Source organism: Notamacropus eugenii, chromosome 4, assembly GCF_028372415.1.
Source record: "Notamacropus eugenii isolate mMacEug1 chromosome 4, mMacEug1.pri_v2, whole genome shotgun sequence".
In the NCBI taxonomy this organism is placed as follows: Eukaryota; Metazoa; Chordata; class Mammalia; order Diprotodontia; family Macropodidae; genus Notamacropus; species Notamacropus eugenii.
The window spans coordinates 197,571,229-197,643,317 of record NC_092875.1 but is presented as its reverse complement, the minus strand read 5'-3'; the positions used below and the strand labels follow the sequence as shown (position 1 = coordinate 197,643,317).

At 36.6% G+C, this 72,089-nt stretch overlaps 1 long non-coding RNA gene across 3 annotated transcripts; it reads right to left on the bottom strand.

Moving 5' to 3' along the window:
- Positions 1-12,485: 12,485 nt before the first annotated feature.
- Positions 12,486-31,855, bottom strand: LOC140498313 (uncharacterized). 3 transcript variants are annotated; one of them, XR_011965066.1, is made up of 3 exons: positions 31,717-31,855; positions 30,778-30,889; positions 12,486-12,582 (listed from the first exon to the last, which is right to left on the bottom strand). It is a non-coding gene; the product is annotated as an uncharacterized lncRNA (long non-coding RNA). The 3 variants fall into 3 exon arrangements; XR_011965068.1 differs by lacking the exon at positions 12,486-12,582 and adding an exon at positions 14,961-15,649; XR_011965067.1 differs by lacking the exon at positions 12,486-12,582 and adding an exon at positions 19,857-20,626.
- Between the last annotated feature and the right edge of the window lie 40,234 nt (positions 31,856-72,089).

Genomic DNA, 72,089 nt, shown 5'->3' with positions numbered 1-72,089 from the left:
GGCAGAGAATGTGCCTAAAATAGTAAGGGAGAATTGATTTTCTTTGGCAAAATTAAATTAATTCTTTTCAACCAATAAACATCCATTTTCTATCCCTCCTCTCTCTATCATTGATATAGAAAAAGCATAAATTTTATAATAAATAAAGCATAATCATTCAAAACAAATTATTTCATTGTTCCTATCCAATGAATTTATATCTCAGTCAATACTCTGATCCCATTACCTCTCTGCCAGGAAGTGAGCATGATAGCATGTTTCATTATAACTCCTTTGGAATCACAGTTGTTCATTGAACTGATTAGTTTTTTAAGTCTTTGAAAGCTGTTTTTCTTTACAGTCTTATTGTTGTATAAATTGTTTCCCTGGTTCTATTCACTTGTTTCTGCATCAGTCAATACAAGTCTTCACAGTTTTCTCTGAAACTGTTCCCATACATGATTTCTTGAAACATCATAGTATCCTAAATATATTCATATGACTTAATTTGTTTAGCCCTTCCCCAAATGATGGATGTCACCTTAGTTTCCAGTTCTTTGCCACAACAAAAAGAACTACTATAAATATTTTTGTACACATGGGTTTTTTCCCCTGTTTTTTTTTTTTTGAGGTATAGATCTCATAGTTGTATTGCTGGGTCAAAGGACATACATATTTTAACTTTTGGAACATAGTTCTCATAGTTGATAGCTCTTCCACCAGTACATTAATGTACTTTATTCTGATGGCCTCTCCAACATCTGTTATTTTCCTTTTGCATCACCTTTGCTACTCTTATGGGTATGATGTTCAGAATTGTTTTAATTTGTATTCATCTAACTATTGATTTGGACCATTTTTAATGATTATTGGCAACTTTGGCAACTGAAAAATTTCATGTTCATATCCTTTGACAATTTATTAGTGGGAAGTAAGGTTGAGAAATTCCTGTGGAAATGAGTCATTAGTACAGTTTGGAGAAGGATGAAGATATCTTTGACCTGGGCTTCCTCTTTAAATTAGAGATAATGGGAGGAACCAACTAATCAGAAGGTGAGGCATCATGGGTAGAGAGCACTTCTGATTTGAGAAGCTGTGTAGGGGTGCAATGAGTTTTCAGAGTGAAGTGGTTTCTGTAACATGGTCAAGAATGTCCCCTGGGGAAGCATCAGCAGTGCAGCCTGAAGAATGAAATCCCATGTTCCATCAGATGAATTTCATTATTATTTTTTCTAGCTCTATAAAGTAATCTTTTGATTGGTATGACACCAAATACCTAAATTAATTTAGGTAATATTGTCATATTTATTTTATTAACTTGACCTACCTGTGATCACTTAATATTTTTCCAGTTATTTCAATATGTCTTTATTTGTATAAAGGAAAGTTTTATAGTTGTAATCATTTAATTTCTGTATGTGTCTTGAAAATAAATATAGAATGAAAGACTTAGAAGAGAAATGATAGTATGGTAAAAGATGCTGTCTTGAAAATCACTAATAAAAGTGTTATATTTGATATATATAGAGAAATGACACACATATGTAACACTGAGACCATTTCCCCAAAATCCAGGGTCAAAGGATAAGGAAGTTTAATTCTATAGTTATTTTAAACTGAATTTCTGTTTCTGTCTCTTCCTTCTGGCTGTTGTTGGTAATGTAAAGAAATGTTGCTAATTTCATGTCCTGTCTTAGATTGGCTCCTCTTTGCACACTCTATGACCTAACTACACAGACACACTTACTGTTACCCCATTTCCATACTACTTGACTTTGTAGTGACCATCTCCCCAGGCCTAGAATGTTCTGTTCTGTTCACCTCTGCTTCTTAGTTTATCTGGTTTCCTTTAAAACTCAGCTTAAAACCTACTTCAGGCAGGAGAACTTTTCCCAGTTCCCTTGTTGCTAATGTGTCTCAGAAATTTATTTCTTTTGCTCTGTAAATATATCATATGTACCTAGTTCACATGCTGTCTACTAGATTAGAATGTATTCTTCTTGAGGACAGGAACCGTTCTTTGTATTCTCAGTACTTAGAACATTGCTTTGTGCACAGTAAAGGTTTAATAAATGCTTGTTAGCTCACTAACTTACTAACTGACCTACAAATCTCAAGTTTCTCCAAATTCCTCGTTTTTCCTTTCTTACTGCACAACAATATTTCATTACATTATCATACTACGTTATTTTGTTTTTTAAACGATTTCCCAATCAATAGACATTCACTTTTCCCACCGTGATTTGCTGCTAACAAGAATGGTGCTATGAATATTTCATTAGGTATTTTATCTTTGTTTCTGTCTTTGATTTCCTTGGGATATATACTCCAAAGTAGAATTTCTGGGATGCTAGAATATGAAAAATTATTTGTTTTTTTGAATAATTCCAGAGAGAAATCCAAAACAATTGGATCACTTCATAGCTTTGCCAACATTATATCAGTGTGCCTATGTTATCCCAGTCCTTGAAGTATTACAATTTGTATATAATGAGATCAAACATCAAAGTTTAAAAAATATAGGAAATATTTTTACACAGTTGTTTTAATTTTCGTTATTCTTATTATTAGAAACCTAGAGCACATATTCATGTGTTTAGTAAAAGTTTACAAGTTTTAATTTGTTAACTTCTTATCTTTTGATCTTGATCTACTGGGAAATGGTCTTGGTATTATATATTTTTGTGATTTACCTGTATTTTTCAAATATCCTGCTTTTATCAGTGATTTTCAAGGCAATGTGTTTTCTCATTCTGCCATTTCTTTTCTAATTCTTTCATATATTTTATTCATATAGTTAAAAAAATTAAGTAAAAGAGTCTATTTTATCTTTTGTAATCTCTTCCCTATCCCTTATTTGGTTAAGAATTTTCCTGCAACCATAGTTTTGAAAATTTGATACTTGATCTCATTTTCTTCCATTAAAAAATCATGGAATAATATTTTATATTTATTTTATGTAAACATTTTGAAGTTAATGTGGAAAATAGATGGAGCATGACATACTGAAAAGAATGTAGGACTTGACAAATTTCAATTCCATTGTTAACTAGTTGAAATTTAAGCAAATCTGTTTATTTCTCTGAGGCTCAGTTTTCTGGTCTATAAAATGAGGAGAATAATACTTTTAATACAATAAAATGCAATATTTCACAATGTAATATGTCAGATAAAATGAGATGAAATATTTTAAAAAGACTAATAAGCATATAACAGTATAAAAGTAAATATGTAAAATATGACACATAAAAGCAAAAATATGATTATAAGTTGTCATTGTTATAACTTCGTCTATAGAGATCCACCTTCCCCACAAACCTACTTGAATATCAAAGTAGCTGTATTAATGTTACTCAAAGTTTTCTTTGTTGTGAAAGTATTACTAAAACATGCCGTAAATAGAAAGGAATAAATGATAGGGCAAGATCTCTCAGTGAATATCAAATGAAATTGGTCTCACTTCCCTCATCTGCTAAATGAAAGGACAGGACTGGGTTTTTAAAAATGAAGTTTCACTTCCCTTCATAGTTCCTGCTACACTTTTCACATTATTTAGAGAAAGTATCTCAAAGTTCTAAGATGAATGGCCTGCAACTCTGAACTTTCTCAGTACATAAGAATATGGGTTCTTCACATTTTTTGGTGTCATGAATTCTTGGGAAGTCTGGTGAAGCCTGCAGACCTCTTCTTAGAAAAAGATATTTAAATATATGAAATAAAATACATAGGACTAAAAAGGAATGGGGCAGTTAGGCATCACAGTAGTTAGAATGCTGAGCCTAGACTAAGAGAGACTCGTCTTCCTAATATCAAATCTGGTTTTAGACATTTACTAGCTGTGTGACCCTTGACAGGTTACGTAATCCTTTTTGCCTCAGTTTCCTCATCTGTAAAATGAGCTGGAGAAGGAAATGGCAAACCACTCCAGTATCTTTGCCAAGAAAACCCCAATTGGGTTCATAAAGCATCAGATACAATTGAAACTACTCTAGTATCTCTCTGCTTAAGAAAATGCCAAATGGGGTCATGAAGAGTTGCATGACTGAAATGAATAAACAACAGGAAACTAATTAAATTGAAATATGTTTATCAGAATACTTAAAAAGCTCATGGACCTCAAATTAAAAGAAAAGAATTATGTCTTATATGAGGAGGTGATGGAATAATACTAATAACCAAATTTTATCTGAAGATATGAATGAGCCTTCTAATACTTTGGAGTTTCCAACAACAGAATAAGCTTCTTTTGAAATAGTGGATTCTACACCAGTCTAGTTGTTGAAAAGATGTTAGAAGGCCCTTTGTTGGAGATGCTCAGACAAGGTAGACTATAAGTCCTTTTAAGGACAAGATTGTTTTTCATTTGCCTTTATGTTCCCACCACCTCATGCATGGTAAGAAGTCCATAAATGCTTGTCAGTTTAGATTGGTCTAGTCAAGCATCAGACATGGTGCTGGCCTTGATGACCTATAAAGCCCTTTCAGGTCTCAGAGTCTAAGTTATTATCTAGCCCAGTGCCTATGGAATTAGATGCTCAGTAACAATGTAGGTGCTCAGAGCATACCAAGTTCTTTGACTGGGGGACATTATTTTCTTTGCCTTGTAAAATCATCTATTTTCTCTTCTACCATCCTCCACTCACACCTTTGCTTCCTGGAATGGCTTTTTCTTCCTTTCAGTTAGGGATGAAATCCAGTGTCAGTGACAGATCAAGTGAAAGGCAACATTTTCTGACACATGCTGCCAGGAACACCAGACAAGGGTAGGCCTAACTGTGTTTATTCCCTGTGCTATAAGGGAGCTGATTGACAGCCCCCTGTCCTGCTTCCTGCTTCTGCCCAGTTAATAAATGACATGTACAGTCTTTGACATACATCTTCCACCCCCAAGAGGCAGTGATGCCTGGAGTCCACACCCTCTCTACCTCTGAAGAGTTTGCTTTCAAGTGATCTAATAGTTTACTCTTAAAAGCATTTCTTCCTGCTCTCATTCTCTTCCAGTCTCTCCTGGGTCTGCTCCCCTATTAACTATAATTAAATAAAATCAAGTAATTTCAGTCTGATAAACACAGAAGGAAGTTTTAAATTCCTAAAGAATAATAATTGATACTTTCTAGTGGAAGGAAACTAGAAAACAGGAATCTTACTTTCAATATCCTTCTAGAATTGTAAACAATTTCCTTTTTCTGGGATAAGCATTAAATGGAACATGTGACAATGCCTCAGAGGATTGTAATAAGCTAATTGAGTTATATGTCTTGCACCAGTAACACTTGGTCTCAATATAGTGAGACAGAGTGAAAATTCTGAAATCTCTGACCTTAGGCTTTTGGGTAGACATTAAAGCCCCAAGGCTCTGCCTACTCTTGCTCTTAATTAGTTTAGTCTCATGTCTTCTGACAATGTGCCCTCTACCTTAAGGGATAGAAGTAGTTTTTCTTAAAGGCACATCACAGACATCTCAGCCAACACACAGGCTAAGAAAGATGAAGGCAGCAGATGGAAAGTGAACATCATCCTGTGGACTGATAATAGATATGTTTTCTCTAATGCAATGTCAAGCTATAGAAAACAGTCTGGCCCTGTGGAAAGGGTGCTGAACTTGGTTTCATAGGGTCTGAACTCAAATCCTTATAGAAATCTTATGCAACTTAATCATAATGCACTGGCAAGGGTACTAGATTAAAATAATTTAGGTTTGTCTGTCAGTACATCTGTATTCAAATTCTGGCTGTGTCCTTACAATCTGTGAGACCTTGGGCAAATTTCTTGACCTCTCTGAGTCTCAATTTTCACATCTCTGAAATAAGGGGTTTGTACTAGAATAACCCTTTAGACCTTTTCAAATTCCAGATATATGATACCATGAGCTCATTTTAGAGGGATGGATCCCTCAGGATGATTGCCATCAGAGACCTTGACAGAGAAATAACCAATTATCCAGGGAATCTAATCAACCTAGATGGCCAGTTGGCTTAATTCAGACCCTCAGTCTCTCTCTCTTTTTTTGGTAATAGCATTAGTTCCCTGCCTCTTCATTAATATCATAAGGAAGAATTTAGCCTGAATTATCTAGATAAGTATTTCCATTACCACTTGCTTTTCCTGGGTGAACAAATAATAATTTCCATTTATGTCTCTGAAAATAATAGCTATTGTTTGTATAATGCCTACTACGTGTCAGGTACTGTCCTAAGTGTTTACAAATATTATCTCATTTTATCCTTGCAACAAACCTGGGAGGTAGGTGCCTTTTTATCTTCATTTTACAGTTGAGGAAACAGAGGCAAACAGAAGGTAAATGACTTGCCCATGGTCTCCTAGTTGGCAAGTGTCTGAGGTTGGATTTGAATTCCCGTCTTTCTGACTTCAGGTCTGATATTATATCTACTCTGTCACTTGTATGTGTACACTTGTGTTAGCAAAGGAAATTGGGTAATAAAATTTGGAAAATACATTCCAAAGCACAGCTCCCTGTATATAAGTACTTAATGCACATTTGTTGATTTAGATTCTAAATGTTAGTAATACTAAACTTTGTACTCAATTTAGGGTCATAATTAATTTTTTTAAAAAAAATGTGGATTGTCAAAGACTGTGCTGTGTGAGAATTTTGATTCATAGAGAATTCATTCTCTATTCATAGAGAAGGTTATCTCTAAAAAGTATGCTATATATTGTTTATTCTAGAGAATCCTATTTCATATTTACATTAAGGCTCTGAAGAGACAGTATGGTATACAGGTAGAGAACTGGTCATGGAGTCAGGATGACCAACGTTCAAGTTCTGTGTCTGAGGCAACCCAATATAGGGGAAAGAGCCATGTCTCTGAAGTAAGAGGACCTGAGTTCAAAATTTGTCTTTGTGACTTAGTATCTGTTTGTGGGAAAGTCACTTAGTCTCCTGGGGACTCAGCTTCCTCAATTTTAAAAGAAAGGTATTTGACTAGCTGCCCCTCTCTGTCCTTCTAACTCTATGTCCATGATCCTGTAATCCTATATCCCATAGTGTCTCTGTGACCTTCAACAGATCACTTAAACTTTCAGGACCCCAGGGATCTCTCTAATGCTGTAATATGCAAAGCAGCTGCAGATTTACATGGTAGAGGGAGTTTCCTTATCTGTACCCAAGATATCACAGGTGCAACTCCCCAAAATTCATAAATAAGGTTCTAAACTCTTACACCTTCATAGAAATTATCACAGAGAATCCTAGAATTTCATCATTGGCAGGGTCCTCAGAGGCCATCTAGTTCAACCTGTCCCTCTACAATCATCCCCTCTGAAGTATGTCTGATAAATAGTCCTTGCAGCATGTGCTTGATGACCTGTAGGGAAAGAAGAACCTACTTCTCCTCACAGTCAGTCAGCTCCACTGTTATATAGGAGCTACCTGGGCAGCTAGGTGAAGGCCTGGAGTCAGGAAGACATGAGTTCAAATTTGACCTCAGACACTAGCTGTGTGACCCTGAACAAGTTATTTAACCCTGTTTGCCTCAGTTTCATCACCTGTAAAATGGAGAAGAAAATGGTAGGTCACTCTAGTATCTCTGCCAAGAAAACCCCAAACAGGGTCACAGAAAGTTGGATATGACCAAAAAAAAGAGATTGAATAACAACTGCAACAAATTGGTAGGAAGTTTTCCTTATGTGAAGGAAAAATCTGCCTTTCAGCAATTTCCACTCACTGCTCCTAGCCTTAATTCATCTTCTACATAACAGCTGCTTAATAAATTTATGACTAACTGACTCATGCCCTTCCTAAAATGTAGTGTCCAGTACTGAACATAATATTTTAGGTTTTTTCTGACCATGGCAGAAGACCCTTGCCTCTTTCACTTTATTCATTTAATTCTTTTTAACAAAGTCAGTACACTCCAAAAGCAACAAGTCTTCCAAGGACAACAAACATTTCTTAAACGCTTGCTATATTCCAGAGTCTTGGTTAAGTACAGAGGATACTGGCTAAGTGCTGAGGATAGGAAAAGAAACAGGAAGAAAGAGAGTCCCTGCACTCAAGGAATTTAGATTCTCACAATGGCAGATGACCCATGAAAGAGAAGTGAAAAAATGGAATATGTTATGGATGTCCAGGTAGAAGCATAGTCAAGAGGGGAACGAAGGTTGGCTGGTCTTAGCCCCTTTACAAAATGAAAGCCACTGAAAGATGGGGCTCAGCAGGAAGAGAGTTGTTTCAGGATGAGAACAAGTTGTAGAGATCAAAGGAATTTCCTGGGTAAAGAGGCTGTAGGTATTGAAGGAATTTCGAGGAAAGATGGAAGCTAAGGCTTGGTGGAAAAGTCTGGAAGCACAACTGAGACTGTTGTTTAGTCAAGTTTCCTGATGTTCTGTTCTTATATAGCTGGTTTTTTATAACTCAGGTGTTGGAATATACATTTATTTGATCCTATCATGATTTTCTTAGATTCTGATTTTTGTCATTGAACATTTTAGCTATCCTTCAAGACTTCATGTCATTTTAAAAATTGATAATTGGGCCATCAATGCCCTTTTATCATGGATAAAAAATATTGAATAGGATAGGACTCAAGAGAGCCTAGTGGCCTTTCGTAACAGTTAATACTTTTTTTTTTATCATGTTAAGAACTGCAAAGCCCTTTACATATATTATCACACTTGATATAACAGTCCTGGGAGTTAAGTGCTATTATTGCCATTTTACAGATATGGAAACCGAAGGAAAGAAAGGTTAAACACTTTGCACAGTGTCACATAGCTCTTAAATGTCAGGATTTGAACTCAGATTTTCCTGACTTTAGGTCTACCATCCTACCATACTGTACCACCTAGTCATCCTAAAAAATAGCTCACCACACACTTTCTTCCAGCTTGACACTGATTCTTTTAACACCCTTTTTTGGTTCCATGTAGATTTTCTTTTGTTTGTCAAAACAAATTAAACTTGATTTAGTTAAATCTAAGCTTCAGTGAAAACCAAATCCTTATTTGATTTGAGGAATTAGAAAGCAGAGTTGTTTTTTTAAATCTGGGTAAACTTTTCTTCATTTTAAGAACTGATATTATTGTTTAATTTGAGGAACAGCTCTTATTGATTTTTAAAATTAGTAATGATAATTGCTAATATTTAAAGCACTATGTGATAGGTAGTGTCCTAAGCACTTTACAATTATTATCTCTTTTGGTCACTCTCATTCTTTCAGGTTCTGATTGTAACTGGAATCAGAAAGATGATAGGATTTTTCAGGAAAGAGACTGCTCTCATGAAGTTTCAAATGTTTTCTGATTACCTTGAAAGTACAGGTGAAGTCAAACAAGTTTCTCAACTTTGGAGAGCTTATCTCATTGCCCCAGACACTGGCATTATTTGAAGTCCACCTGTGTGAGGCTTCTGAAAGCCTCTTTTTCCAAGAAAGAAAAAAAGAGAGAAAAAGGAGAGAACAAAATAATGATTTGGTGATAGAAACATATTTTTTTTGTCTTCTGTTAGACTTTCTTCTCCAAACCTTCTCTGACATTCACATCCCACCTTGAGACAGCTACCAACATATACTGCCTCCGATAGAGTGTTAAACTCATGCTGACCATGGAAATCTGGAAGTGCTGACTGCATCACCTATTTTCCCCTTTCGTGAAATGATTTTAGCATATTCCAGAATGCAGTTCAAAGCTCACAGATGATAAATCACCAGATTCAAAGCTCTGATGGTTTATTGAGAGTTAAAGAAATCAATTTCTCTCTACTGGCACTTAATTCTTTATAGTGTGCTTTCCTGGGTGCTGGTGACATGAACATCAGCTGGGTGAAACTGTGAGATGAGAGGGAAAAAAAACAACTCTTCAATCATGATTGCATGGTGTGGATTCCAAATTAGAGATGCAGAGGGGCAGCTCTACTAAAGTGAACAAATGAATGCTGAAAAGCATTTATTATTATGTGCATAACACTGTGTTAAATGTTGGAAATACAAAAAGAAAATAAAGACATTCCTGCTCTCAAGTAGCATACATTCTCATAGGGGCAGACAATACGTTCCAGGGTTTCAGCTCAAAAAAGGCCCTATGATCCTTGGTATGTAGTGGCAAAACATCTTCTCAATTAACTCGTTTTGGAATGAAATAACATATTCTAAATATAGAAGCAGATGATCTCAGAAAGTATTGTTATTGTTGAGTCATTGAGCTGTGTCTGACTCTTTGTGACTCCCTGGACTGAGCATTCCAGGCTCTTTTATCCTCTGCTATCTCTCAAAGACTCTCCAAGGTGATGTTTGTTGTTTCCATGATACCATCTATCCATCTCATCCTCTTCTGTCCCCCTCTGTTTTTGCCTTCAATCTTTCCTAACATCAGAGTCTTTTCCAATGAGTCCTGTCTTCTCATTATGTATTATGTATATTCATTTCAAGACCTAATATTATTGCTTAATTTGGGGAAGAGTTCTTCTCAATTTTTAAAATTAATAATAATTGCTAACATTTATAAAGTAATTAAGCTTCAGCTTCAGTATTTGACCTTCCAGTGAATAGCCTGAATTAATTTAAATATTGACTTGTTTGCTCTCTCTGCTGTCCAAGGGACTCTCCAAAGTCTGCTCCAGCACCATAGTTCAAAAATGTCAATTCTGTGGTGCTTCTTATATCCTAAATGAATAGACACATTAAACCTGTTTATTAATTATATTAGCATTGGTGGAGTATTTAATAGGACAATATACACACTGTACAAGGCCTCCTGTATCCACATGTAATTCATGAATAGCTTTAGAAGAGGTCATGGAATCTAACAAAGCTAAATTCTATTGCTTCGTATAGAATCAAATTGACTGATTTAAAAGCTTCCAGGAAATGAAAATGGAGTCCTTGTTACTCAGAGGTCTTTGTATGGAATACCCTACACAGGCTCTCTATAGTTAATAGGGACTTATTTTCCTATGTACTTCTTTTCTCCCCTTAGCCCTACTCACAAAATAAAACATGGATAAAACAAATGAATTAGTGCTATTATCTTTTTTAACTTAAAAATTGATATTTGCATTTCTAGGCTGAGATTTAAAATGGTAGAAATACTAAGCTTAATGAATAATATTTTTTGATATTAATACTAAGAAATTTCAACTATGCTTGTTCTTGAACCAGATTTGAGGGAAAAAAGAAACAGAACTGTCTCATCTGCTGATTATATACAAGAGTCCTTGATGTTGGTCGTTATGAAATGCAGTCTTTGCTCATTGTCTTCCTGGCTAATCTCTCCCCTCCAACCCCAACCCCAACCCCAACCCCAACCCCAACTGATATAATTGGAATCTTGTATTCAGAAAGAATGTTGATTGAAGGTTTGATTTTTGTGGGTGTTTTCTTTTGTTATGCATTGGTAACCTTTGCGAGAATATTCTCTTGCCAGCAACAACATTAAATCTCTAGCTGTGTGCGAAGCAATTTATGTCAACAGCCTCACTCTAGACGCTTGGCTAAGACAACAGTGCCCTAAGTGCTTTGAGCAATCATCCTTAACTTGAAAGGCTATGTTAACCACACTGTGAAATGAGTTGGTTCAAAATGAGCAGTGTGGAATACAAGATGATTTAGTTGCATGATCCAACCTGAGTCCGAGAGGCTAGCAGAATGTTCCAGAATGCTAAGTATTATTGGAAGCATTTTGTCCCCACTTGGTTAAATTCTCAGTCACTTTCTTAACAAATAATCCTGTTAGGAATAGGTAGCCACTGGTAGCCTAGGTTTGTCACAAAATGGTTTCTCAGTATTAAGTCCCTTCCCATGCTGTTTTCTCAGACACAGTTAAAAGGTAAAAATAGGAGAGAGAGAGAGAGAGAGAGAGAGAGAGAGAGAGAGAGAGAGAGAGAGAGAGAGAGAGAGAGAGAGAGAGAGAACTTTTATCCTCCTTTAAAAATGTTATTACCTTGTAAAATGGAGTTATTGGATTTTGCTTTTAAGAACCTCCTAGGGAACAAGTTCCTTTTTTTGCTCATCATAGCTGCAAACAGGGCCTTCCTTAGTGATTCTCTGCATGAAACTCTCCTGTGATAGAAATGACCCTCAGTTCTTACATTTTTGCTACCCTTTGAACTGCTACTTTGTCAGGTAACATTTATTCAGTGCCTCCTGTGGGTCAGGTGTTCATAGGTACATATACCAGATGTGCCCTGGCATACACTATATCTTAAAAAAAAAAACCCAAATTTTACATTTCATTTAAAATTTTCATTTCAAAGGTAAAATTTTCTCTTTAATTAAAACAAGTTTAACTACCTTTTATATTCTTTAGCTTGATAATCAAAAAAATGTTCTTTCAAGTTGAATTTTCAGTATATGTTTATCTTAAAAAATTCCTTGGATATATACTCTAATGACATGCTGACCCTATACTTATAGTGTTATCAAATTCCAATAGAAATCGAGGCCACTAATCTCCACATAAAGATCCCTGTGCTGCATATTTAATTAAAAAATAACAAATGTATAGATTTCTTTTTAAATTAATACATCAACATATTAACATTAGATTGGAATTACATGTTGATCCGGTTTGGGCTGGGATTTGGGAGTTTTGTGGGTTGCATGGGACCAATGCGCCACACATTTAACTCCTCTGCTGAACTGGATGCTGCAAAGCAATACACAGAAAAGAAAAGATGTGATTGCTTCCCAGTATACGTTTACACTCTCATTTTCCTAGTCAAGTGATATTGAGACAATTCTACACAAGGCCAGTGTTGCCAAACTGGGAAGTATTGTGTGTCAAACCACCCTCTGTATTGTCTACCCAGAGCTAGGGACACTAGTGAGATTAGCAGAGTCAAGAGGGCAAAGAACCTATATTTTATCTAAATTTTTGTATCTTTTATGTTTTTGTTTTATCTAAATTTTTGTATCTCCCAAACAGTGACCACAGTAAGTGGTCAATACTTACCAAAGGATCATAGGAGCTGGAAGGGACTTTGGAGGTCACTGAATCAATCTCCCACATTTTACAAATGAGGAAACTGAGGCTTATCGAGATTAAGCAACTTGTCTAAGGTTATGCATATAATACATATCTGTGGCAGGGTTTGAACCCAGTTTGATCTGTCTCTAAGTCCAGTAGTCTATCCATTGTGAGCAGGCACCTAACTGATTGATTACCCATATAGAAAATTACCCATACAAAAATTACTGAAATAAGCATTTTGAGAACAAAAAATGAAATAGAGAGCAGGACTTGTCCCTATGGTATGACTGTTAGCAACAACCCTTTCTCTAATTAGTTGTATTTGTGTAGATAACACCACATCTTTTTTCTTTATTTCCCATATGCAGTCAGACACTAAGTCCTTTTGATTTTCTTTTAACTTTTAAATGTCTCTCAAATCTATTTATTTCTTTTCATTCCCACTATTCCCACCATGGTCCATATTCTCATCACCTTACAACTAAATTATGCTTCCCTGCCTCCGCTGTCTCCTCATTATATTCCATCTTGCATACTACTTACTGTCATATTAATCTTCCCTAATCATTGGTTTTTGTTATATTGGAAGTGAGGGTAATAAGTATTTATGTAACACCTCCTATGTGTCAGGCATAATGTTAAGTGTTCTACAAATATCTCATTTGATCCTCACAACAACCTTGTATGTAAGGTTATTATTCCCCTTTTAAAAATGAGGAAACTGAGGCAAACAGAGATTAAGTGACTTGGCCAGCATTCCAGAACCAGTAAGTGTTTGAGGTCAGATTTGAACTCAGATCTTCCTGACTCCAGGCCTGGTACTCAATCCACTGTACCACCTGGTTGGCTCTCACTCCCTTTTTCAAAAACCTTTAAGTAGCTCCCTAATCTCTCAGTAGTTTTACCAGGTTTCATGGAATTCAGATGACTTCCAGATCTCCACATCTTTCCTTCATTTCTCTCCTAAACTCTAGCCCTGCATCATAACCTCCTGGGCATCACCTGAATGTTCCACAGGAACCTCAAATTTAGTATGTTCAAAATGGAGCTCATTATCTCTCTCTCCCCCTCCTAACCCTGTGGGCTCATAATTTCCCTGTCTATGTAATGTACCAGCATCCTTTCTATCAACCACCTCAGTTTCCCAAGTCAACAGACACTGAACCTGCTCTATGTAAATATTTCCAATGGACAGTTTCATTTGACAAAAACCCTCCCCTTCATCTCCAACTCATTGCTAGATTATTCTTCCCTCACAGTCCCACGTTCAATTCTTCATTCACTTTCATTATTTATATCCAATTAATTTCCAAGTTTTGTTGACTTTTTTCCCTGCTTTCAATTCCCAATGCCTCCCCAAAGAGCTGTTAACATCATCTACCTAAAGAACAATTTTGTCCACATCACTTTGCTACCAAAGAAGTAGCTCCCTTCATCCATTAGAATAAAATACAGATTCTTCTTTTTGACTTTTAAGAACCCCTCATAATATAGTTCCAGACTTATTTCACATTATTTCCTTTCATCAACTCTCCATTCTAGCCACAATGTCCCATTTGGTATTCTCTGTTCTCAGTATTCCCCATTCCTTCTCTGGGGCTTTGAACTGACATGCTGTCACTTCTGGAATTCTGATCGACTTTTCTGTGGAAGATTTCTTATTATAGGGTATGTATAAGAATAGCACAGGCTAAGAGGGCAGGGATGAGTTTTGACCTGCATCATTGAAGGGAGTAGCCACAGCAATGAAGACCTGACACAGCTCTCTGCATTTTTCAGTTTAGCTAAGACAATTTTTATTACTTGTGGACACAGAGGAGGGACTTGTTCAGTACAGAAAGAAATGCTATATAGAAGCTTTTCCTCTAACTGTAAGGGGGACAAGGGACAAAAGTATTGAGATATCTATAGATCTTTTAGAAAGACCTATACACACACCATTTAACATACTCTGGGTGCTTAGTACATATTAATATATATATATGTGGATATATATATGTGCTTATTTTCACGTTAATCATGAAAACTACCATCAACCTTCTTTTCTGTCTTCTAGTTTAATAGTACTATTGATATTTCCTACTTTTTCCTTTTTCTCTTACAGATGTTATTATCTGTACAATACATCTGAAAACTATACAGTTTCTTCTTCCTAGAGAATTCCTTAGATTATAGCTAATCTCATAGAAATGACTGTGAATTAGAACCCTTAATGGATCCTCAGAGTTCCATAATTATTTTTACACTGATGATTCTCATATTTGTTTCCATTTTCCATTCCAATGAGATCAACTGAGTTAAAAATGCAAATTACCTTTCATCAGTAAGGAAGAAAAATCCTGGACAACAGCCAACCTTGCCTTGACAGTCATCATGTCAATTGCAGTGGATGGCATTCCAATGAAAAAATGATTATGACAAAAATTATACCCAAATGTCTTCATAACCAGAAACCTGTTCCTCTTTATGGAGTAAAATAAAGAGTCCATTTGGAGTTAGTTATCTCCAGTCCAAAGAGGCCTCATCAGAAGAGCTGTCTTCACACGATGCTTGCCAAGCCAGGACATCAGATCTAATGAAGCGTTCAGGTTATTATCTTTCTTAGTCACTGCAGAATTTTGAAAAGATCCTGTCAAGTTGATAACTTTCTTCTCTTCTGCTTTCAGTTTCAGGAAAGCTCAGTTTAAAGTTTGTTAATGAATTCTTCCACCTCCTTGGTAAAGTCTGGTGGGATTTTGCACCTCTAGTTAAAAAAAAAATAAAGGTAACCTCAGTTATAGGCTTTGCCAAAAAAACCTCAACTAAGATCACAAAGAGTCAGATATGACTGACATAATTGAACAAAAACAATATGCATAGAATGAGATGAAACCTTGTGAATAATCTTATAAGGCTGGGAAAAAAAAATTCCTTGCTTGACAGATTTAAGAAATGTTCACTTGGAGACCAGGAGGTGATTTTCCAGCAGCTCCTCAGATTCTAGATTTAGAGCTAGAGCAGACCTCACAGGCCCATCCAATCCAGATTCTTCCATTTTACAGATAAGCACACTGAAGCCCAGAGATTTTAAGTGACTTGCCCGAGGTCACACAGGCAATAAGTAGTCTCAGAAGGAGAAGATGAACTGAGATTTCCTAACTCTATCCCATATCTTTTTCACTCACCATGCTGGCATAATGCCTTTGCACAATAGCAAGTGTTCTGTGAGTATTTGTTGAACAGAATTGTAACTTCAAAGTCTCTCTTCTATTGCTACAATAGTTTTGACATCTTTTTAAAGTAACTGGGTCAAGTAATATATCATTGTGACTTGGGTAGCTTTCACTTTGCCTTGAAATCATGTAGCCTTATGGAATTTATTATCAGCTTTATTCAAGTGATCAGTATACAAGAAGTATGAGTAAAAGTGTTAAAATTAGGCCTTTAAACCACTATACTACAGTTTAACATCCAAATGAATGTTCTTCACAGAAATAATAACAGCAATGACTCATATTTATAGAGTGTTTAATAGCTTTCAAAGTGCTTGCCTCACAATTGTTCTTTGAGGTAGGTCACCAAAGTAGCATTATCTTCATTGTACAGATGAGAAAGAGAAGTTAAATGATAATCCTAAAGTCAAACCTGGATAATAAGCATTTATTAATTATTTACTATGTATCAACAGTATGCTAAGTGCTGGAGATACTAAGAAAAAAGCAAAAACATAGTACCCAATCTTAAAGAACTTACATTCCAGTGATGGAGACTGCATGCAAACAGTTATGTTTGGACAAGATACATGCAAGATAAATTGGAGATAATCTCAGAAGAGGAGACACTAGCATGGCAGTGGAGGAGAGAGGATGAATGATGGGGCAGCATGGTCCAGGAAAGACTTCTTGAAGAAGGAAGGATTTAAGTTGGGTCTTGAAGGAAGCCAGGGAATCTAGGAGGCAGAGATGAGGAGGGAGAATATTTTAGGCATGTTGTTATTGTTGTTTTGTGACCTTGTGAGGGGTTTTCTTGGCAAAGATATTGGAGTAGTTTGCCATTTCCTTCTTGGGTGGATTAAGGCCAATAGAAATTAAGTGACTTGTCCAGGGTCACATAGCTAGTGGGTGGCTGAGTCTGGTTTTGAACTCAGCCCTTCCTGACTTCTGGCCTAGTGCTCTATTCAATGAGCCACCTAATTGCCTCATTTTAGGTATGGGGGACACCCAATCTAAAGGTAAAAGTATCTTGTTTGAAGAACAGCAATGAGGCCAGTGTCACTAGATCCGAGATTATACAGAGAGGAGTAAAGTGTAAGTTGACTGGAAAGGTAGGAAGAAGTTATGTTTTGATCAGCTTCATTGGCTAAACTGAGGATTCAATATTTAATTGTTGAAGTAATAGAGAGTCACAGTGCTCCATCAGTCACCACCACACCATCCATACGTGGAACCATCGGTTACAACAAATGGAGAAGTTTTGAAAGCTATGGATAGCTTCACTTACCTTGGTAGTGTACTTTCCAGGCATGTACACATTGACAATGAGGTTGATGCATGCATTGCCAAAGCAAGCTTAATGTTTGGGAGGCTCTGAAGAAAATGTGGAATGGAAGAGGTATTAACTGACTACCAAACTGAGGTCTACAGAGCCGTTGGGCTGACCTCATTGTTGCATACCTGTCAAACATGGACAGTCTACCAGAGCCATGCCAGAACACTGAATCATTTCCATTTGAACTGTCTTATGAAGATTCTGAAGATTGCCTGGCAGAATAAGGTAGCAGACACTGAGGTCCTTACTCGAACTAAACTGCCAAGCATTCAAACTATGCTTCAGAGAGCATAGCTCTAATAGACTGGCTACACTGTTCAAATGCAAAATGCATGCTTGCCAAAAAGACTATTTTATGGAGAACTTGCATGGGACAGGCGATCACATGGTAGTCAGAAGCAATACAAAGACACTCTCAATGTCTCTCTCAAGAACTTTGAATTTGATTGTGTGACATGGGAGACGCTGGCACAAGAACACTCAGCATGGTGTGCCCACATCAGAAAGGGTGCTGTACTTTATGAGCAAAGCAAGATTGAGACAGCACAAAGTAAACGCAGGATGCACAAATTTAGAGTATCCACCCCAAATGTTTACACAGACTATCTGTGCCCAATCTGTGGTAGAGAATTCTGAGCTCATATTGGTCTGATCAGCCACAGTCACATCAGCCACATTGAAACTTGAATTTTTCATGGTGATGTCATTTTGATCCTGTTTGAGAATGAAGGACCACAACCAACTGAGGAGGGGAGTGACAGAGCAATACCTGTGCTTTTGGATGATCACTTTAGCAATGGAGTCTCACAAGATAGACTGGAGTGGGGAAAGACCAACCAGAATTTGTAATAGTCTAGATGTAAGGTGATAAGATGATGTCATTACACTGTACCAGGGTAGAGCGCATGGGTGATGACAATGTCTAAAGAGAAAAGGGGATGTTTATGACAGAAGGAAGAAAAGAAAAAAATATTAATTACCTACTATGTGGTAAGCATTTAATAGGTATTATTTCATTTGGTCCTTGTAACAACCCTGAGAGTTGAGGAAACTCAGACAAACAGAGTTTAAATGTTGTACCCTGAGTCACATAGCTAGTAAGTACCAGAGCCTGGATTTGAACTCTGGTCTTCCTGACTCCAGGCCTAGTACTCTAACTTCTGTACTATGTAACTGCTTAGTTGTGAAGATAAAGGACTTTGCAATAGATTTAATGTATTGAGTGAGTGAGATAAAGAATTGGCGAGGGTGCTTGAAATTGAGTGTGGGTAATTGGGAGGGTGGTGATACCTTTGACAGTAATAGGAAAGTTTCAAAGAAAGGACAGTTTTGGAGAAAATATAATGAGTTCTGCTTTGGACAGGTTGAGTTTATGATACCTACAGGATGTTCAGTTTAATGTATCCAATAGGCATTTAGTGATTTGAGACTATAGAAGTCAGGAGAAAGGTGAGGGCTGGAAAAAAAAAAAACAGATCTAAGAATCATTTTCATACGGATGATAGTTGAATCCATGAGAGGTAATGAGATCACCAAATGATATAGAATAGAAAAAAAGAAGGGGTCCCAGGATAGTTCCTTGGAGAACACCCCTGGGTAGTAGACATGTCACATATGAAGATCAGGTAAAGGAACGGAAACAGAGCAATGACACAAGTTGGAGGAGAACCAGCAGAACCAGTGGCAACAAACTATAGAGGAGAGAGTATCAAGTAAGAAAAGGTGATTAACAATGGTAAAGGTTTCTTTAAGATCAAGAAGGGTGAGACATGAGAAAAGGCCATTATATTTGGCAGTTAAGAGATTATTGGTAATGGCAAAAAGCAGTTTCTGTTGAGTAATAATGTTCGAAGCCAGATTGTAAAGCATCTAGGAGCATGAGAGGAAAGGTATCAGAGGCATGTGCACAGCATGGGCCTGGCCTGATTCCAGTGTCAGCACTTTTCACATCATAAAATCCAATTTGATCAGTTACCATATCCATAAGACTGAATCCTTAATGTCTGGTGTTCAATAGTGTCTGACTCTTTGTGATCCCATATAGGCTTTTCTTGGCAAAGATGCTAGAGTAGTTTGCCATTTCCCTCTTCAGAATCCTTAATTAGGATGGGCTATTTCTATCACAAGAGCAAATTTGCGATCACTGAGGAAGTTCACAAGGATTTGTGTTGGCTTTTTGAAGATGATTTTCAGAGAAATGAGTTCCAGAAGCAAGGAAAATACCATGATTAGTGTATTCTTTCCAAGGGGATGACTTTTAAGGTTAAGAGCCCTCACCAAACTGTATACATTTGGTAATGGTGGCTAAAAATTTGATCTTTTACCTTATAGTTATATCTTACAGTTATTGAGTAGCTCCTTTATACAGGAGCCTATGGTAGGCATTTTGAAGGCATAATTATAGAAAGTCTAAGATAGGTTACTTAAGAGAGGGAGACAAGATACATCAATGTGTTCAATAATTACCACAGCACATTACATTTTTTTGGTTTAGCTAAGCCAACTTTTATTACTTGTGGCCACAAGGAAGAGTACCTATCAGTGCAAAAAAAAAAAAAAAAAAGAATACTGTGGGAATGCTTCTCTTCTAGCTATGCAAGATTAGAGCTTTTTTAAAAACAACATTTTGAAGGAAAAAGTCAAATGAAGGTCTTAGACAAGATAAATGGAGATGTACAGAGTTGTTAGATTAATGAAGGCATACAAAGTAGACAAAATAACGGAGAGGAGCAAGGTGGAGAGCAGGGCTCCCTTTAGGCTTAGAACAGATGTTTTTCTAAGCTCAGAAGAGAGATGATCTACTTTGTATTTAGCCTTAAAAGTTTCTTTCCCAGTCTGACATGCCTAGATTAAGTAGATGAAACTTAATTCTTTGTATCTGTCTACAACTACTCTAGGGGTGGGTTGGTACTCAATTTTTCAAAGTTCACAAGCTTTATCTCTCTGTAGTTGTTTGCAGTTATAAAGACTGAGTGGTGGAAACATGTTGAGTGTAGTATGGTACCTCTGCTGTCGCATTCCATGTATCTAGCACCTCTCTCTGTCTGTGTGGTGGTACAAGAATTCAGGGACTTCCATGTCTACAATTGAGAGTAAGGTACAGTGATGCTTCTCCCTCCCTCTTACCAGCTTCTCACTTGGCATCTCTTCTTTGTGTAGCAAAGGTCTTTGGAGGAAGCTGTGTAGCTTTAGACTGAAAAAAATTTTTTGAAGAGTAGTTATGAAGAAGAAAGGTTAGACTTTCATGTACTCTAGAGAGAAGAGTATTTCAGACGTATAGTACACAATATCATTATAGTCTTTAAATTTCTTTTTCTTTTCCCTCTTTTCCTGCTACCAAAAAATAAAACAAAACAAAACAAATGTGAACAGTAATAGCACCTACCTTCTAGGGTAGTTATGGGGATAATATGAGATCTTTGTGTATCAAAGTATTATATAATGCTACCAATTATTATTATTATAAAAAAAATTCTGTTGCTTTTTATCCTTCATTTTTGAAGAGGACCAGTGACATCATGAGTAATGTCTTAACTTGTATGTGAATTAGATTTAAGTGAGGCAGAGTTGCATGAAGTCGTCAGCTTCTTTCTTCTAGAGTCATCAAAATCCAGTGGCAAGATGAAAGTCAGGATGACTGATGATGGTCCCAAATGTAGTGGCTGACTTTGCCATCTTCAATGTCCCAAACACTCCACAGTGCCTGCTTCAACTGCTTTTGTAGCCATTGAAACAATTTGTTCTAATAGCCCACTTCACTGGAGGAGGTCTTCACCACAGGCCACGTGTTTAGGTTAGACATCCCCCAACCCGCTGATAGATTTGAGGCCTGTCAGTTACCCTCAACATGGTGTAGTCCATCTGCTGAGATAGTTTAGTGGGATGTGGCCACTGCAGATGGTATAGCTTCTTGGAGCCACAGGTGAGAGTTGAGTGTCAGGTAGATACCAAAGGTGGATGAGCAAACCTGAAAAGTTCTCAAAAAGCCCTCACCCCAGAGGTACTAGTACTTCTGAACACTGCATAAATCTTCTAAAGATTAGGGCTATCACAGTTTACCTCAATCACTCTCCCTCACAGGAACTGTATTTTTGAGGATATTGTAGATTGAATTTTTGCTTTGCAGATGAGTTCTACTCAATGACCTCCAAAGTCCCTTCCAATCCTAGGGATTCCATAATAAAAAAGTATCCTCTGTGGGTTCACCAAGGGGCAGCTAGGTAGTGCAATGGGTAGAGTACTGGACCTGGAGTCAGGAAGATACGTCTTATAAGTTTGAATCTGTCCTTAGACACTCACTAGGTCTGTGATTTTGGTAAGTCACTTAATTCTGATGGTCTCAGTTTCCTCATCTGTAAAATTAGCAGGAGAAGGAAATGGCAAACCAGTATCTTTGCCAAGGAAATCCCCATGGGATCATGAAGAGTTGGACACGACTGAAAAGCACTGAACAAAAACAACAAATGCATTCATCAAAGTTAGTGTCCTACTGCATTCATCAAGACCAGGGCTGAATAAAAATGTTTTCTCTCCATCTGCTGAAGTGGAATTGCTTTGTGACTCTTATTGCACACTTGATCCCATGACCCCCTGCAGAATCTACAGAGTATTTCACTGTGCTTAAAGAACATCTTGAATTCTGAGCAAATGTTAAATCCCTGGCTGAGTAATTTTTATGCTTCTCCCAACTAGGCAAGAAGAGAGGAAGAACATTTATTTCTCTATCAGTTTAGCAGTATAGCTAGGCTACCACTAGTAAATGCTAGGATATGGAGAGAGGGAGCAGATCTAAGTTCTGGAGAACTCTAAATTAGTCTCTAGATCCATTTGAAATGGTGAGTGGGGGAAGTATGAACAAGAAGTTATAAGAGAAAACAAATCAGATAGAATATGCACCAAGTCTAGGTCAGGTTTTCCAAAGATAATCTATGTTTTCTCTCTCAGAAAGGGAAAACAGGTATTATTTTTCTAAGCAGGTCAGCCAAGGATGATCAATTAATTTGACAAATATGGAAGCACCAGAAATTCAAGGGGACTTAAAGGGATTCTGTGGACTTTATAAGCTAGAGAGCAAAGGCTGCTGGGAGCTCTTCACAAGTGCTAACACTATCTTTCCCCACTGGGGCCCATTTGACATCTTGGGACCAAATTTATTCAAGTAGTGCTTCTGGAAGGTGTAACCTAGCTATGAATCGGGGAGCTTCTGGCTAGGAACATATGTACATTCCTTGGGCCTGTAGTCTACACTAGTAAGCTGTATCTTTTAGTACAGAATTATTGGATCTCCCGTATTTCTTAGACCACAAATTCATCTCTTGTTTAGCTCTTGTCACTAAATTTAGTCATGGGATGTTTGAGTACAGTTCATGATGATGAGCTGTTTGGAGCAATGCTCAGGGAATTATGTTACAACTTGCACCATTGTAAGAAATACTGACATGGATGATATGGCAGACCTAACTCTCTCTGAGGCTACACTTCATCCTAACATGATGAAAGGTGCACCATTCTCCCCAGGGCAGAATTTTGTTTCAATAACTGTGTTCATACTTCTTGAAGACACTTGTTCTAACCAACTATATATTCTATGTCCATTCTACCCTAGCATCATGCCCCATACTTTCATGTCTGTAATAAACTTACCACCACCACCATCATTATCCTTCTCCTCCTCATCCTCACAGCAGCTAACATTTGTAAGGCACCTACTATGTACCCTACATGTAAGTCATAGACTTTCTCTGGGAAACCCATCTGTACTGCATGGGAAGGGACACTGGAGAGTGAAGCGCTGGGAGGATCAGACCAGGAATGTTAACTGATTTGCTACACCTACTTTTAAGGAAAAAGAAAAGAATCCAGAACCAGAAGAGAATTGACAGCATATACAAATAGCTGAAAAAGATAGGCTCACTGGATGAGGTCATTTATTCCAATATAAGAGGAGGAAACTGAGGCCTACAACAGTAACTTTCTTAAGATAACACAACAAATATTTTTCAAAAGTGTATCCTTTCCAGTATTCTTCAACTCTCCACTAAGCAAATTAAAAATTACCAGCAGTTAAAAATACTGCAATATATAGCTAGATAGTAAGGTAAAACAGATTCATACACAAGTCATATCTGAAAATGTGCTTGTTTCTTAATTTTTTATGACCTCTCTGTCAGGGGGTGAATGGCATGTTTTATCTCAAATATTTTGGATTCATGTCAACTCATAACATAAGAAATTTAAGAAACTTTCACGATAATTCAGTCCAACCTTCTTGTTTTACAAAGAAGTGAATTGTGGCACACGATGGTAAAACAGACTTGCCCATGTTTATATTATTAGTTGTAGAACTGCATCTGGGAGGCAGGAATCTAGCACATGGTTCATTATAAAACATTGCATTCCTAATGGGCCACTGTCTCTCTTTCATTTTGGCTGTCATTTACTTTTTAAAAAAAATTGTAATTGCTACTACATTTATGTATGAGTTGATCCAAACCCAGGACAGGATCGAGTGACTGGTACACATGGCCATACTGGGAGTAAATTAGTATGGTCAGGTTTCTGAGCTAATGGATATAATCTTTCCATATTCTCATCTCCACCTATGTCAAATAAATGTAAATGGAATGCTCCTGAGCCCCACTGATGTCAGATTGGTGGAAGTTTTGCTCCCATGAATAGATGAGGAAACGGCAAAGTGAAGGAAGAAATGAGAAGTTGTGTTGGTAGTCAGTAGGAAGAAGAACATGACTAGGTTCAAAGTGTTGACCTAATTGTGATGCCCCTCCATACCTGTCTTCTTCTTTAGACCCTATCAGTTCCTTAGTAGCCAATTTCTTCTTCTCACCTGAGCAATATGCCCTATCATGACACTCTTCCAAGATCTATCCTGCTGATCCTTTGGCACCTTCCTGACATTCTCATCCCTTCTAGAATTTATTTGTCCTGTATGTAATCATTTTCTTTAAGGATAATTAACCTAACAAACCATTTTGCAGTAAGTTTTTTTTTTTAAAATGGCGGATGACATAATGTGACAATAATAATGTAAGGACATACCATGGGCTTACAGCTTAAAACATCCTGGAGTACAATTGAAAAGACAGAAGACTGTAAATCTGATTTGATTAAATAGGATTAAGATGAAATAGGAAGATTATTTTGCTTCATATATCAATACTTTTTTGCAGTTTTAGATTTCATTAGTAAGTGAGTGGTGGTGGAAAGTGTACCAGATGAAGGATCAGAAGATCTACATTCTATTTCTGATTCTGCCACTGATGAGCTATGGGCTGTTGGGAGAGTTATTTAACCCCTCTAACCTCAGTTTCCTCATCTATAAAATTTAGGAATTGGATGAGGTGATTCAAATTTCCTTTCAGTTGTAGATCTCCTTGATTCCTATGAGAGTTCTCTTTCAAGGTGATGTTTTGTTAGGTTCAATATCTTATTCCAAGGGATGAATCTCAAATAGTAGAATTTTAGTTAATATAGTAGGTCTGATAGGAAATATTTTTGTGGGTATGAACTCTTGGTATTTGTCAGATCATTCCTTGTAAGTGTCTTCTTTTTTTTGGCCCCACATAAAACCGACTCTGGTTAGAGGAGAAAGTGGAGGACAGGACTCTTGATCATCAATCAGCTAAGAGGCAATGAGGCAGCAGATGAGAGAGTAAGAGGAATTGCCAAGCCATTTCCTCATTTTGAAAAAACACTAACGCAGTGGTTTGCTTGATACCTCCCTAGAAAGTATGGAATGATTCTTGGAATGGTTTTTCTAAGACAGTTTCCAGAAACGCTTGTTGGGACAAAAATGTTTCATTCTTTAGACACACTGCCAGGATTTATTTTGTCTGAAAACATTTTTCTCGTTTTATGAAGACACTGGCTTAAATGTCATGCCCCTAACCTGGTTTGTCAAGCAGCAAATGACAGAAATGAACAGAGATCAACTGTAGTGTATTTGACAATTTACTTTAAAATAATGATCTCAGATTCTAAAAGGAAATGACCTCTGATATAAACATTTTTGCTTAGTGATGACCAAGGACAAGATAATGTTTATGCAGTTATTTTCAGTACTCCTGAGTACTGTAAAAATAGATGATCACATAAAAGGAAAGAGACACTGAGATGGGTCAGCATTTCTGAGGTCAAGGCTAGCATAGTAGGTTTGTTCCTACATTCAACCCATACTTAATTCATAAGTATTCAGGCTACCTTCATTACTAGGATGTTACATCCACAGAGACACTGCATGAAAAATTAATTTTGTCATATTAATGGATATCTTGTAGTGGCAAGTTTGGTGGAAATATTCAAGGCTGTTGACTATATATGTGCATGCATTTATGTAGTCAGCCCAATGGAGTGTTGTTATTTTTCAAAGGGAAGCAGCCGTATGTATGTGGGAGTGGAAGGGAAAACACATTTTTATACATGGGTTTTGTTTTTCTTCCTTCTTAACAGGAGTACTTAACAAACAAATTCTGTGCTGTATAGCTGAGAAGCAACATTGTAAAAATGGGAAGCAGGCTTTCCAAGGATTTACTCATTGTATATTTTAAGCAGAACACCGAGAATTTCACTCTTCTCTAGGGTGAGTCCAAGACAGTCATCTAGTATTCAGTATTTCTGGTATTCTCATTGGGTCAAGTGACCATGAAGTCAGATGGAATGGAATTTCGAATGTATACAGTGGACCTCTGCTATAGATAATGAGTTTAATAATATTTCTGTCTATCACAGCATTACTTTTTAATGTCTCCCATTAATTCTATTTTCTAAAAACTAAATTTTTCTAAAGCTGTGCTTTATAAGGCCTAGGATGGGGTAGTAGAAAGAACTTGGAACTCAGTGGCAGGAAAGGTTTGGAAAAGTCAAATATGTCAGACTCCAGGAATATAAAGCAAAATTGAAACAGTCTCTGACCTAAAGGAGTTAGTTTTTTTCAGGAGGATATACATATGCTTGGATAAGGAAATAAATAGAATAGAGAAGAGGAACGAGAGGGGAAGGAAATAAACATTTGCTAAATGCCTACATACCAGACACTATGTTAAGTACCCTTTATAAACATCTTAATTGTCCCTCTCCATTTTATTGATGAGGAAACTGAGACAGAGTGAGGTTAAGTGACTTGTTCAGGGTTATATAGTAAATGTTTGAAGTTAAAATTTTAACTCAGGGCTTTTCATTCCAGGGTCAGTCCTCTATTCACTATGATACCATACTGTTTCTACATAAACAATATTTTATAATGTAATATAATTGTAATATACAAAGTTACACAAAGTAATTTCAAGAGTAGGGGAAACTAACAACTAAGTGAAGTAAGAAGGGCTTCATGAAGAGAGTATTGTCTGAGTTATGCTTTGAAGGGAGCAAGGAATTCTAAGAGGCTAAATGAGAAATGAGGGAAACACGGAGGACACCTAGGCAAACTCACAGAGATAGGAGGTGAATATAGGAAACAGCAAAATAGCATGTGACAAGAGGCACTAAAATAAACTGGAGAGAAAGATAGCATTCTGATGATGGTGGGTCATGTCAAATCGAAGATTTTATATTTTGCTTTAGAGACAACGGGGAACTATTGAAGGTTTTTAAGTAAAGAAGTTATGTGGTTATACCTGTGTCTTAGAAACTATAATTCAGTAGTATGGAGGATGGGTCAGAGAAAAAAGGAAATGGAGGCAAGGGTTAGGAGACTATTGAGACTTCTGAGGGCCAGAAGCTAAGCGGTGTCAATGGGAACCCAGAGAAGTGGATAGATATGAAAGAAGTCATCAGGTTAGAAATAACATGCATTATCAATTGATTGGATGAGTGTGATGGTACCAGGAGAGAAGGGAAGTGTTTAGGACTTGTTTTGTGAATCTTAGTGAATTGCAGGATTGTGGTGTTTTCTACATCAACAGAAAATTAGAAGGAGGAATGATTTAGGGGGAAAGATAATGACTTTCATTTTGGGCATGCTGAATTTTAGATGCCTATGAGACACCCAGGTGGAGATGTCTGGCACACAGTTAGTGATGCATAACCAGAGTTCAGACAAGACCTTTGAGCTTGTTATATGAAGATGAGAGTTACCAGATTACCAAGATCACAGAGTATATAGATCTCCAAAGGTAAGAATATATATAGAGAAGAGGGTTCTTGATAGAATTCTTCCTCTGATATGAACTGTTTTGTGATTAGGAGCATATCATGTAATCCCCCTGTTTTACTTTTCTCATTTGTGGAGTGAAGGCAAGAATATCTATGGTAACTCCATCATACGGTTGTTGTAAGAATCAAATGAGATATTATATTTGAAGCCCTTTATCAATGTAAGCTCTTATTAAAGTGGTTTGCTTTCCTTGAATACCTGAATACTATATAGAGTTGATATCAAAGTAACAACTTGAAGGTACTTTTATAATTTATGTAGTTTTTGGTGGAACAATTTTCTCATTTCCTTAAAATTTTTTTTGGAAGAAGTCTCCTGGTTGATTTTGATAGTTACTATAACTTTCTAGATTTGGGTTTGCAAGGCTAACATTCCAAAGATGATTATTCCTGGGTATTTTATCTGCATATTTGGCAAGCTGCCATCACTTGGTGTTGACTTTATGGTCCTAGTAGTCTACCACAATTAAATGGTGAAGAGTTACATATTCTGTCACTCAATTATTCTACTATCAGACATAAGTATGAATATCAGCAAGGGAGCTAGGTGGTACAATGGATAAAGAGCTGGGCCTGAAGTCAGGAAGACAAATCTTCCTGAGTTCTAATCTGACTTCAGACACTTCCTAGCTTTATGGTCCTGGGCAAGTCACTTACTCCTGTTTGCCTCAGTTACCTTATTTGTAAAATGAGCTGGAGAAGGAAATGACAAACCACTGCAGTATCTTTGCGAAGAAAATCCCAAATGGGCTCACAAAAAGTTGGAAATTACTGAACAACATGCATATTAGCTAGTATTATAGCTTATTTAAAATAGATAATACACAAATTGTTGCAAGACAGAAATGAAGACAACCAGGGATAATCATTGTTTCCCATTACTTCATAATGAATAACCAATGTTGTAACCCCAGACTTGACTATCCCCAAACCTGTCTTAGAATTAGACCTTAATGCAACTTGTCATCTGCTTTAGGATCTTGAATCAGCTTTGTATTAAAAACTCTTACATGTGCTTTTAGTGGTTTCTCTACAATGCAACCACAAGTCAGTCACCTTTTATTGCACTTGAGCTGTAAGCTAATAAGAATGGTTTGTTCATCTATAAGGTCACTCCCATAGTGTTCACTTTTACTCATTTTATCTTCTTTCAATTCAAAGTGAAGCAGAAAGAGAAAGAAACACTTATTCATGTAACCATGCTATTATCTAGGCCCACCTGAGGCTCTCTCCACCTCAGGCTCAGTTTCTAGTCATGCTGCTGTGCTGTTTTTGTTTTTCAGTCCCATCAGTCATGTCCAACTCTCCATGACCCCATTTGGGGTTTTCTTGGCCAAGGTACTGGAGTGGTTTGCCATTTCCTTCTCCAGCTCATTTTTACAGATGAGAAAACTGAGGCAAACAAGGTTAAGCGACTTGCCAGGGTCACACAGCTACTAAGGGTCTGAGGTCTGATTGGAGCTCACGTCTTCCTGATTTCAGGTCTGGCTCTCTACCCATTGCACCACTGGCTATCCCATCATACTTTTCCCTAATAGCAAACTTCTACATTTTCTGAAGCTAGATCTGAGTAGTGCTACTACTTTAGAAACAATGGTAAATTTCCTCATCTGTAAAATTCTAGGTTTGCCCTGGACGACCTCTAACAAAGAGGATGACCTCTTTGGCTCTTAGTCTACTATTCTGCATACAGCTCTCACTCTAACAGACTTCCATCCTTTTTGTGAGCCTAATTCTAATTGAGTGTGCTATTGCTTATATTCGAAGTCTATATATATAATTTAAAAACACATTTAAATAGAATGTGAGAATGTCTGAAAAACAGAAATATGATTTCTTAACAGTGACATATCTCAAAGTATCTGTAAGAGCATTCCTATATCTACTATCCCTATATTGTCACTGAGGTGTTATAGGCAGAGTGCTGGACTCTGAGACAGGGAAGACCTGAGTTCAAATCTTACTTCTGACACCAACTGTGTGACTTTGGGAAAATCACTCAATCTCTCTGTGCTTATTTGATAAAATGGAAATAATCATAAACACAACTCCCTCACAGGCTTATTGCAAGGACCATACATTAGTATGGTCCTTGCAATACAAGGATCATAAATCAATATGATCCTTGCGACACAAGGATATATACTGCAGTATAATTGGATACAACATGAGTAGGATCCTTACAATGCATTAAATGCAAATAAAGCATTTTGCTAATGTCTAAGACTATATAAATTTGAGCTGTTATTCCTTTAGGTGGCCATTAACAAAACTGATACATACTTCCTGGGTGTGTATATGTCAGGGGTGTGAATAAGTAAGAAATTTAAAGATTTCAGAATGTAATACTCCAAATTTCCTGTGATACTCAAAGGACATTCTTTATCAGACTATAAAAAATATTCTCCAGTCCAGCAGGGGAGGAGGGTGCTTTTCACTATGCAGGAGAAGAAAAATAGACCAGAATTATTATTTTTTCTTCTTGGTCATAATTCACTTAGAAAAGGAGAAGCATTTCCTCCCATTTCCCCAGGGTACAGCAATGTGGCCTTTAGAAATAGAGAGAAAAGAAATCTCTTCCCCTACTGATCACTGGAATTCTCCCAAATCATAGTAAAATGACGTGGGCTTCCCTCGGTCATTTGTGTCCTGATTTCTGACCTGTGGATGACAGAAATGATTGGCAGAATAGCACAGTTCTTGCTTCTCTCCAAAGCTATAAATTATCTCATTTGCTACGTCTTGAGATGTGATTACTGCTGCAGTAAAAACAATATAAAGAATCGTTTTCTAGAATACTGGACAGAAAAAAGAAGTGGGAAAGGACTTCAGAATCCATTTGATTCAATAGGCACCTACAACCTGGCTTCATAGAGCAGAGGTCAGAAAGGCATGGCCTTTTCGTAAATATCTCTCTCTGAGGAGCCCCTTTAAGAGTGTCCATACCCTACCATGGCATAGAAATGGGTAAAAGTCTGACAAAACACCATAAAAATGCTAAGCACTGTCAAGGGAAGTTTCAGTTCTCACTGTCCCCCTACCCCCTATTTCATACTCCCTGTAATGTTTTATAAATGAGGCAGTCAATCCCAATTCAAGCTCCAAAAGGAACAGAGCACCATGGGATGGTTGCCTCAGCTAGAATCCCAGAATCCGGCTGATGAGTTTTTTACTTACACTTTGTTTTTGCTGATATTTTGGTACAGTGAAACTGAGCATTTTGTATTGGGTGAAGATGTCCAGGTCTGGACCCCTGAGGCTCTGGAGGCACCATCTGTTCACTGCCTTTCTGAAAAAAAAACAGAAAAGTTCCTTGCCTTGTTTCAGCAAGCTCAAGAGAATGAGTTTCTCCAGTGATCAGTTGCTGAAAAACCAAGGCACACAGAAAAATACACATGCATAACCATTTAAAATTGCTCTAGCGGAAAGCAACATTAAATATGGAAAACATTCCACTCTAATAAGGCTTTGCCTATTTAGATTCTTCCACTCCTATGTAGGCCAGCTGTCTATCTGTGCTTTCGTCCTTTTATGAGAGGTTGAAAAACATAACAAAGGGAGGAGTCATGAACTCCACTCTATTTCAACTTTTGTGAATTTCATTCATATCCTTATTGGTATTTAGAGAGATTATTTTATGATTTAATTTCCTTGCATTTTTATTGAGAAAGATAAGGCACATAAAGATGTGTATTAGTGCAACAGAATCTTTTTATTTTAAAAGAAGCATTTCAAAAGCCATTATATAGGAGATGAGGGGAAATGTGTAGGTGGTTTCTATCCAGCTCCTAGTGAGAGGTATTAAGAAGACGTGGGCTTCATGCCAACTGGAATAGAAGGAAGTTCAAAATTTTGTGGCTCGTGGAGAGTGACCTGAATTCCAGTCTCTATAAACACTCTCCCACCTTGTCAATGAAAGAGAGAGCTCTCAGCTGGCTCCACTTTATTTCTATTTATACAACAATGATTTTTTTTTTTGATCTCTCCTTTGCCTTTACTTCATAAGAATATCCTACTAGCTTGAAGAGGCTGGCAGGAGGATTCTATAGTATAGTGGAATGAATGATAAATATAGAGCTAAAGAATCTAGGTGTGACTCATGCCTCAGTAACATACTTGATGTGTGACACGAAGCAAGTCTCATCTCCTTTGGGTCTCAATTTTCTGATGCTTGGATTGAATGAGCTTCAGTGTCCCTTCTGGGTCTATTATATGATGCTTTACAGATCAGCATAAAAGGCTGAGATGGGGCGGGGTTTCCCTACTCTTCTTTGAAAGGATATCAGATAGACAATGGATTAGAATTCTAGTGCCTGGAGGTTCTACAAACTTCATTCTTCAGAGAAAACCTTCCAAAGGTCCAGTCTCAGATAAGACCAAAAAGTCGAGATGGATTTTTTTGGGCTCCTTATTACTCCCCTATTCATAAATACTTAAAAATTATTTTTAATTTATGGAATGAAACAAGCATTTCTATAACATAATACAATAAAAAGATGATTGCACGTGAAACTATAAATCTGCTATGAACAACTTGTTTTTCCTTTCAAATATACAACAGAATTATCAAGCACATTCTTTTTTCCCCTACCCCCCCACTCCACCCTAGAGATAGTTACCATTACACTCAAATAGACATATAAATGTAAAATTATTCTATACATATTTGTATTTATCAGTTCTTTTTACTGTGATGCCCACAGTGTCTTTCTTCATATGTCCTTTATAGTTAATTTGGGTGTTTATAATAGTCAAAATAACATATTCAGTCAAAGTCATTCTTAAAAGAATATTGCTATTACTGTAAACAAAGTTATCTTGGTTGTGTTCTTTAATTATTTTGTGCAGGTCTTTTCAATTTTTTTCATGTTTCATGCTCATTGTTTCTTATAGCACAGTAATATTCCATCACAATAAGATACCACAACTCATTCAGCTGTTCCCCAATTCATGGACATCCTGCAATTTCCAGTTCTTTATTACCACTAAGAGAGCTGCTGTAAGCATTTTAGACCATATAGGTTCTTTTCCTTTTTCCCTAATCATCATTGGAAATAGACCAAATTGATAAATGGTCAAAGGATTTGAATATCCAGTTTTACAATGAAGAAATCAAAATAATTTATAGTCATATGAAAGAATATTCTAATAATTATTGATTAGAGAAATGCAAATGAAAACAACCCTGAGATATCATTTTCTACCTTCCAGATTATTTAAAATGATTGAAGGGGAAAGTGACAAAAGTTGGAGGGGTTATGGAAAAATTTGGGATGCTAATTCATTGTTGGTGGAATTGTGAACTGATCCAACCATTTTGGACAGTAGTCTGGGATTATGCACAAAGAGTTATTAAAATACCTGTACTCTTTGACCCAGCAATAACGAACTTTTTAGTATTCTTTTTTTATACTATGTGTCAGTGGTCATATTATTATTTTTAAATTAAATTAATTTATTTACTTTTAATTTTCAACATTCACTTTTATAAGATTTTGAGTTCTAAATTTCCCCCTCTCTTTTCCCTTTGCCTTCCTAAAGATGGCACGCAATCTGATGTAGGCTATCCATGTGCAATCGTATTAAACACATTTCCACATTAGTCATGTTGTAAAAGAAGAATCAGAACAAAAGAGAAAAACCATGAAAAAGAAAAAAAGAGAAAATAGTCTGCTTCGATCTGCATCCACTCTCCATAGTTCTTTCTCTGGATGTGGATAGCATTTTCCATCATGAGTCTGAGATCATTGCACTGCTCAGAAGATTTAAGTCTATCAAAGTTGGTCTTTGCACAGTGTGGTTGTTACTATGTATAGTGCTCTCCTGGTTCTGCTCACTTCACTCAGCATCAGTTCATATAAGCCTTTCCAGGTTTTTCTGAAATCTGTCTACTCATCATTTCTTATAGAACAATAGTATTCCATCACATTTACATACCACAACTTCTTTAGTCATTTCCCAATGGATGGGCATCCTCTCAGGTTCTAGTTTTTTGCTACCATATAAAGGGATGCTATAAATATTTTTGCACATGTCAGTCCTTTTCCTTTTTTTATGATCTCTTTGGGCTACAGACCTAGTAGTGGTGTGTGTGTGTATGTGTGTGTGTGTGTATGTGTGTGTGTGTATGTGTGTGTGTGTTTGTCCTTTATTGCCAAAGAAGACTATGCCATCATAGAAATAATGACATGACTTGCACTTGACTTTGTTTTGAGTGAGTGAGGGCTGTGCAGGTTACCAGCCTCCCTTCTCCTCCAGAGTCATCTGAATCCAGTGGCCAGATATTCATCAGGATGACTGTAGATGACCCAGGATGAGGCAGTTGGGGTTAAGTGACTTGCCCAAGGTCACACAGCTAGTGAGTGTCAAGTGTCTGAGGTGAGATTTGAACTCAGTTCCTCCTGACTCCTGAACTGGTGCTCTATCCACTGCACCACTTAGCTGCCCCCCTAGTAGTGGTATTACTGGGTGAAAGGATATTCACAGTTTTATAGCCCGTTGGAGATAGTTCCAAATTTTTCTCCAGAATGGTTGGATCAGTTCACAATTCCATAATGGTCATGTTATTATCTTGATTACTTCTATCATAAAAGAAAATGTTTCCATGAATTAATTCATACACATAAACACACATTAAAGGTATTATTGACTTGAACTGTTTATCTTGGAGTCAGGAAGATTTGAGTTCAAATCCTGCCTGTGTGTCCCTAGTGGGTAGGACACTTTGTCTCTCTATACCTCATTTTTAAAATTGTAAATTAAAGGTGTTAGACTAGATAGAGCATTTATGAAGCACTTACTATGTGCTAAGCACTGTACTGAGTGCTGTGTGAGGGTATGCAAATATACACATGTGACAGTTCTTGCTTTTGAGGAAATGATATTGTAATGAGGAATACAACACATTAAAATTTTGTGGTACTTGGAAAGAGGCAAGGAAGGGCATTTCAGCAAGAGAAGAGAGTGGATAGTGTCCAAAAAGTTAAGGGAAGAGTGATGTGATGCATGGTTGAACTGACATATTTCCAAAATGGTGCTCCTGAGGAGGTGTCCCAATGAGAGGAGGGCCCTGGGGCAGTGGATTCCCAGTGTGCCAATGTGGAGGAGAAGGAATCCAGAGAGAGTCAAGGAGAGATGTTCTCTCAATTCTAATTCTATAATCCGATGGTCCCAGATTATTTGTAGAGTTCACTAGAGAAGACAACATTTAAGTTGAAAGAAAGATTAAATGGAATTTCAGGCCATATGACAACATAACAGATCAGATCATTAGAGAGTTGAGGATCTTCCAAGAGTCTCCCAGTTGACATGGGATGAGGACATATATCAGGCTGCTTGACTCTACCACCTTCTTTTTTTAAAACCACATTTCTTATTTAGGGATCTAGCCACTCAATTATTATTATTTATTAGCCCCATTTTACAGGTGATAAAATTGAGCCAAATGGAAATTAAATGATTTGCCCAGGGTCACAATGCATGTAAATGTCTGAGGTTGGATTTGTACTCAGGTCTTCCTGACTCTAGGCCCAGCACTGTATCTACTGTGCCACCTAGATGCCCTAAAAATATTCCAATGGAGTATGTATGTGTGTGTGTGGTGTTTTAGGAAATTTTGAAACATAAATTCACATAACAAGAATTCTAGCATTTCATATTTTGGAAAGGAAAATAATCCCTAAAATTATAATTCTCACACAGAATCTTTGTTGTCATCAGGATACCAGGCTTTCATAAAACCAGAATTGTTCTGGCCCATGTTTAATAACTAACTCTTGAAAAAAAGGTATATGATGTCACTTTTAAGTTTAATTGCATTATTATCATTTTTTCATCACTTTTTTTTAACTCTGGGAAATCAATGAAGGAATAAATCAAGGTCTGATTTATAGCATCTGCTGATTTGCAAGGTATAAATTCTTACTGTAAAAATTTAACCATCAGCTCTCACAAACCAGTACAAGCTAGCTTTATTATATTACTGTGGAGAACATAGTCTGTAAAATGTTGGTTTAAATAGAAGCTTATAATGCACTGTATTGATGTATTAAAGGTACATTCTGTAAGGCATAAGGTAGATCAACATTTTATTAGTGAAAGGAGAACAAAGAAAAATAAATTTAGACCAGTGTGATTTATTTGCTACAGGCAGACCTGTAACTTGGGAAGTTCTACCACACGAAACCTTGGACACAAAGGGATCTTTGGCTCAGAACTATAACAGTTCAAAAGAATATTTACTGGAGACAACTCTTGAGAGTGGAGAAGTTTTAATTTTTTCAAAGTTATGATAATGAGTCAAAGTCTCACCTTATTGTATATGGTATATGAGTAGCCAATATAGGAAAGAAAAAGTGAGGAAACTGTGCCTTGGAGCTTTATTTTATTTAGCAGAGTGCTGCCTATAAAATCCAAATGGAGGTTTTTGAGTTAGTCTCATCTATGATATGTTGCCTTAGGCCAGTCTGGATTTGACAAGCATATCATTTGTTTTATTTTTTATTTTTTTTGCTACTACAAAGACTTCATCTTGAACAAAAGAAGTTTCAAGCTCCCAGATGTTTCCATATTTTGGGGGATATTAAAGTGTCCAGCTAAAATGATGACTCCAATGGTACTGTAAAGAGCATTTGCCTGTTTGATATCTTTTCCATCTCTGTTGCTTTTGAAGGTCTAGTCTGATTTCTATAATCTTTCCTTCCACCTGGAACAGCATCTCCTAATTCTTTCCCTCCTATTACTATCATTTCTGCCTTAATCCAGGCTTCCTAATTAGGACCCTATGGGTCCAATTTTGTTATCCACATGAGTTTTCTGCCTTTCCCCATTAACATTTATTTCCTTAGGTTGGATGCTCCCAGAGGGTTATTGCCATATTACTTAACTCACTTTGTAAGCAGTATGGCCAAGCTCAGGCCCATTAGCATTAGCTTTTTGATGACAGGGAAGATGAGGAGGATATCCTATAAAAGCTGGTTTCTGTCAGATGTGACAGTGAATAGTCCACCATGGTATTGATGCCAATTGGTGTATCTGCTGTGGAAACAAGGTGTGACAATCTGGCCCTCCCCCCCCAGTGTTGGAAGAGATCCCTACTAAGTAGCCGTCAGAACCATGAAGTTTTAGGACTTGATATGCATACCTGTTATAATCAAAACCAGGGAGGGCAAAAGCCTTTAGGAATCAGTATAACCTCAAACAGTATGGCATAGCTATGAGTAACAGAGACATAGCTCAAGTCCCAGCAAGCAGCCCAACTTTTTTGTACCTCTCATTTATATGTTGTAGAATCACAGAATTGCAGAGATGGAAGGGACCTAAGATGCCATACACTCTAACCTATACCTGAACATAACATGAACCCATTCTTGAACAGACTCTTTAAAATATTCCTGACAAGTTATTACCTACTCTTTGTCTGAAAATTTCTAATGAGGGGAACCTATCCCCTCCAAGATAGCATGTTCTCTCTTGGAATAGCTCTACTCATTAGTAATTTCAGCTGAAATCTCTCTCTCTCTCTCTCTCTCTCTCTCTCTCTCTCTCTCTCTCTCTCTCTCTCTCTCTCTCTCTCTCTCTCTCTCTCTCTCTCTCTCTCTCTCTCTTTTTCTCTCCAACCCTCAGATCATTCATTCTCCTTTTCTCAAGGATCTCAGCACCTGCATCTTATCATCTTGTCCTCCTCTACTCACAACTTTCACTAAGTTACTTTAATATTCACATAGATGGTCCCTCCAGCTTGCTAACTTTCCCATTCTTCAGTCTCATTAAATTCCATGACCTTGTTTACTTCACCTCAGTCACAGAGGGATGGTTACACACTAGAATTACTCATTACCTAAAAGTAATGATTCTCTGAATAGAAACTCTGACATTTCCCAGATCATAACCTTATATCATTCCATTTCTCTTTTTGGTTCATCCCTCCTAAATCTATTCTTTGCCTTCATCTATATTAACAACCCCCCATCACTTAGTGTTTTCTTAGGCCATTACTCATATGCTGACACCATTTTCCTTCTCAACACCAACCCAAATACTTAGCCATTTCAATTCTATATAGTCATTCCTTTCCTAATATCTTTGAACATGCCCAAGTCTCCCCCCATCCTTAAAAAAATAATTTTTACTAGAATCCAATATCTCTTTGAGCTGCACATATCTCTTTTTCTTTCCTCAGGTGACTTCCTTGAGAAAACTGTCTACATTTTCTCTCTCTACTTCTTATCCTTCACAATCAATTTCTGACCTCATACTACTCTCTCCAACATTCCTAGTTATCTCTTAATGAACAAATTCGATGGTCTTTTCCTCAGTCTTCATAATTTTTGCTCTCTCTATTGCATTTGGCACTGTTGACAACCTTCTCTTCCTTCAGTGTAGACCTGACCATGTGTTTTCTTTACTCAGTCAACCCCAGTGGCTTCCTATTGCTTTTAAGATAAAACATGAGCTCGTCCAATTAGTTCTTAAAGTTCTACTCAACATGGCCTCAACGTATCTTTCTAGACTCTATAGACATTATCCCCACTCCTATTCCCAGTGATCCAGCCAAAGAGACTTTGCCTCTTTTCCTCACACAAGATTCTCTGTCTCTTGTCTCTTTGCCTTTCTACAATTCTAGAATGGACTCCCTCCACTCCTCTGCTTCATAGAAGCTTCTTTAAGATGCATATCAAATAGTATCCTTGCATGAAACCTCTCCTGATTTTCCCAACTGCTAGTTCCCTTCCAAATTCCCTTGTATTTAACTGCTCTTTAAGTGTAACCTTGGCTTTAAGCCTGAGACTTTTGCATAAGACTCTGCTCTCAACTTTGTGTGCTTGTAGGAGAGGTGGAATTGACTCTGGAGATGAGAAACATTCTTCCTTCCTGCTCTGAGAGAGAACAGTTGGAGGGACAGGTGGAAAGCACAGACCCTGGAAATCAGGGATATAGTGTGGAGTTAACTTTTTCCTCCACATCTGTCTTCCAACATTTCTTTTTATTCTCTCCGAGTATTTCTCTGTAGAGAAACTGGAAACCCATATGTCCTCTGTGAAACCAAGAAGGAAGAAAATATATTATTTTTTCTTCTGTACCTCTTGAACCTATTCCACCTCTCCTACGAGCAAGCAGAGTTAGTTCTTCATTCTGTACATCAATGAGGAGGCTCTTATGCAAATGTGCAGGGATTTAAGTCAGAGTTACACATCTATTTGTGTTTATTCACTTTATATTTATGATGCTTTTATTTATAGATGTACTTTTCTCCCTGATTACAATGTAAGTTCCTCTTCAATAATGCTTGTTTTGCTCTCTACCTGTACCCCCAGTATATAGCACAGCTTTTTGGCACATAGTAGACACTCAATAAAAGTTTGTTGATTAATACCAACAAATCCTTCTTGAACACCATCCTTTATAACTTCATATAAAACCAAACCTTAAACTCTTTGGCCCTGTGGTGGGTCATAAGATAATTATTTATAGCCTTCTTTTGACTGTTTTTGAGCTTACAATAAATATTAATAGATTAATCTTGGGAACCATTACAGTTTGTCATGAAATGCCCTATCTTTAGTATGTCATAGAATATTGACCTCATGTATTCTGTGAGGAAGGCAAAATCATGAACAGTCTGATCTCAGCATCAATAACCTCTCTGGCTGATATTTTAATTTTTAGTCCTATGGAAATTTTCAGACACGATTAATGACAGAATCATGTTCCTAAAACCGTTATATAAGGCAATTCTAGCAACTGTTAGTAGAAGTGGAGGGCAGAATGCAAAGTGCTCTTATTAGATTTGACTTCATCTTAAGGCTTACTACTAAATGGAATGGGTGAAATTCAAAGCTCAGTTTATGATTATTGTTGAAAGAGAGGAACAGTTGATCTACAGTTTATTATAGATGTATTTAATAGAATTTCTGTCCCTTAGGTCACACAACTAGTAGGCTTCCTTGGCCTACAGTCCACATGAGATTGTAAAATCACAGTTGAAAATTACCTTAAATACCATCTTTTCCAATATCCTCATTTTTACAGATGAATAAATAGAGACCCAGGAAAGTTGTCACTTGATCAAATTCACTTGATTTTTAGTTAAGAGAGGCCTGGGTTTGAATCTGGTCTTTCACATTTGCTAGATCTTTGACCTTGGATAAGTTACTTAGCCCTACTATGCTTCAGTTACTCATTTGTGAAATGGGTATAATATTTGAACTGCTTCATATGATTGTTGCAAGAAATGTGTTTGTAAATCTTAAAATGCTATATAAATATGAATTATTAACTGTTGAGTTCAGTCTTTTCCCACTATAGTATATGCTTTTCTGGTTTTCCTTTCCCTAATTAGCCAAAATGATTTCATCTTTTGGTTTCTACTCCTCCTTATGGGAGGAATTTTGTGTCTATAATTGGTATATCATTTTGGAAAAGGAGAAGGAGAATCCTAATATGCCTGTGGTAATGTCACTATTCAGTATTTTCCTGTTATTCTACAGCAGGTTATGAATTATTTTTCCCTACCCTTCATTCCCTTCTCTCTTTCCAAAAAAATCAAACCAAACTAAATCAAACCACCTACCATTACCACTACCAACAAAACCCCATAACCATTGCCACATTGGAAGCCTGCATAACAGGCTTTCTTAGTAATGCTCTACTGACAACTTTGGGGAAAATCTCATCTACCACCCAGGTCTCAACAATGACTATAAATTAGGACAGCTCTGATAACCACATTCTCTTACTGAAAAGCCTTCTAAATAATCCAGTAGTCAACCAAATTCAATCCAAAGCTCTCCATGACTTGGCCCTGATCTCTCTTTCTAGACTTCTCTGCCACTATTCCCCTCCATATGCCTTATACTCCAGACAAACTGGACAACTTGATATTCCCTAAACATATTCCTTTGATCATGCTGATCTCTTTACATGGAATATCTTCCTTCCCGAATTTCACTTGTGAAATTACTACCCATTAAAACGATAGTCAAGTGCCCCTCCAGCATGAATTTCACTCTGATGATTCTTCTCCAGGAAGTTATTTCAAAATCTTCTGAACATCTACTTTGTTTTAATATAAGGGATTGGTTTATACAGATCTGATTATGTCATTTCCGTGATGAAAAGTCTTCATTGGCTTTAGCTCCCAGTTGCTTTTAGGGTAAAATATAAACTCACCTTTACTTTTTAAATGCTCTACAATCTGGTTCAAGCCTACCTTTCCATTTCTAGACATTCCATCTTGCTCCCCTTCCCATAATCAGTCAAACTGGCTCCATTACCTGTGTTCTGAGCTCAGCTTTTCATCTGCCATCTCCTGACCATGGGATCCTTTTTCATTCATGGAATGTGCTTTCTCCTTACCTTTACATTCAGAATCTCTGGCTTCCTTTTAGACTCAGCATATGTACCATTTTTTGGAGAAATCGTTTTCTGATTCTCCCGTTTAGTCATCTGTCTCTGTCTCTCTCTCTTTCTTCCTCTCCTTCCTTCCTTCCCTCCCTCCTTTCCTCTCTCTCATTATTGTTATTTCATTATTTGTTTATGAGAAATTCTCTGGTAGAACGGAAGCTCTTTGGTGGGAGGGACTATTGTCTGTTTTTCTTTTATGTATACATTGGAGGTAGTTAATAGTCTTTGAATTTAATTGTTTTTGCAATAACTTTATATTTGCTTGTGTTCATGCTTTATTTCCCCTTGCTAAACTGCAAGATCTTTGAGGGTGGAGTCCATAAAATACTCAGTTATATTTCCTTTCAGTGTTATTTTGTAAATATTCAGTTGAGTTCAGTAATGAATGAATGAAAATGGTGGCAATGTGAGCTGGAGTGAACAGGGTTTCCTGGAAAAAGTAGTAACTTTTCTCCTTGTGCATTGTTATCTTATTTTTACTTAAAATCAACTTGTTTTTAGAAGAAGTATTTATTTTCTTTCCCCACCACACTTCTCCAGAATTGAGAATAGATTGACAATGGAGAATAAATAAAGAAATGAAATGTTGAAGCAAAAATTATGTAGTCAAGCTAACTAAGTTCTTCCCCTGGCCACATCTGATAATAAATGTATCATTTTACATTTTGAGTTCATCAACATTCTATCAGGAGGTGGGTAGCACCCTTCCTCATCAGAAGTCTGTAATAATAGCTAATCCAATTGCATTGATCAAAGTTCTTGATAAAATTCCTAATATTGAATTAAGTCTGTTCTTGACATAAATCTAACCTGGTTATGATATATAATCTTTTTAATATATTGCTATAGTCTCTTTGTTAATAACTAACTTTTAAAATTCTATTTATTTTACTTTTTAATTTATGGAATAAAACATGCATTTCCATATCATAGTTTAATAAAAAAAGATGATTGCACAGAAACTGTAAATCTATTATGTATAACTTACTTTTTATTTTAAATATATAATAGTCATCATGTCAATTTCTTTCCCCCTTTTTTTTCTTCCCTCCATCCCTTCTCCATCTTAGAGATGGCTACAAATGTGTGTGTGTGTGTATGTGTGTGTGTATGTATGTGTGCATGTATATATGTATACATGTGGAAATCATTCTATACATACTTTGATTTATCATTTCTTTCTCTGGATGCAGAGTGCCTTCCTTCATATGTCCTTTGTAGTTTAACTGGGTATTTATATTAGTCAATTTAAAATTTTAGAGATATTGGCTATAGGTTTCTTTCCCTATTTTGACTCTCTCTGATTTAGGTATCGAAACCATATTTGTGTCATAGAAAGATTTTTCATACTTATCACCAATATAAGATAGAAACAAAGGGCATTGCTAATTTATTATGTATCTAGAACGGTGTTCTGCAAATGGTAGCAGTTATTCAATTGAATTGATTTTTGGGGGTTGTCTTACCCCTCTATCTTGATGGACTGCCAACTCCTAGTGGATAGAGTACTGGGTCTGGCATTAAGAAGGCCTGAGTTCAAATCCAGCCTAAGATACTAACTAGATGTAAAACACTGGGCAAGTCACTTATTATTTATTAGCCTCAGTTTCCTCAACTATAGAATATAGATAATGATCACCACTTCCTCCCAGGGCTGTAATGAATGATGATCAAATGAGATAATTATAAAGCACAGTGTTTGGCACATAGTAGGTATTTAAGAAATGTTTGTTCTCTCTCTCATCCTCTGCTCTGAGGGTGGAGGTATGTGTAGAAACTCTTCTCTACTTCTTTGCATCCTATTAGCATGTAGCACAATGCCTTGCACATAGTAGGGATTTAGTATCTATTAGTTTGATTGATGGAGTAGGCGCTCAATAGGATGCTTTACATCTAGTAAGAACCTAGTAAATACTTGTTGTATTGTGTTGTATTGTATTGTAATGTTTAGTGTGAAGAAGGTGCTCCTCATTGAGGATAACATACTTACTCGAAGTAGTAATATCCTTACTCTTAAGAATTCTTCAGATTTTTTACTAAGGAACTTCTATCTGATTTTTTTCCCATTGTATCTATGCCTACATGCTTAAAATGTGTTTTGTGATGTCTGGAATTTCTTCCTTTGGCATTAAATAACTTTCCTTATACTATATCTTGTATTGCAGATATATCCTGTATCCTATCATTATAATAGGATATGGCTCCATCCTCTCCCTTATTCCCTCAACATAATTATCTCAATCCTGGTGAAGGCTTTAGTGTATGATATTGAATTAGTACTGATCTGTGACTCAGTCCTAAGGGGAAAATATGGCTGTTAGTATTGGTGAAGGAAACATTCCAAAGAAAAGAATTATTTCATTGATTCATTGTTGGTGTAGCTGTGAGCTTATCCAACCATCCTGGAAAGCAATTTGGAACTATGCCCAAAGGGCTACAAAAATGCACATACCCTTTGATCCAGCAAAACCACTTCTATGGCTGTATTCCAAAGAGATCACAAAAATGAAAAAAGGACTCACATACACAAAAATATTTATAGCATCTCTTTTTTGTGGCCGTCAATACCTGGAAATTGAGGGGATACGCATCAATTGGGGAATGGCTGAACAAGTTGTGGTATATGAAAGTAATGGATTATTATTGTGCTATAAGAAATGGTGAGCAGGAGGACTTTGGGAAAACCTGGAAAGACTTATATGAACTAATGCTGAGTGAAGTGAGCAGAACCAGAAGAACATTGTACACAGCAAGAGCCACAGTATGTGAGGACTGAGTTTGATAGACATAGCCCTTCTCAGAAATGCAAGGACCTAAAACTTTTCCGAAGGACTCATGATGGAAAATACCATCCATATCCAGAGAAAGAACTGTGGATTTGGATTGCAGAATGAAGCAGACTCTTTTCTCTTTTGTTTTGTTTTAATATCTTTCTCATGGTTTCTCCCATTCATTATAATTCTATGCAACATAATTAATGTGAAAATGTGTTTAATAGGAACATATATGTAGAACCCATACTGAATTGCATATCATCTTGGGGAGAGAGGGGGAACAGATTTAAAGCTTATGGAAGTGAATGTTGAAAACTGAAAATAAATAAATATTTAAAAAACAAAACAAAAAGAAAAGAATTATTTCCCTCAGATCAATTCACCTTTGCCTCTTAGGATCCTTAGCTTCCCTGAAAGCACAATTCAAGGTCTAATTTCTTTTCTAGTCCTCCCTACTGCCAGTGCATACCCCCTTCCATGAAATGACCTTGCATTGACTATAGGTGTACCTTGTATATACTTAATGTGTATGCACAGTTTCCCCAGATAGAATGCAAGCCCTTTGATATAAGGGGCTATTTTATTTTTGCCTTTGTATACTTCAGTGCCCAGCACAGTACTTATCACATGATAAGCATTTAATAAATCCTTCATGACTGATTGCTATTATGATCTCATGAGAAGGGACTTTACAGGCCATTTTAATTTTGCAAGTGAAGAGACTGAGACCCAAAGGAGTTAAATGACTTGCCTAAGGAGACATAGTAAAGTAGAATTAGTGCCTAGGTATCCTAACTTCTAAACAACTATCTTTCATACTTCTACATTGCCATAGTTGTTTTCTTCCATTTAAAAAATATTTATAAAGCATTTTACTCAAATAGCCCTATGAAAGTGGTAACTCAAGCATCATGATCCCCATTTTATTTATTTGTTTCTATTAATTAATTTATTTTTAGTTTTCAACATTCACATCCATAAGATTTGGGGCTCCAAATTTTCTCCCCATTTCTCCCAGCCCCCACCCCAACACAGTGTGAATTCTGATTACTCTTTCAGCTAATTTGTGGTCTCTTCTATTACCTCCCCACCCTCACCATCCTCTTCCTTTCTGTTTTCATGTAGGGCAAGATAGATTTCTATACCCCATTGTATTTATATATTATTTCCCAGTTGCATGTAAAAATAATTTTTAGCATTTGTTTTTTAAAACTTTTGAGTTCCACATTCTCTCCCTCCCTCCTGTGCCCACCTACCCTTATTGAGAAGGCAAGCAATTCAGTATAGGTTATTCCTATGTGTAGTGATGCAACACATGTCCATAGCAGTCATGTTATGAAAAACTATATTTCCCTCCATTCTATCCCACCTTCCATTTATTCTATTCTCTCCTTTGACCCTGTCCCTCCTCAAAGGTGTTAATTTTTGATTATCCCCTCCTCCCATTTCCCCTCCCTTCTATCATCCCTCCTTATCTCCTTTCCCCATACTTTCTTGTGGAATAAGATAGATTTTCATACCCAGTTGAATTTGTATGTTATTCCCTCATTAAGCCAAATCCAATGAGAGTAAGATTCAGTCATTCCCTCTCACCTCTTCCCCTCTATTGTAAAAGCTTTTTCTTGTCTCTTTTATTTGAGATAATTTACCCCATTCTACCTCTCCCTCTCTTCTTCTCCCACTACATTCCTCTCTTACCACTTAATTTTATTTTTTAGACGTCATTTCTTCATATTCAACTCACCCTATGCCTTCTGTCTATACATACATATGTGTGTGTCCACACACACAAACACACACACATTTTCCTTCTAACTAATACTAAAAAGGTCTCATGAGTTACAAATATTATCTTTCCATGTAGAAATGTAAACCGTTGAACTTTAATAAGTCTCTTATGATTTGTCTTTCCTGGTTACCTTTTCATGCTTCTCTTGAGTCTTTTATTTGAAAGTCAAATTTTCTTGGCTCTGGTCTTTTCATCAAGAAATCTTCAAAGTCCTCAATCTCATCAAATATTCGTTTTTCCCTCAGAAGCATTGTACTCAGTTTTGCTGGATAGGTAATTCTTGGTTTTAATCCTAGCTCCTTTAACCTCCAGAGTATCATAACCTAGGCCCTCATGTCCCTTGAAGTAGAAGGTGCTAAATCCTGTGTTATCCTGATTGTTTTTCCACATACTTGAATTGTTTCTTTATGGCTGATTGCAATATTTTCTCCTTGACCTGGGAACTCTGGAATTTGGCTGCAATATTCCTAAGAGTTTTGTTTTGGGAGTCTCTTTCAGGAGGTGATTGGTGGATTATTCCCATTTCTATTTTACCCTCTAGTTCTAGAATATCAAGGCAGTTTTCCTTGATAATCTCTTGAAAGCTAATATAGGCTCTTTTTTTTTGATCATGACTTTCAGGTAGTCCAATAATTTTAAAATTATCTCTCCTGGATCTATTTTCTGGGTCAGTTATTTTTCCAATGAGATATTATACAATGTCTTCTATTTTTTCAATCGCTTAGTTTTGTTTTATAATTTCTTGATTTCTCATAATGCCATTTGCTTCCATCTGTTCCATTCTAATTTTTAAAGAATTATTTTCTTCATTGAGCTTTTGGACCTTCTTTTACATTTGGTCAAGTCTGCTTTTTAGGACATTCTTTTCTTTATTGGCTTTTTAGACTTCTTTTGCCATTTGGGTTAGTCTATTTTTTAAGGTATTATTTTCTTTTTTGAGTTTCTTTTAGTAAGTTGTTGACTTGCTCTTCATAATTTTCTTACATCAGTCTAATTTCTTTTCCCAATTTTTCTTCTATTTTTCTTACTTGATTTTAAAAATTCTTTTTGAGTTCTTCCATGGCCTGAAACCAATTCACATTTTTCTTGGAGGCTTTGGATGTAGGAGCTTTGACTTTGTTGTCTTCTTCTAGTTGTATGTTTTGATCTTCCTTGTAGAGTCTCAGTTTTTCCTCACTGTTTGCTCATTTTCCCAGTCAGTTTCTTGGTTTTTTAGCTCTTTGTTAAGGAAGGATTCTGCTTCTGGTTTGAAGGGTGTATTGTCTCAAGCCTCAGTGGTTTTGTGCAGCTTTTTAAAGAGATATTTCTAGATACCTGCAAATTTTCAGTTCTTCCAAGGTTGTATGATCAAAGGAGAGGTGTTTATGTCCCTTCTGGCCTGTGCTCTGGTCTGTGAGTTACCACAATCACTCTTATATGCCTTGTAACTGTGAGGAGGATTCCCTCTCCATTGTTGCCATAAGCTCTGCCACACCAGCAGTCCTTCTCACCCCAGTACCATTACCCAGATCCAAACATGGGTGAAGCAAGAAAATCCTGCCTCAGTGCCAGCAAAAGATCCCTGCAACACCCCTCTGATCAGCCTCTCTTGATCCTCTCATTCCATCCAATAATGGAAGTATCCATTATTGCTGATGCCACTGCCCTGGGGCTGGGACTGGACTATAGTCCTCTGTTACCCAGGTCTGACAGACTTTTCCTACTAACCTTCTAAGTTGTCTTTGGCATTTGTGAGTTGAGAAGTCCATAAACTGCCACAGCTGCAGTAATTCAGTGCCCTGAGGCCTTCTCTAGGTTTACTCTGTCCTAGCCTATGCTGGTGTGACTCTTGTTGGATTGTGTTCTTCTCTCAGACTGGGGCAATAGACTTTCCCTGTAGATCTTCCAGGTTGTTTTGGCTGTTATTTTGTGGGTTCTGCTGTTCTAGAACTTGTTTAGAGTAATTTTTAACCAGTATTTGGAGCTCAAGCAAGTCCCTGCTTTGACTCTGCCATTTTGACTCCACCCCATCCATTTTGTTTTAGTTTTTTCTTTAGAAAGAAAATGACAGCAGCATGGTACAGTGGAGAGACCTGGCCTTCAGGCCAGAGAGAACTGAGATAAATAACATGCCTCTAATACATGCTGGCTAAATGATCCTAGACAAGTTACAACCTCTCAGTGCTCTAGGTAATTCCCTAATACTTTTAAGTTGCTGGGTCATGCCGACATGCATTGGAAGAGGGAATTTACTAAAAGGAGTTTCCTTACCTGAGGGTTTCCTATATCAATGTAATCACAAGTCTGGTTCCTTTTCTTAGACAAGAGATTTAAATGCCCTCTTTTTTATTTATGATTTGAAGTTTTTTTGAGGTTCCCATTCATTGAAGATATTCTTGTGGGGTTTTAGATTCCGCAAGTACAAACAATGACAACAGACACGTGGCTTCACATTTATTTATTTCATATCATTCCAGAGGTGCTTAGAACACTATTCTTTCCTAATTTCAATTGTCACAAGATCAAAGTCTGTCTTGATAAGAAAATTCTCTCATACTCACAGTTAGAGGTTATTTGCTAGTGGTCTGAATGCAAAAGGAATTTATTGTAACTGAAGAAGATTTGTTATGGCAATACTAAATAAAATAACTCTAAGATTGGATCGCCATTGTAAAGTGCAAATGAACTATGGGGTGGAGCGTGATGCAACAGGATAAAATAGAATTATCCATCTCCATTGCCAGATTTAATTCATACCTTCACATTTTACAAACACAAAAGGACAGAATACCATTAAAATGTGAGTTGGTCATTAATGAAATCATTAGGTTCTCTCTACTAGGATTGTTTTGGCTGACCTGAAAGGCCAATACTCTGAAGAATATTTTTATCTGAGAGACAGAGGTGAATAAAATTGCTTGTATTCTTCCTTTTGCATATAGGGGTTTTAAAGACTAGAGGCCTCCAACCTAACCCGGTCTAACATAGCATAAGTTTTCTGTTTAACTCGTACCCTACCTGCTGTGGATGGAAAACTTTAAATTTAGAGAGCCTTTTTCAGTTGACCTTGAGTTGTCACTCTACCCAAAGTGATTGTTTACTTTTAGAAGGTTCTGAAAATTATTAACAATGGTACCCCTGAGAGGAAGAAACTTAAGGATTTCTTCATAAAAATAAAACAATATAGTGACTTTTAGCGCTTTATACACTTGGGTTGAAACCTCCAATTTGGAAATTTTGACAAACTTTCTTTATTGGCTAATCCTTACATTGTTATTTCTATTACCATTTCCATTTGGGTCTTGCTATTTAGAGAATATGATTTCTTTTTTAAAAAAACTTTTTTACTTTTGGTATTTTTAACAAGGAGAACAGCTTAGTTTCCAAAGAAAGCCTTTTGGTTGGGAACTCAAATGTCATGCTAATAAGATTGGGCATCATTGTTTGATCATTACTCAGTCTGGTGCTCTTCCTTGATCTTGAGGATGAGGTCAGTGAATTTGTATCCAGGGAAAGTCATTTTAAAACTTAATAAATAGTTTTATCTGGAAAATGAAAATTGATTACTAAGTTAGAATAGGGATCATATCTCTGTCACATTTTGGGAAGAATTTCTGGGAATCCTTCCAGATTCTGAATTGGTGGAAATTGCATAAAATTTTCAGGCAACACACGCACACACACATACCCACACATGCACACACACATGCATGCACACATGCACAAACATAGGACCACCAATCTTCAGAATCCACCCCCCTCCCCAAGAACAAGGAACTAGGAAAAAAAGACTCAGATGATGCCATTGTAAATCAATAAGAACTTAGATTTGTGTAGCATTTTCCTCCTAACAAACCCATGAGGTTGGTGCTATCATTATCCCTGTTTAACAGATGATGAAATAGACACTCAGAGAAGTTAAGTGATACGCCCCTTATGCCCCATCAAAGGATGGAACCAAGATTTGAGCTCAGGTCTCTTGATTTCAGGTCTAGTTGTATTTTCTACTGTGCCCCAAGGGGATGAGGATGAGGAAGATGAAGAGGAGGAGACTTAGGGGAGGAAGAGAGGGAGGAAAGAATGAAGAAAGTAAGAAAGAAGGAAAAGAGGAAGAAAAGGAAAGGCTTTCTCTTCCTGTTTGCTTTTAATAAACCCATAAAGAGCCATCATGATGTAACGGAAAGAGCACTGGATTTAGAAATAGAGGACTTCAGTCTAAGTCTTACCTGTGCCACTTACTGGCTCTGTGACCTTCAGCAAGTCTCTTAACTTCTCAGGCCTTTTCCACTCTAAGCCTCAGTTTCCCCATATGTAAAATTAGAAAATTTATATTGGATCCTCATAAAGATACAAGTGTGACGAAGTATGACACTGCAAATCAGGAAGAGACTCTGTAACTACCATATTACCTAAATGCCAATACAATCGTAAAAGCATATATGCTTTTTCATTCTTATATTGCCCAGTTGTCTCACAGATTAAATACTGACATTATTAGCCTTAGCTTTCTTTTAAAAAAATTGTGCCTATGAAAGAAGGAAGTGGGTGAGTAAAGACTGGAGCCAAATGCATCTGATCAAGGCTTGAAAAAAATTCCAGTTATAGCCCAATTGAGTTTCTGTCTTTCATCTTGTTCTCATATGTGTTTTGTTTCTTGAAATGCAAGGAACATAGTGACTCAGCATGCATTGGTATTGTATATATAGCAGAAAAGATAGAAGAATAATTCAGGAGACCTGGGGAGTTTAGTATTGTAGGCTAAGAATACAAGGGCATTCATCCTCAAACAATGCAAACAAAAACACCAGGGAATAAAAATACTGAGCCTAGTAGTCTAGTTGGAGGGAGGGAACTCGACCTCAGTTGTACTAGAAATTGTCCCTAGTGAGCAGTATTTCATAAACATTCTAAGCTACTACACAAAGTGATCTATATTCAGTGGCTTAAGTCTGAGGAAACCACAGACTGAGAGGCTTTAGCAGACAAAAACAAGATCAGGGCACGGTACTATAAGGAAAATGAACTTGATGCATGACGTGATCAGTGTCATCAGTGGGAAAACGATTTGTTTTCATCTTTCTTCTTGTTCTGATTCATCCTTGCTCCCCCTTTCCCCCATTACTTTACTCCCTGATTTTACTAGTTTCACCAGCTCTTCCTCTATGGATGCATTGAAGTGTTAGGTGTCCTTGGATTTCCTCGTAAATGCAGAATTTGTCCCGTTTGTCACTAGTGGATGATTGGCAACAATGCTATAATTCAGATGGAGAAAATATCCAATTATATTTCAGGGCATTTCAGGTCTGTAATAGACAGACAAAGGCAGGCTGTTATCATGCTGTAATGAAGCTATCTCCTGCCATTGACAGCTTGGCTTGGGGAACCTCATCAGATAACCCTAGCAGGTCAAGTTCCTCAACTGCACCCTTAAAGACAAGGAGCCTACAGGGCTCAGGAAAAGGCTTTGAACAATTGAATGTAATCTCTCTCTCTCTCTCTCTCTCTCTCTCTCTCTTTCTCTCTCTCTCTCTTTCTCTCTTTCTTTCTCTCTCACACTTTCCCCAGGATAACACCTAATTGCTTTGTAAATGGCCTGGGCTGCCTGGACAGTCTTGTATTGGGAGGCAGTTACAGATTTTTTTTTTTTCTTGTGAAAAATCTTTTCTTAGGTCTGGTTTTATTGAATTTTACTTATGCTGCCCTGGTTGTGAAGCCTATACAGCCTCAGTTACTTTTGAATCTATGACCTTCAAGTTTTAAGGTTTCATTTTTTTTCTGATGAGGCAGGAGCTAACCTGATAACAACTAGAGAAGTCCATGGCATCTTCGGTTTTCTATGGAATTATACTCGAGTAGCTCCTGATCCATGAGGGGGAAGAAAGAGTCTTATACCCTTCTAATCTAAGTGCCAGCTAATGCATTATTCCAGGGTGTCCAGTGCACTTACTAGTTCTGATCAGAGCGTCAGTCCATCAGAGTGGGTAAGAGCTTGGAGGTGGTAACAGATTCCACTCCAGGGCAGGAGTCAAATCTAAGAGATGCAAGACTATTCCAGAAATTGAGATCTCATTTACTCTTTAAACCCCGGACTCACTGGAGCTGGCTTTTCAAAACAAAAACAAAAAATGGTCCTGACAAATGGTAGTATTATGCCTGTAGGAACCCACAGACCTAGAACTGCTCAAGGTCTTTCTGAATTCTTCTGTTGTCATATAGGAAGGAAACTAAAGCCTAACAAGAACCTTAGTTCATTTGGCCTTTTACATAGCGTATGTGCTAGGCATTTCAGATTTATGAGTAAATGGCTTTCCTCTTCAGAATCTGAGCAGAGCTTTCTTTTTCTCCTCTTAGGACTCATCCTTTTTACTTTCCATGCAGGGATTCTTTCCTCATTTTCTAATAATTATTGCATCAGTCCTCTCCTTTAGAAACCAATTTACTTTGTCCCCCCTCTACCCTTCCTTACATTCATGAATCCTAATTATTCTGCTTGAGTTAGATCATCTATCTGCCTCTTATCCTGCCTTTTATTATTTGAATAGTTCATGAGAAGTGGTTTTTCTGGGCCCTGCCTTTGTAATTTAAAAAGCACCTGGGAAATTATATGCAAGCCATCCTTGCCTGCTCTTCAATAAAAAAATAATCACTGTGAAAAATAATATTTCTTCTATTTTCTGTATTGTTGTTTAATGGCAGCAGTAGAAGTTATTTTTTTTTCATAATTTGGATGATGAGCTTCAGAGAAAAAATGCTTTCTTACCTTAAGAACTACTACTTTATAATTTCTATTCTTTCAGATAACAAGATAAAGCAGCCTCTATGACTTCTAGGGAAGCTATTTTAGTTTTAAGTCTCCCTACTTTAGGGTGCCCTTGCTAAACTAATATAGGATATTATTTCGATATAATAGTGAAACGATTGTTTCTGCTGGGTGAGCACATCAATCAAGCAATGGATTCACAAACATTTTTAGCCACTCACTACGTGCCTTGTAGGTGCTGTTTGTTAGGTGCCATACAAAGTAAAAAAATAACAACACATTTTCTACCCTCAAGGAACTTGCATTATATTGGATGAGAAAACATATACATAAGGAAATATGGATAAAATATATACCAAATAAATAGAAGGTAATTTTTAAGGTGGGGGAGGGAGTCAGTAAGGGGCAGTAACCATCACTAACATTTAAATAGTATTTTATATTTTGCAAAAACACTTTTACATATATTATTTCACTTGATCCTAAAAACAAATCTGTGAGGTAAATACTACTGGCATTATTCCCATTTAATACATAAGTAAACTGAGGGTCAAAGAGGTTAAATGACTTGCCCACGGTCATAGTGTCAGAGGTAGGATTTGGGCCCAGGTCTTATTGACTATGAGTCCAGTGCTTGAGAACAGAGCTGGACATTAATCTGAGTGACTGGTGTTAGACCTTAACTATACCTGTAAGTTACATCAATGCCTCTGCAAGCCTCTCCACATCTTGGGGCCATAGACTTCTCTTTTTGTAAAATGAGGGAGATCAGATAATGTTTAAGATCTTTCCCAATTCTGCCAGTGTAGTATAGGAAAAAAACTAAAATGAAACTGGATTTTGAATCATAGATATTAAGTTTAGTTCTCAGCTTTACTATTTGTTACCTAGATGACCTTGGGCAAATCACGTTATGTCTCAGTACCAATTTTCTTATCTTTGAAATAAAGGGGATGGATTTGCTGACCTTCTAGCACTAAATTTTATGATTATATGTGTTGCAGCTCCTCTAGACTCATATGTCCAACTTGAACTGCCACTGGCAGGTTGGGACCCCAGAGAAGGTGCTCCGGAGTTATAATAAAAGTCCCAATAGGTTTTGATCTCAGGCTTTCTCGATCACAGAACAGCAGGGAACTGTTCTCTTATAGAGGAAGGTTTATCTTGCAAGGGGTGGGGATTCCTATTCCTTTAACTCTTTCACTTATGAAAAGAATATTTGTTTGAATGTTAAACTTAAACTCCTTCCTCCAAGATAATTTCCATATCCAGAGTATAACAGAAAAATGGGTTTAGATATGAAACCATGCATTTCTATTTCAAATGGAAAATGTATACAATATATTCAATGTGTTATTTTCAAAACTATCCTTGTCTGTGTTTCTTTCTCAAATGCCTTTTATTCTTTGCTCTTAAAATACATTAATGACACTCATTATTATCATTTTTTTGCATTACTATTGCTGAATCTATCCCTTGCTTTCCCTTCTGTTTAACTGAGAGAAAGAAAGTAGGAAATAAAACTTTGTGACAATAAGGCATAATTAAACAAAATGAATCCACACTGTGGCGCTGTCCATGCATGTCTCTAGACTCTGTGTCTCTACAAAGAGGCGAGTAACCTGCTTCGTTATAGGACCTCTAAAGATATGATTGCTCATTGCTTTGATTGATGTGCTTACGTCTTTCAAAGTTGTTTTTCTTTGCATTGTTGCTGTCCTTGTATAAGTCGTTTTCATGGTTCTGCTCACTTCACTCTACATTAATTCCTACTGTCCAGAATTCTCTGAAATATTCTCTTGTCGATTCTTATGTCTCAATAACACTCTACTACATTTATATACCACAATTTGTTTAGCCATCCCCCAATTGTACAAGATGCAATCACAATATAGAGTGATAATGAGTAGAACACGACCAGAAAAATCAGGATTATGGCACAGACACGTCTGGCACTGTCATTGATTCTTATGCATCACGGGTCAAGGTTGTCTCAAGTAAGATAGAGAAGAAGCGATACTTCCTTGCATGCACTGAGATTCTCTCTGTGTCACCGCATATTCAGTGTTTCCTGGCTCTCCTGCCTACATTTCTTTTTTTCCTTACATTCCCATTGGGGAGATGCCAATGTTTGTCCCTTCAGAGGGAAAAGGGGCTATCCCTGTCTTTGTCAGGGGTTCAGTAAGGGCTCTCACTCACTATCATCTTATGATTCAGGATTGTCATTAAGTTAGCCAAATACTCCCTTTCTCCCAGGTAAATTCACATTTCCCACACTGATGAAGAGACAGCACTTTTTAATGTTAACTCCCTTGTGCTATTAGAAACCAAGGAGGACTTCAGTCATTTCCCTAGCAAGAAAGAAGTCCTCTGAGGGGCTAGGGACCTTGGGACCTTGGAGGGAACATGGGAATAGAATAAGGAAGGGTCACAAAGGGTCAACAAAACCTCTGCTTAAAATCAGTTTGTCCTTGTGTCCTCCTTCCTGGAGACTAGAGCCAAAGGGTCCCTAGATCAGAGAAACCTCTGTCTTCCTGATCCATTACACACATGGCTTGTGGGATATGAGTTACCCATCCTTGGTAGTCAAAAGAGAATGATTACAAAGCTGTTGTTTCAAGTTGATCCTGATGTTTGTGAGGTTGGCAGTCTGATTGTCATGAAGAACTTCAATAGGCAGAACTTGCCACTTGCTCTTTAGTAATGTTTCTGGGGCTGCCATCACATGGATTCATATCCCTCACATACAGTTGGACAATTTACTCACTTTCTAATCCATTCTCATAGGGTCATCAAGTTGGTTACGTATAAAGTTTAACAGAGGGCCTATGACATCCTTAATGGGTACTGATATGAGCTTCAAACCACTGCATATCAGGTAAAACATTGGCAAAATTCCTCAATTGCTACTGACCCCAAAGTAGAGGGCCTTTAATTATCTACTTCTGTTTCCTTCAGATCTTAGATAAAGATCTTGCCCACCGTAGTGTGCAAGGCTCTTTAATTTGCCAGTCTTACAGTATTCATCCCAACTTATTGTAAAATCTTGTCAAGACTTCTATCCCTCAGGGTATCCTATTACTGTATTGATAGCCATGTAGGTCCAGTTGTATATGCCTCACTTGTAGCATTAGGAACCACTGGTGGCTGATGCTAAAGAGCAATTTTCAGGAGCCAGGTTTTCATAGGCAGGAGTCCAATGGCATAGTAGAGTAAGGAGGGCATTGGAACTGGGACTAGATGACATAGCTTCTGGCAGTTGTAAACTATTAATGAACATTGCTAGCAATTTCAGCAGGGATACAATGTCAAGGCAGTTGGACACACTTCTCCTCCTTCATTTACCAGGGTTGAATACCCAGTCAGCAGATTGTACCAAACCTGAAAAATCTCAGCCAGTTCATATACTGGACATTTGTACTCTAGAATTTATACCTTACCTTGGATCAGTTTAGTCATGAGAATGTTTTCTATACCTTTAAACAAAACAAAAACAAATAACTTTTCCTATACTATATGGCAGAACCATTTGTAGATGTCAATCCTACCACACCTATTATGGATATATTGAGTGTGAGGTATGACTAAAGACCCCTTGACATCATCTAAGGTGCCCTCCTTCAAGGCAGGTTCTGTGATTCTGATTGGATCCAACCTGATAATTTTCTTGATGAAAAAACTCAAGGAAAGAAAACAGAAGTGGCTTCTCCAAGAGCACATAGTCAATCACTCTGCTTAGAGAGAAAGATAACTCAAACCCATGTCCCCAGACTTCTAGTCTACTGATAGGCCTTTTGCTGAAGATAGCATTGTCCTCAACCTTGAAGTCACCATGCACTTCAAATGAGTGAACCATTTTCTGAATTTTTTCTTCATTGGGATATGAAATTTACAGTCATCCCAATATACTTGGGAATTTCTACAGGTTCTGATCCATCTGACTTGTTTTGAAGCAGATAACATCTATGTTCCTCCTGATCATTATGCTGCCACTCTGTTCTACCAAATCTCATATTCACTTTCTATATTTCTTGGCCCTGGGGCATATTATTTGACATTTATTTATACTTATCTGCATTTTCCATCTTCTAAGCTCATGTATAGCACATAATGATATAAATCCTTTGCGGCTGGGTGGCATTTTGGTTTCTTATTATTTACTGTGCATTGCCTCCTAATTTTAATGTAATCTGCAAATCTTGCTTTCAGTAGTACCAAGTCATTTGTATGCATAATTAGAATGTGCAGACCCTCTCAACCCTGATAGCTGTCATATGACTCACTAACATTCTCCCTCCTAGGCTATAAAGTCTTTGCTTTTATATTTGGTTCCTTTTAAAGTAGTTGAAGCTAGGCAGACCAAACTATGTTCCTGAAGATTCCTGAATTCTTTAAAGTCTGAAACCTCATAAAGTCTTTAGGAAATACTTACTTGGTTTCTCCTTGCTGACAGATTTTCTTTTTAATGAAAAGAAGTTGGGGCCAGTAATTATAGTGAAAATATGTTTATGACTCATATGTGATGGGTAATCATACCTTTTGTCTAGAGGCCTTGGAACTGGGAAGATGATTCAGCTTTGTATAAATGGGCTCTGTACACTAGAGGGACCCATTTTCCTTCTGTGAAATGTCAAACATGAGCCACTTCTGGTTGAATGATGAGGCACACAAAGAACCAATAACTTAATTGTATGGGGAAACTGAAGCTGGGAACTAAAGGTCTTTTTGTGTAGATAGGCACTCTTAATAGCTGATTGAGAAGTTCATTGCTATAAGCCAATAAACAGATGCAAGTCTGTACAACCCATTTTCCTACTTCAAAGTTCTAGGTTTTGAATAAGGCATATTATCAGTGTTAATAGTAAGGCCAGGCTTGATTGAAACGTGGCTTCTTATGGCTGAAAAAACTCTCCAGATTCCTGGAGCTAAAGTGTAAACACCCACTAGAAATTAAAAAAGGCAGAAAATCTCAACCAGTATAGAGTATAGGGAAAATCGTGAAGTGGATTTTATTGTTTGTATAATGTTCATATTCTTGATAGAGCCAAACAATTATTTGTATTCCAAGTACAGGCTAACCTCCCTCCTGGAGAAGGTAAAGAAACTTAAGGAATGCTTCTTCACAAATTGAGGCTTCAATGGGAAATAGAAGGATACGAAGGGAATAGACGACCATTTTCATATTATTAGAGAGTAGAAGAGTTTTATACAGAGAGAAAAGGAAAAACAAAGGACCACTGTACCATTGGAGCTTTAAGACAGATTTAAGATTCTTTCTGAGGATAAGGAAGCTGGGTGCTCTGAGAAGGATACTTCTTGCCCTCCTAAGAATGGTATAGAGTTAGCATCCAGTAATAGTGAGAATAAGAAGAGGAGAGTACTGTTGGTAGTTGGTGAGTTCCTATTCACAGGTATTGAAGCATCCATTTGTCACTCTGATAGCAACATTAGAAATGTCCACTGTCTTCCTGGAGTATGTATCCTAGACATAAATGAAAATCTCAGACATTAAAATAGGTGCTGACTACTTACTTCTGGTGATTCATATAGATGTAAATAATACCATTATAAGAGGGAGATAGAGAGAAGATGCATTTGCATAGTGTCTACTATGTGCCAGTCACTGTGCTAAGTGCTTTTTTTAAAAAAACAAACAAATCAATATTACCTTATTTGGTCCTGCCAATAATCCTACAAGGAGGGTGCTATTATCATTATTATTCCCATTTTACAGTTGAATAAATTGAGGCAAACACATTAAATGAATTGTCCAAGGCAATAAAGTTAGCAATTCAAATATGAAGATAGGTTTTAACTTAGGTCTAGATTAGGACTCTAGATTGAGCATCTTATTCACTTCCCCTTTAGCTGCCTTACTAGACAGAATCCAAATGGCATTGGCAAACTTATGAAACTTTTACAAGAAACTAAAGACCATAAGGACACATTGTGTTTTCCTCCCTGGCTCTTATTAAAATAAATGGGTATAGAAGAGAAAAAGTGATTTAGAAAGTGAATAGCTGATCAAGGAAGTGACATTTGAGAAGGTGATTTGGATTTCTGGATCACAACTTAAAAGAGGGATGACAGATTCCTGACCAGAGATGGAGTACACCTGAAAAAGACTGTATTTTCTTGTAAACTTGTAAATCTAATCAAAAGATTTGTAAAATAGAAGGGACAGAGTAAGGATAAAACTGTCCATATATATTGCCCAAGCTGAATACCAAGAGAGGAGTTGTAATGAATGGATAACATCTGAGATATCCAGAAGGTTACAAGAGACAAAATCCAAGAAAGATGCTATCAGTAAAATTCCTGACTTCAAATGTCTCTATGCAAGTGCTTAAAGTTTAGGCAACAAGCAAGAAGGATTAAAGTTCTAATGAGAGGAAGAACATTTGACTTCATGATTATTATTTAAATGGTAGGATGAGGCCAATATTTAGAATATTACTCTGAATGTATAAAAATGTATGGGAGCTTGAGCATTATTTCATATTAAGAAGGTTTATTCATTGAAGAAATCCAGAAACCAAAACGATGAAATATTGGGACGAGAATTTGGCTGAAAGTCAATAGAGGGAGAAATGGAAATGATGGTGTTATTGGAGTATACTGTAGACCAAGTGGTATCAAACTGACATAGAAATGGGAGCCACTAAACCATTTATCAGGATCCCATGTGGGACACACATTGACTTAGTTCTAAAATATAATGTTATCTATGCTTCATTGTATTTTTATTTTTGTTAAATTTTTCCCGGTTACATTTTAATCTAGTTCAAGCTACACTCAAGAGTGTTGTGGGTCAAATGAGTAGCCTGTGACTATGTCTTTAACATCTCTGTTATGCATGTTTTGTACAAAAAGGAGGAAATACATGAAGAATTTGAAAACAGACTATAAACCTGACCCAGAGGCATGATATAATAGTGACAGGGAGCTCAGACAGTACTGGAGCTCTTGTTCGGCTAAAAGCTGAGCAGCTAATAATTTCTTGATTTTCCTTAATGATAATTTCATTCTCCAAAGGGAGAAGTAATCAATAAGGCAAAATTATATTCTGTATCTAATTCTCACCATCAGGAGTGACATGTTTGCTGGAGTGAAAATGATTGGAACCCTGCTGAGAAATGGCTGCTTCTTCCTAGAGTTTGTGAAAGAGTAGTGAAAATCTAGACAGAATCCAGCACATATTCTAGATTTTGGGAGGGTAGATTTCAAAGGATTCAGAAGAAGGATGGGCAGGATCTCATCGACTACAATTCCTTAGTGAAAGTTTGCCCCAGAAGGATGGAATTCTGAAGACACAAAGGAAAATATCCCATTGAAGAGGAAAAAAAATCCAATGAAGAAACATAGGGAAGTCACTAAGTAATACTGATATAAAAAGAAATTTATGGAGAAAGAAGCAGAGTCTGGTAATACAGGATCAGTATGAGTTTGGTATGATCTTTGCAAAGAAGTGCTAATGGTCAAAATGAGCTAGGGTTGGTGAGAAAACATAAGAACAGTAAAAATGTGCACATATGCATGTTGCTGAGCTTGTGTATGTGTGTATATGTGTGATTTTTAAACATGTTGGGAGAAAAAAGAGGATCAAAGACATGGCATAAAACTTTTTCTTGGGGGAAGATATAATGTTGACAACAAACGGTAGAGGAAAGGTGGAGTTGCTGAATTTTTATTTTTATATTCTTGACTGAGGAAAATACATGATGGAACCAAAATGGATTAGCTGATAATGAATGGAAGCAAGGACAGAGTAAGAAATCACTTGGTTTCCCTTACTGAATTCTGGTTACTTGGTCCAGATAAACTACATTTTTAGGCATTGAAAAAATTGGCAGATGTGCCTCCTGAGCCACTGTTCATAGCATCCCTGTTCATAGGGGCCATCTGTTCATAGCACACCATCCATAGATTGGAAAATGAGTGTGGAATCAGGGATGGAGAAAGGTAAATATCCCCTTTTTTAAAAAAAGAGAATTGAGTATGAAAGTTAAGGCCAATGAACTTGAGTTTGATTCCTGGGAATATTATAAAATGAGTCATTAAACATTTAAATAAGAAAAGTGGTGTTTACAAAGAGGCAGCATATGTTCATCAGGAGCAAGACATGACAGTCTAACCTTCCCTTTTTTAACAGGATTAATAAACTGGTAAAGGATATGCTATAGGTGTACAGTTCACTCTCCTTTTTTACATTTTAATGGAGATTTTGATAAAGTATCTGTGATAACAAGCAAAATAGGATCTTTTGCTGTTTTTGTTTTAGAAAAATCAAGTGCCTCTGATTGAATCTTGCCTTTACCAATAGTCTTTATAAGGAGTGAAGTACAGAAACAAGAATTTTTTTAACTAGAAACAGTTTATGTATTTGTACTGTTAATTATTTTAATGTGATTAAAGATCTTCCCCATCCGTTAATGGGCCTGCTCCTTAAGGGGAGTTTGATTAGAGAAGCTTTGTGGGAAGGTCCAAGCCTTTTGTTACTGAGGCACTGGTTCTCAAGGGTTGTGATGCCCTCTGGCTCTAAAAAAGGTATTAAATACTCTGAGCCTGAGGTTTTACTTTGGGGCTTACTGACTGGAAGTGTTTGACCAGATAAGGACTCTGAGAAGCTGCTAAAGCAGCCCCCAGCCCTGAAAACCCAGATGTTGGTGCTTCCCTCTCTGGTAACTACAGTCAGACAGTTGGAACTTTCTGTTGAATTCAGCAGAGGAAGCCATATCTGTTGATCTTTGATTTCTCTCTATTTTCTTTGAAGTTTAGAGTGCTGACTCCCTTGAACTAGGTGAATGATATATGTGTTTGGTTAAAGGAATGATACATGTGCTTGATTAAAGTGATCGTTAACCCCTTGAAAGTTGCTTTCCTTTTATGAATGCAGATATAAGAACCTGTGATAGAAGGCCCCCTTGTATATGTTGGGGTGCTTACTGTTACAGTATCACAAACTCTTCTTCTACAGACAATGTAGAGATCATACTAAACTGTGGCTGATCATACTAAATTAGAGTTTCAGAATTGGTTGAAGAGCCACATACAAAGTGTAGTTGTTAATGGTTTGATGTCAGTGTGGCATGAGGTCTCCAGGGAGAACCTAGGGGAGCTATTCTTTTGTTCAACAATTTTATCAGTGATATGGATAAAGGAATGCATGGAATGATCATAAAAATTTGCAGATAATGCTAAGCTGGGGATGGTAGCTAACAAACTGGAAGACAGAGTTAGGATCTAAAAAAAATCTTCACATGATAGAGTATTGGGATGAATTGGATGAAATGGAGAAAAAAATGTAAAATCTTACATTTGGGTACAAAAATCAATATGGTAAGTATAAGATAAAGGAAGAATGGTTAGACAGAAATTTGTTTGAAAAAAAGAAGTGGACTGTAACTTCCATATAAAGGAAGGAAACATTTAAGTGCTTACTATATGCCAAGAACTATACTAATTGCTTTTAGCTCATTTGAGACTCACAACAGCCCTGGAAGATATGTGCTAGTATTGGTCCCCTTTTAGCAGTGAGGAAACTGAGAGAGAGGGAGGTTAAGTGATTTTTCAAGGATCATATAGCTAAGAAATGTCTGAGGCTAGATTTGCACTCAGGTCTATTTGACTCCAGGCCAAATACTTTATTTACTATACCGCCTAGATGCCTTTGAAGCAGTAGTGCATATGATGTGTAAACTCAAAATGCTAATGCAATCTTAGGTTGAATGAGTTGAATAGTTTTCAGGCATAGGGTAGTGATAGTCCCACTGTATTCTACTCTCATCTAATTACATCTGAGGTATTGTTTTCAGTTCTGAGCACCACAGCTAAAGAATATTGATAAAATAGACAGAATGCAGAGGACAACCAAAATGGTGAAGAGCCTGGAGTTCATGTCATATGAGATTTAGTTGAAGGAAAGGGAAATGGTTAATCTGATGAAAAGAAGATTTAGGGGAAAATGATAGTTCTATTAAAAAATATGAAGGATGGTCATGAGGATGGATGATAAGATTTGTTCTCTTTGGTCCCAAAGGGTAAAACCAGGATTAATGGGTGGAAGTTTCAAAAAAAAAAAATTTAGGTTTATTGTCAGGGGGAAAAGAAAACTTCCTAAAAATTATAGCAGTCCCAGTGTGGATGGGCTGATCTGAAAAATAATGAATTACCCTTTCTGGCAGTTATTCAAGAAGGTACTAGATGACCACTTGTAGGGCATGGTACAGAAGGAATTCCTTTTGTATAATGATGGGATTAGATGACTGCTAAGATTCTTTCCATCTCTCAAATTCTGTAATTTGTGACATAAATTTAGAAGTATTGGATAGGATTCCTCAATTTCACTGCCTTCTCCTTGTCCCCTTCCCCCATTTTCCCTTTTCATATCTGAAATAGCTTCAACATGAGTGGTGGTCTGTTTTAATGGAAAGCACAGTGGTCTGGTAATAAAAAGATCTGCCCTTCTAATCTATCTATTAATCCTGGCTCTGCCAAATATTACCTGAGTAGGATATCCTCAGTAAGTCACTTATTTTAGTTGCATTGATTTTGTTTGTTATAGCTTTTTTATTTTATCTAATTAAAATTATACATTTTAGCTTCTATGAACCTCTTGATCTCTTGTTTAGTCATGAATTTTCCTCCTATCCACAGATTGGACAGGTAATTTCTTCCATGGTCTGCTTTGCTTATGATAGCATGTTTAAATCATGTACTCATTTTGAGCTTATTTTGGTATATGATGTGGGATGCTGATCTATGACTAGTTTCTGCCAAACTACTTTCCAGTTTTATCAATAGTTTTCCAAATAAAGAGTTCTTACCCCAAATAACTGGGATCCTTGGGTTCATCAAATACTAGGTTACTATACTCATTTGCTTCTATATATTGTGTACCTAATCTGTCTCTCTGATCAACTTCTCTATTTTTTGTCTCATACCAAATTGTTTGGATGATTGTAGCTTTGTAGTGTAGTGTGAGATCTGGTACTGCTAGTCATTCTTTCTTCCTATTTTTCCCCACTGATTTCCTTGATATTCTTGACCTTTTGTTACTCCAGATGAATTTTGGTTTTTTTCCTAGCTCTACAAAGTACTTCTTTGGTGATTTGATTGGTATGACACTGAATTAGTAAATTAACTTAGGTAGTATTTTTGTATTATTTTGATTCTCCATACTCATGAGCAATTAATATTTCTCCCATGATCTAGATCTGTCTTTATTTGTACAAAGAGTGTCTTGTAATTATGTTCATATAGTTCATGTGTATGTATTGATCAGAGTCCCAATTATTTCATACTGTTCATAGTTATTTTAGATGGAATTTATATTTCTAATTTTTTTCTCACTTGGTTTTGTTGGTAATATGCAAAAATATTTGTGATTTGTATTTCAAATATCCTGAAACATTGATGAAAATGTTATTTTGTTTAGTCTTTTAGGTTTTTCTAGGAAAACTCTTTAGGTTTTTCTAAGTAAGCCAGAGTATCATTTGAAAAAGTGATAGCTTTGTTTCTTCATTTCTTTTCTTTATTCCTTCAATTTATTTTTCTTGTCTTAGCATTTCTAGCTCAATATTAAATAGTTATCTTGATAACGGACAACATTGCTTCAACCCTGATCTTACTGGAAAAGTTTATCCACATTGTAGATAATGCATGACCTTGCTTTTAGATAGATACTACTTTTTAAACTTATTTTAAGGAAAGGTTAATTTTTTCTGTACTTTTTAGTGTTTTTTAAAAACAGGAATGAAAGTTGCATTTTGTCAAAAGTTTTTTCTGCATCCATTGAAATGATCACATGATCTTTTGTAGTTTTTGCTATTGATATGATCAATTATGAGTATAGTTTTCCTAATATTGAAAGCCTAGCATTCCTGGAATAAATTCAGTCTGGTCATTGTGTTTTATTTTTGTGACATATTTTTGTTAATATTCATCTATTTCATTTAGATAATAAGGTTTATTGAAACGTAATTGGGTGGGTTCCTAAAATTGATTTTATTACAACCTCATTAGTTGTGCATTTGCCCTTTTCATTTTTGAGACTCATAATTTTCTTTTCTTCTTTCTTTCTTTAAAATCAAGCTAGCCAATGATTTATCTATTTTGTTGTTTTTCTTAAACCAACTTCTAGTTTTATTCATTAGTTCAATGGTTTTTTTTTAAACTTTCAGTTTTGCTAGTTTCTCCTTTGATTTTAAAGATTTCTATTTTGGTGTTTCAGTTAAAACATAGTCAGTATTCTAATTATTTTAGTTGTATGTTCATTTCACCGATCTCTTTCTCTGTTTTTTGAATGTTGGTTGGTTAGTTGTTGTCCTTCATTCTTGAAGAGGACCAAAAAGACCTCTCTATGTTGAAATCAAGGTACATTGTGTCCAGCTGTGGCTAATCAGTCCAACACCAGCTCAGAATGCTTTATCATAAATCAGGCACAAATAGATCATATGGATAATGGCATGGAGATGGCTCTAAATTTGTTCTCCTCACATTTCTTTGAAGCTACTGCAATTCTACTTCTTACAGAGGATGGTACTTCCTTTGATATGGGCAGGCCATGCTGGGAGGTCCTCTGCTAGCATCTCCCAAGTCATGCAACTTGATTCCAAAGTGATATAAACATTTAGAGATATATAAACTTTCTCCTTTGACTTCATTCCACAAATTTTGATATGTTGTCTTGTCATGATGCTCAAAAAAATTAACAAAATAATAAAATTATTGACCCATCTATTCCTTGGGATTGATAGCTTCTAATTAACTCTTAACCTAAGATTCCAATGTCTTTTCTTGAATTTAATTTCTATTGCATTACGATACTAAAAGATGCATTTGATATTTCTGCTTTTCTTTATTGAGAGGTTTTTGTGAACCAATACATGATCAATTTTTATGAAGGAATTATACATAGCTCAGAAATATGTACACTTCTTTTAATTCCCATTCAATATTCTCCAAAAGACTATTATATCTAACATTAAAAAAAATCCTGTTCAGCTCCTTAACTTCTTTCTTGCTGATTTTATGATATTTACCTAGGTCTAAAAGGTTTAAATTGAGATCTCCCACTATTACAGTTTCATTATCTCTGTAACACTTAGCTTTTCTTTTACCATTTGGTGAATATGTATTCAGCACTGATAATAATTCATTGTCTATGACCTTTTAGCAAAATATAGGTTAACTGTTTTTTTAAAAAAATGTCTATTTTTGCTTTGTTTTGTCTGAGATAATCTTTTTTACTTCAGCTGCAGCATAGTAGATTTGCTACACTCCCTTGTTTTAACTTTCTATACTTCTTACTATTTCAAGGGTGTTTCTTATAAAGAAAATATTGTTTCATTCTAGTTTATAATATGTTTTGCTGTCTTCTTTCCTTCTTTCAATTTCTACTTTTTCTTCTGGATCTAAATATCTGGAATTTCCCTTGAAAATTTCCTAAAATATAATCTCTAGGCATTTTCTCTCCCATGATTTCAGGTAGTCCAGTGATTAATCTTTTTTCCCCAACCATATCTTTCACATTCAGTACTTTGTTTAATGTTGTGTAGCAAAAGAGAAAAAAATAAAACCATACTAAACTTGAACTCTGGTTATAATCTAAGTAGGAAGACAAAATATAGGCCAACAAAGGAGTGATTAATAATAACTATCTTCCATTTAAAAAAAAAAAGCTTTTATGGTGCTTTAAGTCCATTTTGTTATTTGTGTTTGAAAACCAACACTGTTAAATTATTTTTATTCCCACATAATAGATTAGAAAAAAGGAGAGGCACAATAAAGTTAACAAAACAAATGAACATCAGAGGTAGGTCTCCTGAAGTTGCCTTTCCTACTGCAAGAAGCAGTCACAAAATGGTTTTACCAGCAAATATAACATCTAATACAAAGTTACTGTATAAAATATGAGAGGAAAGAGAATGAAGGAGTGAATGAAATCAGTTGAGTGTTTCTCAAGGGAACTTACTGGAGAAAATGAGTTTTGAATCATAGTTTGAAAGAGAAGGATGGAATAAGATAGGACAGGAAGAATTTCTGAAACGAGGAGAGAGAATGAGAAATAGATTATACCAATACCTAAAGCAAAAATGATCCATGGCTCAAAAGGAGTGAGATAGGGTCAAGAACAAAAAAAAAATGTGGGTTATTAGAGGGACAGAAGCAAAAGAATAATTGTAGAATGGACTTTGGGGTGATATTACCTTATAAGCATAGTCTTTTTTTTTTTTTTTTACACATAACTCAAACAGGGTTTTCTCATCATTCTCAGGTTACTAATTTATGATCTAATTTGCTATATCTTTTAAGATTTAGTCCTGCAAGTCTCTCTTTTTGTTAAATCATATAGTTACTACACAGTGTTTTGTGATGTATGCGTGGAGGTGAGAGTGAGTAGAGAGAGTGAAGATTATAGTCCCTCTAGATTATATTTTTTCCTTACCTACACTTGGCAGTTGCTGTTTCTACTCCTTTATAAAGAGATCCCTTAAAGACTCCTGCAACATACCCACTCTGAACTAATGATTGAAAAGACTATTATTTCTCTCAAGCTTTCCCTTGGATCCAAGTTCTAAGACCCTGTTCTTACGTATTTCTTCTTCTCATTTCCAGCCTATATAGCTTTTTCCCTTTCCTGGGAAAGGTGAGACTTTTCTCCCATCAGTTTTCCAATTGAGAAAAATTATTACCTCATGAATACTATCCCAGATCTGAAAAGGATTCAAGAGGTCATCTTGTTCATTCCATGCCTCCAAGCCAACTTGATGAAATTCTTTCTTTTACAGATGCTGAAAGGAGTCTCTTTAGTTGTTCCTGGTTAGCCATTTTAATTTAACCTGGAGAAATCATTTCTGTGCCTTGGTATCAAAGGTGGGTTGTTGTCGTGCTGTTGTTTTTGAGTTGTGTCTGACTCTCCATGACCCCATTTGGGATTTTCTTGGCATAGATACTGGAGTGGTTTGCCATTTCCTTCCCCAGCTCATTTTATAGATGAGGAATTGAGGCAAAGAGCTTTAGTTAACTGACTTGCCCAGGGTTACATAGCTAGTAAGAGTCTGAGACCAAATTTGAACTCAGGAAGATCAGTTTTCCAGACTCCAGGCTTAGCACTCTATTGCAACACCTAGCTGCCCATCAAAGATGTGACTTAGGGCAAATAACTTTGGAGATGTGACTTATAGCAAATTATTTAATCACCTTGGGCCTCAGTTTCCTCATCTGTAGAGTATAGGGGATGGGCTAAATGGCAGTACTTCAGCAAGACATGGTAATTGGTGGGTTTTTTTAAGTCCCAGAAACAATTTTTTTTAAAAAAAAATTGCTTTCTCAACTCTGAAGATCACACTGCAGTGGAAAGAGTTAAACTCCCCCAACAACTGCCATTTTCTTGCCCTGCTTCATGCTCTTATTTGAAAGCCTTCCCTGACCGCACCCCTGAGTTTAGCATTGTAATTAACATCTGCTTTGGCAGACAATCAAACTCTGTCATTGCTACTGTGGCAGCAAAACTCCCCCCCAACTAGATTAAATGTAATTGGGACATATTTAACAAAGAAAATAAAAAATGCAATACAACATAGATAATGTTAATTTGTCTTTTTAAAGACAATATGGTTCTGGTAGGTATCATTTTCTATTTGAGCTTGATAGTACTGTGAAGTACTGTCCTAATCCTTTTATTGAGGGAATTTTTTCTGTGAAGCTTGGGATTTGTTCTGTGAAATTTGGATTCAGTCAGTGGGCTGCACTTGAGGACATAGAGGTCATATGTGGCCTCAAGGCCCCAGGTTCCCCATGCTGCCCTATATCATACCTATCTGAAATTTACTTAGGAGAGGTAGGTACCATTTTTCTATGAACTACCATTCCTTTGTTACTCTTTTGCATTTTAGGGCTTAAAATTTAAAACTTTAAAAAATTGGCTCCATTACACAGATTCACTGTAGATGTAATTTAGTGCCCACTATTTTAGAATATCATTTTCAGTTTGAGTTTGAGAAAGAGGAAAAGGGATGATATCTCAGCTTTTTAGAAGCATTCTGTTAGGGAAGTAGGTACAGAAGTAAAGGTCATTGACATTTTATATATTAAGAGGAAAGGGAAGAGATAATTCGGTATGAGAATGAAGTTTGAGAAGTGAAGGTAACAGGGTGTGGTAATCTGATGTTGCTCTGGTTGTGATAATGAGGTACCAGACAATGAGTCCCTCCTGATTTCTGTTTCTCTCAGAGGAAAGTCAGAGGTTTCTGGAAGTAAGGATCTAGAGAAAAAGGGAATCATGGGAACCAAGGACCAATAGGAGAAAGTGACTATTGGTGGCAAGAGGATGGGGAGACCAATGGGAGAGATTTGCTGCTTTGTTGTCCCCTGCTCCAGATTCCTACCTTCACCCCTTCTACACTCATTCCCACTCTCAACCACCAGAATGCCCCATGGTAATTTGTGGCTACCAGAGATCAGAAGCTCTATGCATGAACAGAGCCATTTAGTAATAGAAAGAATCACTTAGCACTGCAATAACTTCTAAGCTGGGAGAGATAAACATTTAGAGAGGGCTTAGGTCTTGTTCTGTAAGACATTTCCCATTTTGTATGGGAATTAGACAACAGCACAGATAGGTATATTATGAAATATTGTACAGACGCATGAAAGGTACAAAACAAATTCTTTGTGAAGTCAGTCTGAAGTCATTACTGACTGAAAGAAATGGGGAACATGTTTTGCTCCCTCCTTTTTATGGACATTTCTTCCAGGAGAGAAAGAACTGAAATGTCCTTGGGACTAGAAAAACCCCCACTGCATTTGAAGAAGAAAAAGGAACATTGCAACTTTCTGAGGAATGGAAGAGTTCTCCATATTGAAGAATTAGGGGAAAGTAAATGAAAAAAAAATCTTCAAAATTTCCCAGAGACTTTGTCCCTTTTTTGACCCCATTTATATTCCCCTCCCCCACCTTACTTGTTAGATGTTCTTCCAGCTGTCACCTTCTCCCATCTGACTTGCCTTCCTGCTGAGGTGGCCATTTATGCCTGATGCCCCTGGCATGCCAGGCCTACCACAGAAAGCCCATCTGTCTCAACTCAAAATACATCAGTATTTGGGTGCATCAGGGACATGGGAAGCCAAACCTGTATAAACTTAAATTGGTGCATCATTTTTCTTTCTCTGACCCTGTCTACTCTACCTCCCTCCATCCTTGCAAATAAAGGGAATTAAACTTTGAGCTGTATGGAAATGGACTAAATTCTCATCTGAAGTATGGTCAGCTTATTTACCTAAAGTACTGCAAATGGAAACAAAGATTTCAAATTCACCTTCTTTAGAATGGAGAGAAATGAAAAGCAATTTGTTCCCCCCAAAAAAGCTCAGTGAAAAGCAATATAGTCATAAGCCTATTGACCTCAAGAATGATGTTCCTCCATTACAAGGGGGAAGGGGAATTACACCTCCAGATGATATGTTATTTTATCTTTTGAGACCCAAAAACAAGAATTTAATTGAAGATATATTATATATAGATATATACATATGTATACACATATACAAAAATATGTAATAATTATACAATAATGACTTGAAACTTTAAATACTTGAAATGCTGTATTGATAACGCATTTTTTGTTTTAGTATAATCAAGTGCCTCTGATTGAATAATGTAATTAAAGAAGATCTTCCCATCCAATGGGCCTGGGAAGATTTGTAGGAAGACCCACACCTTTTGTTAATGAGGTTGTCAAGGGTTGTGATGCTCTCTGGCTCTAAAAAGTGTATGAAGACTGTAAGGTGAGGTTTAACTTTGGGGCTTACTGACTGGAAGTGTTTATTTGGTCAGAGGAGATTCTGGGAAGTCATTAAGGAGCCTCCCGGCTTTGAAAACCCAGATGTTGGAGCTTATCTCTCTGGTAACTATGTATATATCTAATGGTCTGACAGTCAGATCTGTCTGTTGATCTATGATGTATGTATTGCTTATGTCAGACAGTTGGAAGTCATGTCTATTGCTTTTGATTTCTCTGTTATTTCTCTGAAGTTCAGCGTGCTGACTTTTCCCCCTGAACTATGTGAATGATATATGTGCTTGATCAAAGTGATTATTCACCCCTCAAAAGTTACTTTTCCTTTTATAAAAGCATATCTAAGAACCTGTGATATTTGGTATATTTGGGGTCCATGACTGTTTTTAAAAATACGCACTTTTTTTCAGGCTGTGATTTCATTAGTGTAGGAAGCACCTGGTGAGGAAGTTTCTCTACCAATACAGATAAGCATCTTATCTAAAATTTATAGTTCTAGAAATATGCTTGCAACTTTGAGATGTTAAATGATTTACCAAGGATCCTGCAACCAATATATATTAGAAGAGGGGCTTGAGCCTAGATCTTCCTAAACTGATGACAGTACTCTATCCTCATGTCATTCAGTCTTTCTTGAAATATTGGGGTGGTATCAAATTGGATAATAATTATAATCATCTTCATAACCTTCATACATTTATAAGTCAGCAATATATTGGCTGAAGAACAAAAATTGTCCCAGAGGTGTGAAGAACAAATTGTAATGATTTAATAATTATAGAACAAGTGGTATAACATGTATATGACCTTTGTTGATTATTTGAAAACTTTTGATTCAGTTTCACACTCATTACCTGGTACAAATATATCAAATAAATCCAAGTATATTATACTATAACATGATATGACACAATAAAATATATAATATGACATTATGGTATTGATATCTTATGATATATATGACATGATGCTAATAATAGACTGCATTACATTATACTATAACAGTCTATAGCACATTATTATATCATGTTATGTTATATTGTTACATTATATCATATTATATTAGGTTATATTATATTATGTTATATCATATTATATCACATTATTTTATGTTATCCTATGTGTCATTTGATATCTATATAAAAAGACTTTTTGTCTCTAGAACATGTAACCTATATAATTATGTCAAGAAAAATTCTTATAAAACACTACATTTTTCAGGGAGATTGTTTAAACCTTTTATGATCTGCCTAGCCTTAAGCATATTATGATTTCTCCCAAACTGAACTACATATGACTTCCAAGTTAAAGGAATCAAGCCAAAATCAAGCCAATGACTTGATATATGTGGGTAATAACAAGACTTATGACTCCAATAGGGGAAAATAATAAACAGCATCTTCATATTCCAGAATATTTCTCAAATGATATAAAATGTCATTTGGATGTGATAAGCGTAAAATTCTTAGCATATGCCAAGAAAAGCTAGATGCCGTAGACTTTTAGCTTGAATTTGTAGGTCATATTGAATCAATAGATGAAAGAGATAGTCACAAATTCCTTGGCTATCTCTAGGCAAGAGACCCATGGAACCCAAGGATGTCATGAACACCCAGTGCAATGCCTTGTACACAGTTGAATACATTAAGAAAATCACTAAGATTCTAAAATCAGAGCTCTATAGGAAGAACATATTTAAAGCAACTGATACAGATAAAATACCAGAAATCTGAAATGGACCTAAATACATTTGCATAGTGCCATAACACAAACCTGTACAATTTCAATATTTATTAGTGCACATAGGGCTTATCACCCTAAGGCAGATACAGAAAGATCAACAATTTTTGACCAAAAAGAAAGAAGAAGATTCATATACATTCTAAGAGCATGAGCTAAACAAATAAAATAACACAATTATTTTTAGATTAAACAGACATCACTTGTTGAGCAATTGTGAAGATTTATAGCAGGCACAGACC